This window comes from Alosa pseudoharengus, unplaced genomic scaffold (assembly GCF_046254945.1).
Source record: "Alosa pseudoharengus isolate Yale_2024_CS ecotype anadromous, Long Island Sound unplaced genomic scaffold, YU_APseudo_1.1 YU_APseudo_1.1_scf_6, whole genome shotgun sequence".
Lineage (NCBI taxonomy): Eukaryota > Metazoa > Chordata > Actinopteri > Clupeiformes > Clupeidae > Alosa > Alosa pseudoharengus.
In genome coordinates, this window is record NW_027468848.1 from 32,470,430 (window position 1) to 32,531,377 (window position 60,948).

The 60,948-nt window shown below is 38.9% G+C and overlaps 1 protein-coding gene, 2 long non-coding RNA genes and 1 pseudogene across 3 annotated transcripts; 1 reads left to right on the forward strand and 3 right to left on the reverse strand.

Moving 5' to 3' along the window:
* Positions 1 to 32,433: 32,433 nt before the first annotated feature.
* LOC143106003 (uncharacterized) lies at positions 32,434 to 36,204 on the reverse strand. The gene is made up of 6 exons (XM_076270164.1): positions 36,053 to 36,204; positions 35,734 to 35,811; positions 35,205 to 35,639; positions 34,489 to 34,616; positions 33,665 to 33,771; positions 32,434 to 33,288 (listed from the first exon to the last, which is right to left on the reverse strand). Exons 1-6 carry the CDS (start codon positions 36,165 to 36,167, stop codon positions 33,165 to 33,167), a joined length of 987 nt encoding a protein of 328 aa, XP_076126279.1. The 5' UTR covers positions 36,168 to 36,204; the 3' UTR covers positions 32,434 to 33,164.
* Positions 36,205 to 41,870: 5,666 nt separating this feature from the next.
* LOC143106953 (U1 spliceosomal RNA) lies at positions 41,871 to 42,024 on the reverse strand (annotated as a pseudogene).
* A 227-nt stretch (positions 42,025 to 42,251) lies between these two features.
* On the forward strand, positions 42,252 to 50,219 carry LOC143106312 (uncharacterized). Its single transcript, XR_012983657.1, has 5 exons — positions 42,252 to 42,616; positions 43,790 to 43,870; positions 44,190 to 44,222; positions 46,356 to 46,629; positions 48,637 to 50,219. It is a non-coding gene; the product is annotated as an uncharacterized LOC143106312 (long non-coding RNA).
* Positions 50,220 to 52,888: 2,669 nt separating this feature from the next.
* Positions 52,889 to 60,153, reverse strand: LOC143105856 (uncharacterized). The gene is made up of 5 exons (XR_012983559.1): positions 59,793 to 60,153; positions 58,539 to 58,619; positions 58,195 to 58,227; positions 55,833 to 56,109; positions 52,889 to 54,623 (listed from the first exon to the last, which is right to left on the reverse strand). It is a non-coding gene; the product is annotated as an uncharacterized LOC143105856 (long non-coding RNA).
* Positions 60,154 to 60,948: the final 795 nt, after the last annotated feature.

Below are 60,948 nucleotides of genomic sequence, written 5' to 3' on the forward strand. Positions count from 1 at the left end.
CTTCAGCAAGGTTTTTGTAGATGGTCAGTAATTGTTTTTTCTGTTTAGCTAAATTGTTGAAACTGACAAGTAACAGTTTTTTACTCTCAGTTAGGTTGCGGTATCTGGTCAAACACAAGTCTATCTGTTCAACCAGATCAGTGCTATTGGTCAGTAGCAGGTCTCTCTCAAGATCAGTGTAACTGGTCTGTGAGTCTCTCTCTTCAAATAAACTTGTGTAATTGAACTGTGTGTTTATCTTTTCAGCTAGATCAGTGTCATTAGTCTGCAGTATGTCTTCCTCTTCAGTCAGATCAGTGGCATTCATTGGAAGCTGCCCTGTCTCCTTGGTGTAACTGGTCCCGAACAGTTCTTGCTCTTCACCTGCTTCGCTGGTTTGCATCATGTCTGAAAGACAGGTGTCTGTTAAGGGCCGTTCACACCAAGAACAACAACTATAACGATAACATAGTAGCACACTCTAAAAAATGCTGGGTTGAAAACAACCCAAACTGGGTTGTTTTCAACCCAGCCGCTGAGTAAAATGTGGTCCAACACAGCATTGGGTTATCTTAACCAAGCAAATTGGGTTACTAAATTTAACCCAACAACTGGGTTGAAATTTAACCAATATGTTGGGTTATGTTGACACAACTGTTTAGTTAAAGTTACTTAATGTTTGGGTTATGTAACCAAATCCCCCAAAACTACTGGTTGATTTTTAAAATACTCTGCTTGTACAAACTTTTAATAACTCAAGGTTTGTATTTACTTACTTGAAAGTCACACCTTCTGTTAACAGCTTTAGGCCTGATATAAACAGTCTATATTAAATGGCCATCAAAAGCCATGCAATGAAATAAAACAGTTCGACACAATTATTTATTTGATAATTTTCTTTATTTTTGAATAGATAGCCTAGTATAAAATGCATGTGATACTTCCATGAAGGCAGGCAGATTCCAAAGTCCGTTTTGGGGGTCAGCCCTGTTAATCAAACAAAAAAAGAGTGCATTTGAATCACTGTTGTTAGCCTAACGTTACAGAACTTTATATCAAGACTTGCATGAACCATTACCAGTGAATGATATTGACAGACATAAAAATCCACCAGGAGACAAATGATTAGTGCAACACACTCGGAAACCATGACCACCTAATATTATGGAGTTGTTTTAAACATAATACCGGTAATAGCCTACAAAACGTGCGTTTATGTCAGGTGAGCTTGATAACAACATTACCATTAGCCTAACATTAGGCTGACAAACATAATTTCAGCAGTGCTAACGTTAGCTAGCTAATGTTAACACATTATTCAATTAGTGAATCAAAGTTAATGTTACCACCAAGAACCACCCAGTAAGTTACATGGCTATAATATGAGGCTACCCTGAATGATTTAATACGATGTTGTTTGGCATGATTATTATCGTAAGTTACGTGTTGTGAAGAGACTACTTCGACTGTGAGGGCTAGTTGACAAACGTTAACCACGAAGCATATTTAATTAGCATAAAGTTTCCAAGTCTGCTAACGTTACCTACCAGCTGCTGGTATGCTAATTGTAGTTCGTTGTAAAAGTTCGTTTTGTTTCTGTTCAGCAGTTCCTACCCAGTGAATACAGAACTATGTTTTTATGAGTCTGTATTTGTGTAGATTTAACATTAACAGTAGCTAATATTAGTGGAATGACACCTGCTAACCTGCTTGAAGCTGAACGAAATGGCAGGCAGAATATTCCTTGATATCACGAAGGGTATGTCTCTGGGTGGACTTTTAAAATCCGTCTGGATCAAAATAAATAAATAAATAAATAAAAGCAGATACATACCTTCCGAAATCACCTGATTTCCATTGCATGTTGACAGCTGCTGGACTTGACGGTTGAAAGAATATGCCTGCCTGACGATTTTTTTCCCCTCAACCTTCAAATAACTATGCAGCTGTGTTGAAGTCACCCTGGTGCTGGGTAGTGTACTCCACGTCAGGTGGGGGACAGGAGGGAGCACAGCCCTAAACTATCAACCCAGCAGTGATAAACTATCAACCCAGCAAGCTGGGTTACAGAAATGACCCAATATGAGTAAAAACAACCAAACAAAATGACCCAACAGCCTCAACCCAGCGTTTGGGTTGAAAAAATAACCCAGCATTTTTTAGAGTGCAAGTATCGCTCTAGCTAAAATGAATGATATTGTCCACACATGAACTATGACGATAACGAATGCACATATGGTTATAGTTACAGTTATCTTTATAGGTTATGGTCCTGGTGCAGTCATTCCGTCTTACTCTTCATGTCTGCATCCACCCCAGCTGCTAAACTGCTTTTCTCTTGCTGTATCCACTAGTTAAGTGAAAGAATGATAAGGGGCTCACAATGGAGGGGCAGTGTGATGTTAGCTTATAGCAGAGATGCTAACGGTCTAATCTGATTCAATGAGCTGGAGCTAAAAGTGTTACTGTCAGACTCAGAGAACGGCTGGATGAACTGGGGAAAGGTAAAACTCAATTGTTTTAAGACTCAAGGGGAGGTGGGAAATGAGTGTATTTCCCCAAATGGTGGAATATCCCTTTAACATCACACTGCCTCTCCATTGTGAGCCCCACAGCATCATTCTTTCATTTAACTAGTGGATACAGCAAAAGAAAAACAGTTTTCTTGGCACCCATTTATTTGTAAATTGGTCTTGTAAGTCGCTTTGGAGAAAAGAGCCAAAAACAAACAAATATGCTAATACATTAATAGAGCTTACAGTGCAGATGCAGATGCAGACTGATGTTAAGGGTCACTAGGAGGAGACACAGCAGTCCAAGGCACACTCCAACTATACGGTAGACTGGAATAAAAAATAAATCATTAAGTGGTCTAGTTTCTCTCGTCATAAAAATGTATTGGCTACTTCAATTTAGGGATAGTTCACTCGAAGCATAGAGACCAGGCCCGGGGTGGGTAATCGGGAGAATTCCCGGTGGGCCGCTTCACTTTTGGGCCGGTCGACGAAAAAACATATTGACATTTGTCACGTTAGTCTATCTTCTCTTAAAGTAGGCTATACACGTTCCGCATTCTGTGCATGACACCGTTGCCTCTGTATGTGTTGTAGCCTACCATGTGAGGGAGTTCTCCCCTCGCAAGAAGAGTTGGTTGGGTCCATATCGCCCGTCTTTTCCAAAAAGTTTTCTCAGATAGCCGGGCCGGCCCTACAGTAGCTATAAGCGTCAGGAAGGATGGATGTAGAAAGAGGCCAGGAGGGATTAAACGGCCAGGTAGAAACGGCCAGGTAGAATGTTGCTAAATGTGCCAAGCTTCCAGATTACAGACAAAAGTGGCAACTGGTAAAGAGAGATAGCCTATAGGCAATGATTAGCCTGTTGACAATGTAATTATTAGGCTAATATTGTAAGTTTGTAGCGTTTCAAGCTATTCGCAAGCAACATATTAAATGACTTTTGTATAAAATAGCATTTTGTATCCGATTCATAGACTTTGCAGTATGCAAATATTGATAACAAAACTGAAGCATGATCTGTGTAGGCCTATGCAATAAAAATTGTAGCCTCTGAGCAGCAGATCAACTAGTCGAACACTGAAAATGATGAGCCCGAAATTAGTGATGAGGAGGCCATGACTACAGGGAGAAGTAGAGAGGATAATTTATAGTTATTTAATGTAAGAAAAAGCAATTATGCTACATGATAAACATGCCTTGTTTGCTCAGAAGAGGGTGTAGTAAAGGAGTAGGCTAAATCACCAAACAACATAGCCTACCCATGCAAAAACATAGCCTAAACATTAGTTCAATATGCCTCTTTGTGGAAGCGTGGGATAGGCTACATTTCAAAGGCTTTCTTTCTTTCTTTCTTTTTTTCTTTCTTTCTGTTTTTGTTAACTTGTGGAATAGTGGAATATTTTTCGTTAACTTCTCAGTTGAAGTGAATTATAACCTTTACACATTTGTTGAACCATGGTACTAATAAAAACTACAGGATAGTAAGAGCTGAAATGTTGCTTCATTTATCCAATTTCCACCACTATGGAAAAAATGGGCCGGTCTTGGGCCTGAAACTCCCGGGCTGAAAAGTGGCCCCACTCCGGCCCTGATAGAGACACTTTCTGATGTATTGAAATAAATAGGTTTAAACTACTGAACACAACAACATTTAGAATTTGATTATGTATTTTTTATGTGCACGCACACACACACACACACACACACACACACACACACAAACGTTCTGTTTGTAGTCAGTACTTTCTGCAGCATTAAAAGCGATATCAATGCAATCTGACGATGGTTTGTTTTTACACATCTCCATAATTACCGTATGGCCCTGTGTTAGACCCTACAAAGCTTTGATATGCCCTTGTTAGTGATTACCTGTCTGCTGGTTCGATCTTGCATATGCTTGTGGGCTCCTGTTACCTGTATCTGCAGGTTCTTGAGAAGATTTTTCGTCAACATTCCTGTAGATTCCCATCTCCATATGGCCCAACATTTTCAAGCTTTAAGCTATAGTAAGTCAACAGATGTACAGTATGTTTCTGCACAGCACAGCTCACAGCACAGAGACAACTGAGCAGTGACTCTACCTCTCTAATCTGGCAACATTTAATAGGCTAGGCCAAAAGAGGAAGTCCCGTTTACAGGTTAAACCTTCCTTCACCCTCAACCACCAGGTCATCTCTTTTCTTGTTTCTCATGTTCAACAACTGACTGAGGCACAACAACACAATGTTCAGCCATGAGTGTGAACATGGGGATCAAACCCATAAAGGTCATAAGGTTCAATCACTGAACAGCAAAGGGGCGAAGGTTGGCATGACAGGTGGCATCAGAGATAATGGGTGGCAAGGATCTCAGTCTTTATCTTCAGTGCCATGTTTCATGATGCCGGCCTTACACCATATTATCGAGTGATTTCACAGTCGGTGACTACATTTCCGAAGTTGGAATGAACCCATGGGAGTTTTACTGGAGTCACAGCACACTCCCGTCAACTAGATCATGCAAATAGTGACGTGAACAATAGTGTAGCGGCTGAGGAATCTTCTGGACTTATTGAGTCCTTAGCAATGAGTTTACTATATTCTATAATTTTGAATGTTCATTACCTAGTGTCCTTTGCTGGGTATTCATAATGTTTTGGTGATTACAGTTTTTTTCAATCGCTCAATCACCCATACTTCAGATACTTTTTCTAAACTCTTAACACAGACTCGCACCTACAAAACACAATGAGCCAAATGGATAATTTTCTACTCAAAAACACATTTTGTTAAATATATTACTAACACATCTTTCTCTGCACACACTAACTTTACCAAAACACTGGAAATCTGACTCAAAATGAAGTTATTCTGTCAAAGAATAACACTAGTTTTCACTTCACAAGGTACATGCAGTCAATCAAAGTACACCAGGTTTCAAAATACTGGCTATTGTTGACATTACAAAAACTGCATAGACTTTTATGTTTCAGTTTTACAGGTATTTGCAAGCCAGTTTTACACAAATTATTTGTTGGGAACTCTATGTCTACATGTTATGTTCACATTCAAAAGCATTCCAGTAAAAAGCAAATCAGTTTTTTCCCTTTATACTGTTTACTACAGGAGGTACAGTAGAAATACTGTTTACAGTATGTTAGAACAGAAAAGGTTTTACAGTATTGCTTACAGTGAACAAAATATCCATGAAACACACAAGAGCATTCTGAACAAAAAAAACAACAGCAAAAACAGCCAGATAAAAAGGGGGGGAACTAAAAAAAAGCACAAAATTACTGTATCTAATCTCTGCGATCTTCAGGGTTAGGCCACATGTTTTCATCAACATCGCATTGATTACATGGTCAATGAGAGTGGCACGAATTTCATTACTGACAACTGTTCTTGCAGCCTTTGGAATGCCACCACCATGTATTCTTATACCTCTACCTTGCCCTCTCTTTGGGCCTGCTCTTTTCCTTGGCCCTGCTCCTCTCACTGCTCCTGCATCTCTCACCGCATCTCTCACTGCACCTCTCACTGGGCCTGCTCTTCTCCCTGACCCTGCTCCTCTCACTGCTCCTGCACCTCTCACTGGGCCTGCTCCTCTCACTGCTCCTGCATCTCTCACTGCTCCTGCACCTCTCACTGGGCCTGCTCTTCTCCCTGACCCTGCTCCTCTCACTGCTCCTGCACCTCTCACTGGGCCTGCTCTTCTCCCTGGGCCCCTTGCTCTTCCTCTTCCTCGTCCAGACATTACAGTGTTTGTCTTTTTCTTTTTCTGTTTCTACCTCAAAGTCCTCCTTTTACTGTATAAGTGTCAATGTAATAGAAAAAATAACCCCTGCCACTGAGTCTAAGCCAGACTGGAATCAGCTGTGGTTGGCCCAATTTACCCAACATAAATTAGTTGTGTGTCAATTTCTTGTTTGTTTATTATCAGCTGCGATATATTGTTTTTGAACTGATATCATTCCAGAAGCAGAGGTTTTTATACTGTATCTAAGGTTTGGAATATTGTTTTTGCTATTGTGGGATGTTGTGTGTTAACATTCGTAAATACTGCAAAAACAATCCATAATTTTGTTGGGAGGTATAGCGTGTTTGTTAAGAAAATGTAAGCATTGTGGAAATGTGTTCACTGACTGCATATCGTGTGAAAACGACATAAAAGGCCGATGCTGTGCTAATTGTATTTAGAGTTTGAAATGTGACAACTGGTTGGACAAACGCTTGTTAGCGACTGAAAAAAACTGTAAATCATTTCAATATTATGTGTAGAAGCCTGATATTGTAGATGTAATACTTCCCAAAGTGTATGTGTTTTCATGTATGTGATGTTCTTTCATGCAGTGTAATGTTTTACTGAAACAGCTAGCCTACCCTTTGAGTAAAGTGTATCAGTTCAGATGGTAACTAGATTGTAAGCCATTGAGGATAATATTGTAAATATTAATCACTAATCCAGATCATTCGGACATAAATAAAGCCATTAAAATACACTGTATAAACCAATAGTGAGCTCTCTCCAGCACCAAACAGGAAGGGGCAAACTACAGCTGTATTATTATTTATATATTTGTTATTTTGTTTCTTTATTATTATTAATTATCTTAAGTATTAGTTGGATATCCTGTAGTCTTTTTTTTAAATATTTTCAAAGTCTTCTGGTATAAGGATGGAATTAGCTGGAAACACTGTTCTGTTGCACATGCATCATACCTCAGTACACCCTGTTTCACCATAAGCAGACATACAGAGTAAAAATAGAACTTCCTCCATGCACATTTACATAGACCAAAGATAATGCCATTCTCATGAAAAACCAAAAGGAGGAAGAATATTTTACCTCCACTAAATACACATAATCAGTACAAAATCTACTATCAGGAACATTAGTAGACTAAATGTTGTTAAAGAGACCTTGAAATGAATTTCCTCATAACAAAAGTAAAAGTCAAGCTACATCATATTTTAGAGTAGTGAGATTCAAACTCATAGCACTTCCTGAAACTCAAACAGTATACAAACAAGCTTTAGGAGCAGTCTGTGCTACAACTTAAAAGGATGAAATGACATAATCATAATTGCCGCTATAATTATATGGAAATGCATTTAAACATATACCTACTGAGACGTGTATTCATATGGACAAGTTTCAAAATAAACTGTTCTAATGTATTCCAACATAGGACAGATCCTATCAGAACACTTGATTCCTCTCACACAATAATAAAGGCATGTGGTGCAGATAAGGCGTCTTCCCTTCTCTGTTGTAACAGTTTTGTTCACAAGAAACATATTATCTATTTTGTGGGACATTCAAGTGAAGTTCAAGTTTTATCTCTGCCCTGTCACTGGATACAGAAGAGGAAGCTGTCAAGTATGAGAAGTATGCTTCCATCAGAGTCCTGCAGGGGTCCATTTTTTTAGACCCGCCCCCGCCCGCACCCGAGAAGTTCAGCACCAGATCTGACCCGTCACCTGTGGTGATATTAAAATTAAATCCGCACCCGCCCGGACCCGTTAAAGCAACACCAAAGAACTTTTCATCTGTCGCACGCACTATTTGTTTATCCAGCACCGGCTTTGCAAATAACAATGTCCACAGACAAGGTAGAATAAGTTGCATGATTTTATGAAAGTACGATGTATTGCGACATCAGATGCAAGTCAAATTTGTAGTTTCTCATGTCTCATTCCATCGAACTACAGATCCGCTACCCGATGCAGCAAACTTACATAGTGCGGTAATAGCCGATAGAGGGCCGCGAAGCGAATGCAGAAAGTGCCGTTCACCCTGTTACGAGTTGATGAACCACTGAAACGATTTTGGAAACATTATTTTAAGGTACAAAAAACTCTTTGGTGTTGCTTTAATATTTTGCCCGTTACCCGACCCGTGCCCGCGATAAATCGCACACAAGCTAAAATCATTCAAATGAATGTGCTTTATTTTTTTTTATCGCACATTTGAAGCAAGTAAAGGGCGACCTTTTTTTTTTTTTACATTTTGTGTCAGGGATAAACCTTACGTCAACAACGACACATAGCCCAAACCTTGCTGCATCAGAACATTATTCTACATAAAATGGACCTGTTAATGAAACAAAGAGAACAAGAAATAACAACCTGAGCCTGCGACTAGCCAACTTTACCTTGACTTCATCCATTGTAGCCTACTCGCGCTCTGTAGTAATGCGTCCAAGCGGATGGTGAGACTCAGGTAATGAAATTCAAGTTGATGTAATTTCCTTTTTATTTTATTATTAATATTAAGCTACCGGCAGGTTTAGGCAACAGACAAAACAAACACTGATACAAAAAGGAAAACAAACACCGGGACAATGCCCACTAGGTTCTATGCCTACCTCAGAGGCCTTTCAGCAGGACCTCTCACTACTGAGGAGGAATCGTAACTCCTGACTGCGCTATGCAGACACCATTTAAAACACTGGACTAAACCATGCATAGCAACAAATCAACTAGAAAAGCATTTCCTGAAGGAAATACAGTGCATGAAAATGCAAAAAATATGATGTAAAATATCATACAGAGTAAAAACAAACTATATTGGTTGCTAGGTATATGAGGTTTAATATAGTTGGAGGGACTGAACAGTTAAATAGGTGGATAGTGTATATGGTTAAATGATTTGCTTGGTAGATAAGGTTTAATATAGTTGGAATGATTGAACGGTTAAATAGGTGGATAATACTTAACCTAGTTAACTTAGCTAATGTTTTCATTTTTAGTATGTTAACCATGTGACTTAGCTAACCTAGCTAATCATTTTTAGCAGTTTTGCTAACTATGCTAACTAGCATGGTAACATGCTAGCATGCTAACTATGTTAACCATGTGACTTAGCTAACTTAGCTAATCATTTTTAGCAGTTTTGCTAAAATGCTAACTAGCATGCTAACATGCTAGCATGCTAATTATGCTAACCATGTGACTTAGCTAACTTAGCTAATCGTTTTTAGCAGTTTTGCTAAAAATGCTAACTAGCATGTTAACATGCTAGCATGCTAACTATGCTAACCATATGACTTAGCTAACTTAGCTAATCATTTTTAGCAGTTTTGCTAAAAATGCTAACTAGCATGCTAACATGCTAGCATGCTAACTATGCTAACCATGTGACTTAGCTAACTTAGCTAATCGTTTTTAACAGTTTTGCTAAAAATGCTAACTAGCATGCTAACATGCTAACTATGCTAACAATGTTACTTAGCTAACTTAGCTAACTAACTACAGTGGGTAGGAGTCATAGTTGATGACAAGTAACAGTTACAATGGCTGAACAGTTGAAAAGTTCAGTAGTTTAAAGGGTTAAATTGTTTAACAGTGAAATATTGTAGTGAGGACTTTTATTTTAAAACAGGTTTTGGCAGAGGAAGCAGTTGAACAGGATGTGTAGTCTTAATAGGGCCAGTTTGTATGCTTAAAGCCTGAGACTGGCAGTTGATGCAGCTGGCCCGAACACCTGCCATAGGATTCTAATTGCTTAACGGCAGTCTTAATAGAGCCATATTGTATGCTTAAAGCATGAGACAGAGTATATAGTTTAAAAGTTAAATGTAGATAGTGTAATGGATGTTGATAGACAGAAAGTTGAATGGATGTTGATAGGCAGATTGTTTAATGGATGTTGATGGATAGTTTAATGGGTGGATGAGTGAATGGTTTGAAGAGGATGAATGGATAGAAAGTTGGAGGAAATGTGTCTTATATCCTTGTAGAATGGAGAGACAGAGAGAGTTGGTCTAGTTCAGTAGAAAGCAGTTGATACAGGTGCAATCAGTTGAACTGATTCTTTGATGGGGCCTAGATGAGCAGCTGGAAGATGATACCAGGTGCAAATCAAGTTAATTAGTCCATTGTGATGTCATCAGCCCATGTTAAGTCTATGGGGAAATTTTGAGTAGTTTTTAATTAATAGTTTAAAAAGTATAAAAGTTACAAAGATGAAAAATACATAGCCCACATGTCCTAAGTAAGACCTACGCAACGCAGTTTGAATGAAGTTTCTACGTTAAACGGTTGAAGCTGCATTAACTGCGTTAGAAGAAGAAAAATAATAAGAATAAGAAGAAGAAGAAGAAGAAGAAGAAGCCTAGGAAGAACAGTACAGTGCATTTTCATGCACTGTAATTAATGCAAATTCACCACATTTTGGTTAACACATGACATAGGCAATACACATTACTAACAATCGTTCATGTTATTTCCATCCAATGCCATAATAACCCTCACTAAGCACCAAATAATATTACCACTCTAAACACACCTGCGCAAATAAGCGCTCCCACGTCTGGGCGCGAAAGATGCGCAGAAAAGTGTCCCTTGCCCAATACTCCAGTTTGCTCCCCTGCACCCGGAAAGCAATTGAAGCACCGAGAACAGGCAAGTACATACACATACTCATACATGCACTCGGACAAAGCACTTCCATCTCCCAGCTAGTAAGCATTGATGTTATAATGCGCGCTTTAGAGAACGCTTACATTACCGATAAATAGATACGCTTCAACCTCTGTACCGCATATCGCGGCTTTGATTCCCTGTATGTTTAACTTAAACCAAATTCTAGTGTTACCTTAACCTCCGTCTTGACATGCCTCAGGTCTGTACCATTCACAACATGTTATCAAACAAATCAACATCACAACATGCTTTAATAGCGCAGTCTGTGCAAATGTTTGTAAAGTCATTGTTCACGTTGCGGCGGGAAAGCCGCCTTTGCCAGTGACAGACGCACTGCGCTCTGTCACACGCTCCAACTGAGACGGTTATATTGTTTAATGTTTTCACACATAGATGCATCAAACAAATAATTCAAAAGTCGCAGTAGCCTAGCCTACTGATGTGATGGGTCAAGTGTCGTATCGTTGACTAAAACACATATTTGCGATGTGGTAATGGTAATTTAGATAGGCTATACAAATATTTCACATATTTTTCAATTATGTTTTATTATGACCGCCGCGCAGCGAAGCGGCGGTCATATAGGTTTAGTCAGATTTGTTTTCTTTTTTTTTTTTTCTTCTTTTTCGCATGTCCAAATTTCCGTCAATGATTCCCGGGACACTGAAAGACCGGGGTAGACAAAACTTGGTGGGCATGTAACCCCATATGGATAGCATGGAACCATCGTTTTTCGTTTTGATCTGTAGCCCCTCCCCGCTGGACTGCACCCCCCGAAAGGAGGGTAGGGCAGACACAGTTTTCTGTGAATATCTCGAGAACCGTAAGGTTTAGGAGGACCTTTTTTTTTTGTATGTTGATCTCAAGGGGCCATGTCAACCCATTTCATAACCACTCATTTCATGTATAGCGCCACCTAGTTAAACACAAAAAAGTAAAAATGAGGTGTTGTAATCGCAGGTATCTGTGACCTAACATAGTCAAAACTGCACGAAATTGGAAGTGTAGGATCATTATGACACCCTCTGAATGCACGCCAAGTTTCGTGGAATTCCGTTCATGGGGGGCCACAATAAATTAATTTATGTTAGTATACACCAACTGGCCTGTAGGTGGCCGGAGACAGTTTTCTGTGAATATCTCGAGAACCGTAGGGCCTAGGAGGTCCACCTTTTTTTTGTATGTTGATCTCAAGGGGCCATGTCAACCCATCCCATTACCACTTATTTCATGTATAGCGCCACCTAAAAATTAAAAAGCAAAAAATTAGGTGTTTTCATCACAATATCTCTGGCTGACATGGTCAAAACTGCACGAAATTGAAAGTGTAGGATCATTATGACACCCTCCGAATGCATGCCAAGTTTTGTGTACTTTCGTTCATGGGGGGCCTTACAATAAAACAACTTATGTGTACATTTAGTGACGTACACCAACAAGGATTCCCGGGACACTGAAAGGCTGGCGGACACAAAACTTGGTGGGCATGTACCCCCACATGGATAGCATGGAACCGTCATTTTTCGTTTTGATCTGTAGCCCCCCCCCCGCTGGACTGGACCCCCCAAAAGGAGGATAGGCCAGACACAGTTCTCTGTGATTATCAGGGGGCCCCCAATCGAGTTTCTTTTCTTTTTTTTTTACATAATAAATAACGTAAACGAGTGACATCAATGAATGAATAAATGAAACAATTAATCATTCAAAACAAGAAAATTTCATGATCAATATACCTGCCTACCTCTACTGTGTCCGCCAGCCTTTGAGTCACGCGCATAAACTAGACACCTCGGGTGCATAGACAATTCGTGCAGACACTGCATCAAGTTCAACAATCGGAAGAGACGGTAATGTTAAGACAAGTCACAAAAAAGGACATATCCCTCTGGTGCCGAAAACAGAACGAAGAAAATGACAGAGGAGAAAAACGAGCAAGATACAGGTATGTTTGCATGATTATTTACAGTATGTTTTGTGCTTGAGGTAGCTAGCTAGCTGTCATGATCTAATATAAGCCATCACCAGAGCTAAATCTCCGCCATCAACAGAGAAATGTCTCCCATTAATATATATTTATCTAGATGTATTTCAGATGTCAAGGATATTGGGATTGTTTTGGATGTTCAATCAAGCATGTACCCTAGCTCTAGGTGGGCTTATTATGTCGTAAATTAAAGTTAGCTAGCTGACTGAAGTGGACATTAGCACTACAGTAGCTACATGAAAACGTAGCTGAAGGCAAATTTACCACAGAGGGATTGTTTCTGATTTCGCACCTGAAAGTGTTGATAGTTTATTACTGTTCTATAATATGTGACATAGTGGTAAGTCTGATAGCAACAACAGACTAAGCCCAGGCTCCCAGTCCCAACCCAACTCACTGACTAGCGTGACTCTGGGCATCGGTAACGTTCCAGCTTCATAGGCAAAGATGGAACAGTACGTGCGCTCTGCTCTTAAGATCTTTGGAGAGAGATGGTAGTGTTTGAGAAAATATACCATGTTGGGTGGGGAGACTTCTATGATGAAAATAAACGTACATTTGATTAAGATAGTGGCAAGTGATGTAGCGGTGCTACCCTAATATTTAGGCTGCAGTAGATCACCATGTTAAGCGTTCACCATACTGCAATTAAGTATATACTCTTTTGATTATGCCTCATTTGCCAATAGAATATGAATTGTTACATGTGAAATTGCTTGTTATTTGAGTGTAAGTAATGATAGCAAAATAAACTCATTCTCCTCGATCAACTATGCACTTATGCAATATTTTTTTTTTTTTCAGAGACACTGTTGAAGTCCTTTGGAGCACATCTCTACCTCTACCTAACTCTACCTACCAGAAGGTGAGGTTTTCTTGATGGCAAATGGTTACATAGCCTGTTAATATGACATGACACATTTAACATCGTTTTTTTTAATTTATTTATGTATTTATTTAATCATTGCAGGTTCGTCCACTGGAGAGTTGCAGATGCCTAAAAACCAGGAACGAAGTAGGAATAATTATCTATTTTTTGGGACATTTTATTTTTGATTATTAATGTTTGTCTATTTTGTTTTTATTTTGTAGTTGAAAATTGCTCATTTAATGCACATTTGTTCAGCAAATCTGTTGAAAAACAAGTCATTAAACTGATGTACTTGTTTACAACAATTGCTGTTGTATTTTGTTATTTGTCAATTCAACTTCAGTAAACCACCCTTAGTGCTTCACTTTGAATATGAATGTTTCAAATAAATCTGTGATTTTAGTACCCTCTAAGATTAAAAGGTGACAGGGTTGGTGTAAATAACAACTGTATTAATACATTGGTTTACCAAGCACATGGGGCCAGAAGTCTAGATTGGAGCCCCAAAACATTTTTGGTATGTGAGCAAGGATGGATTACTGAATGAGCCTACCGAGCCCAAGAGGTCAAGGGACCCTGAACCCCAAGTAGTTGTGTGAATTCACTACCAATAAGTCAAAAAGCAAAAGGCTATGAATCTGAACAAATTTAGGTACTGCCCTTCTCCAGCTGACCATCCCAAAAATGCACCAGAATACAGGAAATCACATCTAACCCCCCCCCCCCCTGTGAAGTTGTCAATTATCGCCAAGCACAGGTGACTGCGTTGTGGAAGGGGGCCCCCAAATCAAATTCTGCTTAGGGCCCCCAAAAGGCTTGGGCCGGCACTGCGTATGACACATACTCACACAGTAGACATATGTACGCTTCCATGCACAGGCACATACGCAGGCACGCACACACACACACACACACACATAACATAAACATAACACATACAATCAAGAATTTCTCAGAATTATGAACAGGCAAGATGGAGGTGGGGTTGTATAAAATGAATTTTACATGTGAAATCTATGAACTAATCATGTTTTGGTACTTGTTGTCTAGCAGATACCAGTGAGAATTGAGTGTGGACAATGCAATTCAAAAAAAACTAGTGAGACAGTTAGAATCATATAGGCCTTTCAGCGTGATTTCTTTTTGTGGAAAAAATGTGCTGGACTGGGCGGCGGTCATATTTTGTACCGCTCTGCGGTACATCTAGTTTCTATGCTGTTTTGGTTCTCATCGTATCCGCCCGCAAGGAGTTCTTTTCCCGCCCGCATACCCGCCCGTACATTTTAGGGACGTCATAATTTACCCGCTTTGGCAACTTTTCTGCGGGTACCCATCGGGTACCCGCGGATACCCGACCCGTTGCAGGACTCTGGCTTCCATAGCCATATGTGTAGAATAAGTAAACAATATAGCTGCAATGCCGCTTCACTAAAGTATATGAGCCAGTGAGTTGTCAGCCATGGTCCAAGCAAGTGTGAAGGTAACGTCTTCAACATGCTTAACATTTTAAACTTTGAGTGAGTGGTTGAATAGCTTAAATGGTTGAAGACAGTAGATCAAAACGTCATGGTCTTCAGTTTTTGTTGGTAGAGGTGTGCTATATATGAGGTGTCAAAGAAGGTAGTGAGGGACAGTGGTGGAGGAAGTACTGAAACTCAGTACTTAAGTAAAAGTACAAATAAGCAGAAATATTTACTTTAGTAAAAGTACCACAATGACAACCCTACTTAAGTAAAAGTAAAAAGTACATGTTTTTAAATGCACTTTAAGTATTAAAAGTAAAAGTATTTGCATTATGATTTATTATCTTAATATCTATAGGCCTATTCTAATAAAAAAAATCAGTAGCCTAAGCTGTGCCATTTTAATTATACTAGTTTTAGGTTATACTAGGCTAGATAGTTTTAAGCCAATGTAGGCCTAATTGTGCTTACCATCCGTGGCCCAGTTTACATTCTGACTTTCTGACAATTCTGGAGACTAATTCTGGTTATCTAGGGTGATCTGCTGAGTTAAATATCCTTCAGCAAAACACGATAGCCTGAAGTTTAAAGAGGTAGACAAGGAAACGTCCGGTGGATCGTAATGCCAATTCTGCTGGTCCAGATTGAACAGAAAAGTTGTTGAGAAAGGTGTCTTTATGATAAGGTTCCGTTTCACTTGCGCAGACGCGCATAGACATTGAATGAGCGCTCACATTACTACCCCCCAATTGCAGGCTATGCCTCTTTATTTGATCACACAAATAAGAAATATTACCTAATCTGGAAAACGTTTCGTTTTTTTTCGGCCAGCGGTTCTATAATAGTCTATCATTAATTTGTGCCGCAAATGATCAGACGTGTGAACTAGCTTGTTGCTATACCCCGTAGAAGCTACATGAAACGTCGGCCATCGACACAGGACGAGTTGACCAATCACGGTCCTTGCTGTCTGCGTCGCTTGAAGCGAATTACAAATGTGTACTATCACTTTAATATTTGCTGATGTCTGCGACGCAGCGCCATCGTTTAAACAGCCTGCGGAACCATACAGCCAGCGGAAATACTGGGCACTTGAAGGAAAATTCCGTTTTTTAGCACTTTAAGGCCCTTTTCTGGTTTGTTTTGGATGAACTAGAGTGGTGGACACCGAAATTTTGACGATTGGTCCTGTCTCGACTTTTCTGACTCGTTTTGAATCGCCTTTTCTCAGGGTGGCTAGCAATGGGCATACTGTAGTAGGCTACTCAAACATGTCCTAAAACAACCCTTAACGTTCGTTTTCAAAACTGCAACTCACCGAACATGGTGAAGCAGCTTTTAGCTGCTATGCGGCTCAGCTCTGGAACCAACTTTCGGATGACATCAAAAAGGCCCCAACTATATAGTCTGGTCAGTTTGGGGGAAAAATGGGGTCAAGGCTGCAAACATTTGATTAACATTTGAGCCAATGTTTTTCTGTTCATTTAGGGCCCAATAAAGAAAAAAATGCAAGGAGCCCAAAAAATTAGGTGATCACTGAATCAATCAGCGCCCGCCCAAGCCACCTTTTTCTGTAAATCTACTCATAAAAGCCATGCAGTTTGTTTGGGCAAAAGCTCTAAATCTACTCATTGGGCATACTAGTGCTTAAGTTGATTATGGCTCTTTGTTAGATGAGGACCTCAACAACCTTCTAAGAAACAATGTAAACTAAGTGAAAGTCCAAAAATTATAGGTTTTTGTAAGGTGACGGCAGTTATCACACGTGATGAAGACCATTGAGCGACTGGTTTTGGGAATACTCAAACCCCAGGTAAGGCATGCACTAGACCCGCTATAGTTTGCATACCAGGAGAAAGTGGGCGTGGACGATGCCATTACATATCTCCTACACAGGACGCATTCTCAAGGGGAAAAGTGCTGTGAGAATCATGTTCTTTGACTTCTCCAGTGCTTTTAACACCATCCAACCCCTCAGACTGGGTGACAAGCTCCTGCAGATGGGTGGGGATGCTCAAAATATCCTGGATTGCAGACTACCTGACAGAGTGGCCACAGTTCGTCAGATTGAAGAACTGCCTCTCTGACACTGTTATCAGCATCACCGGAGCGCCACAGGGAACTGTGCTCTCTCCAGTCCTGTTCACCCTGTACACGTCAGACTTCTGCTACAACACAGAGTCATGCCACATGCAGAAGTTTTCGAATAATACTGCAATTCTGGGGTGTATCAGGGATGGACAGGAGGAGGAATACAGGAGCCTGGTGGAGGACTTTGTGCAATGGTGCAAACTCAACCACCTATACAACTCAACACTGCTAAGACCAAGGAGATGGTGGTGGATTTCTAGAGGTCTAAGTCCGCTCTGCTGCCAGTCACCATTGAGGGGGTCAATGTGGAGGTGGTAAACACTTACAAGTATCTGGGGATACACCTGGATAATGAACTGGACAGGTCAGTCAACACTGAAGCACTCTACAGGAAAGAGCAGAGCAGGCTGTACTTCCTGAGGAGGCTGTGGTCCTTCAATGTCTGCAGCAAGCTCCTCTGGATGTTTTACCAGTCTTTTGTTGCCACGGCCTCTGCTATGCTGTGGTATGCTGGGGAGGAAGCACTAAGAAGAGGGATGCTGGGCGACTTGACAGGCTGGTAAGGAAAGCTGGCTCTGTCGTGGGAGCTGAACTGTAGTGCACTTCAATATCAGACAAAAGGACCCTGAACAAACTAATCAACATCTTAGATAATGACTGTCATCCACTCCAAAGCAGAAGAGCTTGACCAGTTGGAGACTACGCTCACTGCCATGCACAACTGACAGACTGAGGTAGTAATTTGTCCCCAGGGACATACAACTCCTCAATGCTTCACGAAAGGGAAGAGAAGAGATCGACTTCTCTGCTTAGTCTACCTGCCTCTCCACCCTCTTCTACACTTGTATGACCTTGTATGATAACAATGTGTACGGACTGTCCACTCGCCCACTGTGTTGCTGCTTGCACTGTCTACACTATTTACGGGCTATATTAGCCCACATGCACAACCCCTCCCTCCACTGTGGACTGTGGTCTAACTTCATACTTGACCAATGGCTGATATCCTATTACTGTACTTCAAATCACTTCCTATCCTTGCACTGCTGCTATAATTCTTATTCAATTCAATTCAATTCAATTCAACTTTATTTCACCATGACAGAGATACTAGGAATTTGATTTGGTCTTCTCCATGCAGGCAACACAAAGTGCAACAGAAAGACCCCAAAAAAACACAATACAAGGACAGACAGGACCATTATGAGCAATAAATTATTAGGAATGTAAATAGTGCTGTGTTAAATAAAAATAAAGTGCAATGAAGTCCAAGTTTAAGAGTTATTTAGGAGGGCTATTGCCTGGGGGAAAAAACTGTGGCGGTGGCATGATGTTTTGGGCAGAAAAGCCCCGTACCGCTTTTCAGAGGGGAGAAGATTAAACAGACTATTGGCTATGACCATATTTACATTTTCTCTTATACTGTCCATATAATAATACTATAACTATTACTATGCTTACATTTATCTCTTATATTGTCCATATTTAATGCTGGTCTCTTATATTGTCCATTTTTATTGCTGGTCTCTAGACTTTATCCCTGCACTGTTGCACTTATTTGCACTATGACACACACCTCATAGAGCCCCTTACCACTGCATATTAAAACACAGGGTCAGTCCCTGCCCAGTCACGCAAGAGCCTCATGCTTAAACATCCTTCGTACATTCACGTGGATCCTTGATTTAGTATATTTTACTGTCCTTATTAGTGGATTTGTTATTTTATCATCCTATTTATGTTGTAGTGTATGTTGTGGTGTCTTAAGCTACTGGGACCTTGAATTTCCCCTTAGGGATCAATAACGTATATCTATCAATCTATATGTACAGTACCTTCCTCCAAGTTCCTGTGGTGGATTTAAAAATGAAAACGTTGCACACGGTGCTTTCATTTACATGACATTTCCATGTCAAGCACATGCCAGTTCAGTCAAATGGGAGATCATCAAATCAGGGAAAAGCAGAACTTCACAGATTTTTTAGTAAACGAGTTAAACACAAATATAGTCTGATAAACAATACAATACTAGCCTGGAAATCAATTACATTTGCTGCCAGGGCTAGTCTAGCAACTCTCCGTTGGCTTGTGAGCTCGAAAAATTAAACTTCTATCAGGCCAATCAAATCGTGTATAGAGTCGTTAGGCGGGCTTAACATAATGATTGATGGCAGAGTTGCAACGGTTGGGCTTGAATTCCCTGCTACTTGAAAACAAATAAGATGGATGTTGCTGTTGGCGAACAGTGTGACACGAGTTAAGCTTGTTGGCAAAAGTTTGAACTAGCCAACTACTGTAGCTCCGCTGGTGGGAAACGCATGGGACTCATAGCGCTGTCCTATTGCGTGCAGAGGGAATTTGAAAGACAACCGATTATCCCGCCCCTCGGACTGACCACTGCGAACGGTGAGTGCCCAGACCCTACATTTTAATGTGGGTCTGGCTTGTCAGGCTAATACAATACAGCTGTTTCAAACACAAATTCAACAGTAGAGGTCAACTACATTTCTTCTATCCCAGATTCATCTGATCCATCCAAGTAAATTCAGTAACTCAGAATAAATTCCATAGATTTAGGTGGTTCTCAAAGCTAAAATACAGATTTTTGCGACAGTTTAAGTTTAATTTTTTGCATCAATATTTAAAACTAGATGTACCGCATAGCGGTACAAAATATGACCGCCGCTCAGTCCTGTACATCCGTTCCGCGAAAATAAAGCACACTTCAATTTGTCTCCATATTTTACTCCATCCCCCACTCTTGAAACTTTTGTGTATGCTTGTTTGGCATGCCTGAGTGTGTGTGTGCGGCTGCACAGAAAGTAGCCTACTGGTGCTGAAAAGGTGAATAGATTGTAGAATAGCCAAAGAAGATGTAGCATTGTTATAAAACCTTTAAAATCTCTAAACAATCACAAGTAGGGCAGTTCATCACAGTTCATCCATTGCAACTGGATTGATGAAAGGTCACTTACACCTGTAGGCTACATTGTATTTGGGAAAAGCAAAAGGTATCAGCATAATGTTATTTATTTATTTATTTGTGTATTTATTCATTTATTTACAAAAACATCTCAGCCGTTTTCAACAGCTATCAAAAACAAAGGTCATTTTTGGATGGATGGATTTTTTTGTGAATGTTTCTTCTTCTACATAAGATTTTAGTCATCTTTAGTTCATGTAATACTTTATTGTCAATGCACAAATTAAGTAACAGTAGTCTGAAACGTTATTGTTAATGCACAAATTAAGTAACAGTAGTCTGAAACGAAATGCTGTTTTACTAGTGGTGCAAATAACTGACATGTCCAAATGGGCCTTGATGAAATGCGTCGCTAGACTGTTCATACACATTTTAACGGGCCAAAGTTGAAGAGCTGTTGTCCGTTATTGTTCGTGCAAATATAGGCTGATTCATGTTCCCTTGCATTGTGTAACTGAGGTCCATGGCTAGTCTGGCTTTCACCAGACCAAGCTCAATCTTTTAAGAAATCAAAAAATAAATAGCGGGCAGATCAGGCTGGGTTCACCAAGCGAGCCTAGTCCATAGGCACCCGATATTGTTCACGCTCTGGCTATTCTAAATGCAAAAATGCATCAGGGAGTTATGACAAAACTGTAACTAACAAACTAGATCCTAATAGAAAGCCGTTAGCTTCCTTAAGCTACAGGTAGGCTTATAAGGTAGGCCTATTTACAACATAAATGGTCAATAAGCTATATGCTGGCGACACAAATAAAATCTCCTTTGGAAACCAATGGCTTAAGCCTTACAGTATCAAGCGGACTTAAATTGCCATATCGTGGCGAAAAGTTGTAATAAAATTCACGCAGCTCCATGAGTCAAGGAAAGCGCGAATGAAGTAGCCACCTCTAAATGGGACCCACCACTAGCCTACACAGTAGCTTATGGTGTGTTGCTAAAGCAGCCATAATGAAATGAAGGTGTCATTGTTTGGATACTTCACACACACGTGCTTTTTAATTTCACAGACTACAACTACCAAGCTGGAATCAAAGCACATCGATTCCCCTCTCACACCCTGCACGCACTTCAAACAAAACTAGATGTACCGCGTAGCGGTACAAAATATGACCGCCGCTCAGTCCTGCACATCCATTCCGCGAAAATAAATCATATTAATGAATTTGTCTCCATCTTCTACTCCATCCCCCACTCTTGAAACTTTTGTGTATGCTTGTTTGGAATGTGTGTTTGCACACATTCCGCACACAAAGTAGCCTACTGGCGCTGCAAAGGTGAATAGATTTGTTTCTGGGCCAAAAAATCTGTAACATTGTTATAAAACCTTTAAAATCTCTAAACAATCACAAGTAGGGCAGTTCATCATAGTCCATCCATTGCAACTGGACTGATGAAAGGTACACCTGTAGGCTACATTGTATTTGGGAAAAGCAGAAGGTAGCAGCATAATGTATTTATTTATTTATTATTAAACTAAAACAATCCCTGTCAGTTCCATGCAGTTTTTGTGAATGTTTCTTCTTCTACATATGCATAGGTTTAGTCATCTAGTTCAAATTATATTCAGCTTTATTGTCAATGCACAAATTAAATACCAGTAGTCTAAAACAAAATGCCGTTTTACCCAGTGGTGCAAATAACTGACATGTCCAAAAGGGCCTTCATGAAATGCGTTGCGAGACTGTTAATACACATTTTAACGGGCAAAGTTGAAGAGCTACTCTCCGTTATTGTTTGTGCAAATAATATGCTGATTCATGTTCCCTTGCATTTTGCAACCATGAGGTCCATGGTTAAGCTCAATCTTTTGACGCAATCTTTTGATTTTCACCCAGCCTAGTCCATGGTAGGCGCCCGATAGAAATATTGTTTAATTTTGCGATTGAGATATCCACGCACTGGCGCCCCCCCCTGCGACGTGTTCGCCCCCCGGTTTTAGAGCTATTCTAAATGCAAAAATGCATAGACATTGCATGACAAAACCGTGACTGTTAACAAACTATAAGCTATATAAGGTAGGCCCTATGCTAGGCCTATTACACAACACAAATTGTCACCAGGCTATGCTGGCGACCCAAATAAAATCTCCGTTGGAACCAATGGCTTACACCTTACAGTATCAAGCTGCCACCTCTTGGCGAAAAGTTAATAGTTTTGCATATCAGTAGTAATACATTTCACGTAGCTGTGAATCACGGAAAGGGCGAATGAAGTGGACACTTCTAAATGGAACCCAACCCACTGTACAGTAACTCAAGGTCTGTGGCTAAAGCAGCCATAATGAAAGCGTTATCATTGTTTGGATACTTCACACACACGTGTTTTTTAATCGCATAGACTACAACTACCAAGCTGGAATCAAAGCACATCGACTCCCCTCTCACACCCTAAACACGCACTTCGAACAAACAAAAAGCGCCTCAGTCTCACGGAATAGCCATAGGCAAAACTGTATCTGACCGGTGTAACGTTGGTATTAAATCATCCATCGCAAAGAATGATTTTTGTAGCACGTGCAACAAATATGTGTAGGTACAGCCTTGCCCTGAATACATCTCAACGTGCGCTCTAAAACATCTGGTTTAAATGGAGATGTAGATCATCACGGGATCATAGACAGGTTATCTTTCAGGTAGCCTAGGCCTATATATTTTCCATTAAAAAACCATCACGTAGCGAACGTGTTGTGGCTAACTCACTTAGCTCCTGTTAGTAGCCTAGGTTATGGTCATAAGCAAATGAGATGACAGTCGAAAGATACAATTAGTGCTGTTATCGATTTGCTTGGTAGCCTATAAACGCATTTATGGTTTTCTACAAATACATCAATAATCAAATTGGCCTCCATCACTCAACCATGCTAACGGTAAAATTATTTTACCTACGTTCTGCTATTGATAGGATTAACGTAGCCTACCTGCAGTAAAAAACAAGCATGTCCGATAAACATTCTCAGATTTATTTCGGCTTCAAGAGGAAATGGGAATTACATTTCATGCAGAAATCATCCTACCCTTAGACGTTCTCTGCGGTAAACTACTGTAGCCTACAGTCTTGTCCTTGTAGGAAGCATAGTGTCTTTCTAACCCACTTTAGATTAACTTCCAACAAAATTACGTCTCACTGCAACGATGCGCCATCTAGTGGACAAACGACTACTTATCGCCAATACTGGAAATGCAGCCATGATGATGAATATTTATTTTGGCTTTCTTTTAATCCTACTGAATTTGTAATTATGTATCAGCCGTTCTAATACCGATAGTATGTGGGTGCCTGTGTGTGTGTGTGCATGTGTATATGTGTGCACCACCATCTACAGGCCAATGAGTGTAGAGTCACTAAATGTACACATAACTTAATTTTTTAGACCCCCCCATGGATGAAATTCTACGAAACTTGGCATACCCCCAGAGAATGTCAGGTTAATCATACACATAAACTTTGGTGCAGTTCTGAACGTCTTTACTGAAGAGAGGGGCGATTAAAGCAGAATGATATTGCATTTTCATTTTTTACCGGGGGGGTGCAAATCACAAATGAGTGATTATGGGCTAAGTTGATGTGGGCCCTTGAGACCAACATACCATAAAAATTTCTTCATCCTCGGTGCCACGGTTCAGGTAGTTATTTAGGAAAAACTGCATTTTTTGGGTTTCGGGGGGCCCAGCGCGGAGGGGGAGTGGCCCCCGGGGACCAAACGAAATTTTTCCGTAAAAGTCTAGTGGGGCTACATACCCACCAAATTTCATGTGCCCCGGTGTTTCGGTGCCCCGGGTATCGTTGACCAAAATTTCAGGAAGTAGATGACGGGAAAAAAAAAAAAAAAAAAAAAAAAACTTTGACAATCCCTATATGACCGCTTCGCTAGCTTCGCTAGCGGCGGTCATAATAAACAGACGTCTCAGTCTCACGCATGTAGGCAAAACTGTATCAGATCGGTGTAACGTTGGTAAATCTTCCATTGCACAGAATGATTTTTGTAGCACGTGCAACAAATGACAGTCGAAAGATACAATTACAGTGCTGTTATCAATTTGCTTGGTATAACCGCATTTATAGTTTTCTACAAATGCAATCAATCAAATTGGCCTCCATCACTCAACCAACGCTAACGGTAACATTGCCTAGGTCCTTATTGATATTATAAGATTAACGTACCTGCAGTAAAAACCAAGCATGTCCGATAAACATCCTCAGATTTATTTCGGCTTCAAGAAGAAATGGGAATTACATTTCATGTGAACATCATCCTATCCTTATTAGACGTTCTCTGCGGTAAACTATAGTCCTTGTAAGGTCTGAGAATGTTTTCTGCAGGGTAACATACAATACTACTACCATAGATCAAGCTGCTTCATGCAATAGCATGACTTATGCTTATAGTTCTATTCCAACGTTGATTTCTACCAAACGTATAGTAAAAAGAAAAGACAAATTTAAAACTAGAAACCTAACAAATATTCTTTCCATACCTCAGCATATTCCTCAAAAGCCAGAGGCATTTTCAGCTAACATGGGTTTACTGAATATAGGTGCACTTACTACCAAAACCTTTGCAATCAATGATTTTATTAGTGAAAAACAATTGGATTTTCTGTTTCTTGTTGAAACCTGGCTGACTTCAGACAGCGAAGCTGTTCTTGTTGAAACTTGTCCCCCAAATTATAATTTCTTCCACTCAATTAGACAAGGCAAACGAGGTGGTGGAATTGCCTCCATTCTCTCAAACAAATATAGTTGCACTAGAGTCAACTTTGGTGAATTCGCTTCCTTTGAGTACATTGCCCTCACTCTGAAGGCTGACCCAGCTGTACTTCTATTAACCTTATACCGCCCTCCTAAACTATGGGCTGGCTTTCTCGACCAGTTTTCTGAACTTATGTCGCTCATCATCACTAGCTATGATCGGATAATTGTAAATGGCGACTTTAATATTCATGTCAATAAGACAACTGATGCTAAAGCCAGTAAGTTCCTTAATGTGTTGGACAGTTTAGAGCTAAAGCAGCATGTTACAGGACCCACCCACAACCTTGGCAACACCCTCGATCTAGTCATTTCTAGAGGGATAGAAGTCACAGACTTATCAGTAAATGATATAAATATGTCTGATCATTATTGTGTATCTTTTAATATAGTACTACATACTCCAAAAATTCATCCCGAAATTGCAATCAAATCGCGACTCTTGGACATTAGAGCAGAACAGCAGTTCATAGCTCTTATAGACTCCATAAATTTAGATATTTTACATCATCCCATTGATCAAATGGTAGAGGCTCTCAATCATGAATTAGGCGCTATGCTTGATAGAGTGGCACCCTTAAAGACTAAAAAAAGGCCCTGTAGCAAACTGACACCTTGGATGAACGAAAATATCCATGATCTAAAAAGATCATGTAGAAAAGCTGAGAGAACATGGAGAAAAACTAAGTTACAGGTTCACCGTGCCATTCTAAAAGAAAAAATAGCAAATTATAATAGAGCTATTCGGAATGAGAGAAGGAACCACTTCTCTAAGGTAATTGCTGAAAACAGTGGAAACTCTAGGGTGTTGTTCTCTACCATTGATAGGCTATTGCATCAAACACCTTTTGATACACTCAGTCAGGCATCCTCTCTAAGATGCGAAGAATTTGCAGACTTCTTCGAAAACAAAGTAATTTCTATAAGGGAGGCTATTGGTAATACAAGTAATATGTTTGATAGTACACCCAAAAACAGCCCCCCAAAATTAAGGTCCTTTAGCACTATTACTCAATCTGAGCTTGGTAAAATTATAACTCAAACCGGCTCCTCAACATGTGTTTTAGATCCAATCCCTACTAGATTCCTCAAAAAACTATATGATAGCTTAGCTCCCTTTATTCTCAAGGTAATAAATACCTCATTAGAAACAGGTATATTTCCAACTGCTTTTAAAACCGCTGTTGTGAAACCTTTACTTAAAAAGTCAAATCTTGACCATACCAATCTGAGCAACTACAGGCCTATATCAAATCTACCGTTCCTGAGCAAAGTACTTGAAAAAGTTGTTTGTAATCAGTTAAATACCTTCCTCAACGAAAACAGTATCCTTGAAAAATTCCAATCAGGTTTTAGATCAAATCACAGCACAGAAACGGCTCTAGTAAAAATAGTCAATGATCTCAGACTGGCTACTGACTCAAACAAAGTCTCAATCCTTATTCTTCTGGATTTGAGTGCGGCATTTGACACCATTGATCATAGCATCCTAATTCACCGCCTTGCGAAGTGGGTGGGTCTCTCTGATAATGCTCTAAACTGGTTTCAAACCTACATTACTGGCAGAGATTTTTATATCAGTCTAGGAGATCATGTATCTGAAAAACATGACTTGCCTTTTGGTGTGGCCCAGGGGAGCTGCCTTGGTCCCCTGCTATTTTCCCTATATATGCTTCCATTGGGAAATGTCATAAGTCAGCATAATGTAAACTTCCATAGCTACGCAGATGATACCCAATTGTATATTTCTGTGGAGCCAACTAACCCAGATGGCCTTTGCTCCCTCACTGCATGCCTAACCTCCATTAATCAGTGGATGAGCAAAAATTTTCTGAAACTAAATGATGACAAAACAGAGGTACTTTTGGTGGGACCAAAACTAAAGCGAGATATTGTTCTTAGTAATCTGGGGAACTTGGCACACCAGGTCAAACCAAAAGTAACAAGCCTCGGTGTCATCTTAGATGCAGAGTTAAGTTTTAAGCCCCATATCAGTAAAGTTACTCAAACAGCCTATTTCCACTTGAGAAACATTGCCAAAGTGCGGCCCTTTTTAACTCAACAAGATGCAGAAAAACTAATTCACGCCTTTATCACTAGCAGGTTAGACTACTGCAATGCACTTTTCACTGGTCTTCCCAAAAAACATCTAAAGAAATTGGCACTCATACAGAACTCTGCGGCTAGACTTTTAACTAAGACTAAGAAGAGAGAACACATCACCCCTGTGTTGGCTGAACTGCACTGGCTCCCTATTTCCTATAGAATTGATTTTAAGGTTATGTTAATTACTTACAAAGCTCTGAATGGCACAGCACCTTCATATATCTCTGAGCTTTTAATATCTTATCAACCACAAAGGAAACTTAGATCATCCAATTCTAATCTTTTAATCGTACCCAAAGTGCTCCACAAACAAAGTGGAGAAGCTGCTTTTATCCATTATGCCCCCAAACTATGGAACACCCTGCCTCTGTACATCAAGCAGGCGAGTTCAGTAAATATTTTTAAAAAAGATCTGAAAACATACCTGTACAGGAAAGCTTTTAGTTAACTCGTCTTATCCTGTAGACTACTTTTTCAGATTATTCTACATCTGCTGCTATTGGAGGGCGCAGCCAGCCAGAAGCAGATGGGCTCCCCCTATTAAGTCAGGTTCTGCTCAAGGTTTCTTCCTGGAATATGGGAGTTTTTCCTTGCCACAGTTGCCATATGGCGTGCTTGTGGGGGGTAAGAGGGTTAAGGCTGCCAGTCTTATGACATGTCATTTTCTATATTTTTGATATGTTGCTGAGTGGATCGATCATAAACGGCCCCAGCAATGAAGAAATGTGATTGATAATGACTGACTGACTATTATTTTGTTACATGCTTCAAATGTAAAGCACTTTGAGCTGCATTCTGTGTATGAAAGGTGCTATACAAATAAAGCTTATTATTATTATTATTATTGTAGGAAGCGGCCATTGTATTCCAACCCACGTTTAACTTCCAACAAAATTACGTCTCACTGCAACGATGCGCCATCTAGTGGACAAACGACTACTTATCGCCAATACTGGAAATGCAGCCATGATGATGATGATGATGAATATTTATTTTGGCTTTCTTTTAATCCTACTGAATTTGTAATTATGTATCAGCCGTTCTAATACCGATAGTATGTGGGTGCCTGTGTGTGTGTGCATGTGTATATGTGTGCACCGCCATCTACAGGCCAATGAGTGTACAGTCACTAAATGTACACATAATCTATTTTTTTAAAGACCCCCCCCCATGGATGAAATTCTACGAAACTTGGCATACCCCCAGAGAATGCCAGGTCAATCATACACATAAAATTTGGTGCAGTTCTGAACATCTTAACTGAAGATAGGGACGATTAAAGCAGAATAATATTGCATTTTCATTTTTTACCGGGGGGGTGCAAATCACAAATGAGTGATTATGGGCCAGATTGATGTGGGCCCTTGAGACCAACATACCATAAAAGATTCTTCATCCTCGGTGCCACGGTTCAGGTAGTTATTTAGGAAAAACTGCTTTTTTTGCGGTTCGGGGGGCCCAGCACGGGGGGGGAGTGGACCCCGGGGACGAAACGAAATTTTTCCGTAAAAGTCTAGTGGGGCTACATACCCACCAAATTTCATGTGCCCCGGTGGTTCGGTGTCCCGGGTATCGTTGACCAAAAATTCAGGAAGTAGATGACGGGAAAAAAAAAAAAAAAAACTTTGACAATCCCTATATGACCGCTTCGCTAGCTTCGCTAGCGGCGGTCATAATAAATTAAGGTAATTTAGGGAGTTTGGTGCTTCATAACATTGATATAAGATGAGATTCATACCAAAACCTAATATGATTCTCTACAACCTTCAGGGGCTGATACATGAAACGTGGCCTGTGCACAATACAAAAACAAATTTTTCGTGAATATCTCAAAAAGTAATGGTTTTAGGGCCTATGTTTCTTCATAACGCTAATATAAATGGCATTTCCGCATCTTTTTAGCTGAAAACCTTCAGGGGCCGAGATACAGAATTCTGGGTCTAAAAAGTGGGCGTGGCCATTTCAGGGTCTTCCCCCACCTAATTTTTTGGGCTCCTTGCATTTTTTTGTTTATTAGGCCCTAAATGAGCAGAAAAACATTGGCTCAAATGTTAATCATTTTTTGCAGCCATTTGCCCTAAACTGACCAGACTAATAGCCAGTTTTAAATCTAGACTTAAGACCAAACTGTTCTCAGGTGCTTTCTGCTAACTGCGCCGAGTTACAAATTCTGAATCTGCCTTGATAATTCTGCCCTACAAAGCCAAAGAGCAGTATCTGCAAAAATGCCAAACTGAGAAAAACAGCTTTTTGTGTTTTTCTTACACCAATAAGCATCAAATTATATTCAACAACAAGGGGTATACTTAAATAGATTAAAGTGAGGTGAATATTAAACATTTTGTTTTTTGATATTTAGGCAAAATTTGGTAGTTTTATAGGCTATACTGCGCTTTGCCTTTGCATTACTGCTTATACTTAAATGGCCATACAATAACATTTTGCAGTAAGTGTAGCAAATGATCATAATCACTCAGTTTTTATATTAATTGAGGAGGTACTTACTACATTTTTTAGTGAAGATATGCTGCTTGATGCCTTAACAATGGCAACTCTGTCATTTATAAATATTTATGTAAAAATGGAACAAAATCAATCGGGTATTCTTGTAGACTTTCATGTCAAGCAATATTGCATTGCTGCACACCAAAACCTAACCTTTGACACCTTTGCACACTGCTGCTTATATTTGTCAAATTATATGTTAATTACTTTTTGTAAAATCTGACTGACAATTTTGAATATGATACTTTCACTGGCATTTAATATTGTGAGACTGTATCATGATAGACACCTAATGTGTGTGTGAGTGTGAATGGTAGTGTGCCTTTTTAGAAGAAAGTCCAGGGCCTTTTTTTAGTCCCAGTCTGTCACACACACACACACACACACACACACACACTATTAGAGTAAGGGCAAGTGAAACAAAGGCAGAATGCAGTAATGGACATTGAAATCAAGGCAGTAAGGGCAGATACTGCACTCTGCCTTGGTTTCCCTCTACTTTTCTATACAAACTGCAAACTAAAACTGTAAATTTAGCTAAGAAATGTATTAGGTAGCCATATGAAATTTTAACAGATTGAAGAGCAGATCATGTACTTCTTACTGTATCTGTGCAAAAAAAATTTTTTGGAAAAAGTGCAGATACTGCTCTTAGCCTTTGTAGGGCAGAATTATTCTAACCTGGCCCTAGCCAGATGAATGTCGTTCCGCTTAGCTCCGCCTAGCTTCACTCACATCCATCTGGAACCTCTTCCATTGAGAGTGATTTCTCCAACCAACTTTATGGTTTAGCGAATCAGGACGCAGGGCGGGAGTTTCATAGATGTGACATAGCGTAGAAGCGACTGTGAGACTGTTATCAGCGTCACGGGTTGGCTTCGATGAGAGTGGTTGAAGTAGCACGTCAATAGATGACGGACAAGTGGCTTATTCAATCATATGCAAGCATTTTTTGATTAGGTCCAGCCTTCTGAAGCAACATTTCAATGGATCGGTTCCAGATGGATGAGTGGAGCTAGGCGGAGCGAAATTCATCTGGCTAGGGTCAGGTTAGAATTATTCTACCTTGTCTTTTATTACTTTTTTACTACTTTTGCCTTTGTTTTTGCGTACTAATTGTTCTTTATATTTAAATGATTTTACCTTGTGTTTTATGTTTTCTTTTTATTATGATCTTTACCTTTTGAACTATTGTTTGACTATATTGCCCTTCTATGCTTTTATTTGTTATTATTGTTTGGTTTTGTTTATGTAAAGCACATTGAATGACCTCTGTGTATGAAATGCGCTATATAAATAAACTTGACTTGACTTGACTTGAGGAGGAAGTCGGCCAGGGCCAGGTTGAAGAGGAGGACAGTGCTGCTCTTCCAGGGCCTCATGTGGCAGCAGAAGACCCAGAGGGCCAGGCCGTTGCCCAGGACGCCCAGCAGGAACTCAGTGATGATCAGGGGAGGCAGCACTCTGGGGAGCAGCTCACCCTGGTAGGGACAGCAGACGTTCACTGACTCCACCATGCCGTTGTGTGTGTCAGGAAAACTAGCTGACACACAGTAGCCGTAGCTGGATTTTTATTTTCTAAACACAAATGTCTACACAAAAGTTGAGATTGACCTGTAGGCTACTGCCACATATTTAGATGGATAGATACAGTCTGAATGAGGAACAAAAACTCGATGTGGCCCTGTGACATTTTTAAGCAATGGTGTGGATCTCTACTACTCTGATAGACAAAGACAGACAAAGATTATAGATGTATGGAGAGGACAAGTGAATGAAGTGTGTCCTTTAATACTGGAAGTTTATATTTCCTGAAATGTTTTAATAGGCTACTGATATTTTTTTTTTTATATATTTGACATGATGTTTATTTAACAATATCTGGATATCTATGTGTGAGTAGCTATAATTTTATGTGATATGGGTCTTAGTGTAAAGCACGTAGTAAATGTAATTCTCATTGCTGGAGCAATAATTTAGATGTAAACATAAATCTGAATATGTAAAGATATTACCAAATATACAAAATATATACATATAAATATAAATATATAAATCAGAGTGTCACACATAAGCCAGACAGTCTTAAGTCTTAGCGTGTCTCACTCATATTTTATATATATTTACTTTTATATTTAGTTTTAAAAAATTTATTTATCTGAACATTTGCCCAACATTGACAGTTGGCTTACATTTGCTAATTTTATCGCCTACGACTTTGTCCATCTGTCAAATAAGGACCCCATACGTGTATCTTCATGAGCTCAGTTTAGTCACTGTAGGTTATGTAACCTTCTGGATGAAGGTGTCCAACCTCAGTGTCCAGAATACTCACAGCTCATTAGCCTACCACTATGTTTTCATTTAGTTATCAGCTGAGGCATTAGAATCAAGTAAACATTGCATACATTTTTGGACGCTTCGTTAGCTATTTTTCTTGAATCTTTTTCGCACAGTTGGCAATGCATTAACAACAGAGCAGTGTAGTGTCTTTTATAGGCCACTACAAGATATCTCCACCAGATGGCACCAAATAATAGTCAACCTTTGAAGGCAGTAGCCATGCTTTTTGAAATGGAAAGTTGGGAAATTATTCAGTTATTTTACAGGTTTGTGTTTAGCTAGAATTCACTGCATACCCATTATTCAGACTCTGCTCCAATGTATATTCCTTGATGAAAATTAAACCATCAGATGGGTGTTGTTGAAGAATGTTGTTTAGGACAAAAGCATCTGCTATTTTTTTTAAAATGTAATTTTTAATGTCAAGTTGATATTAACCAAAATCGCATAACCTGCTGACAGCTTTGCAATGACATTTTGACATTAACCATGATATAACCTGTGTTGATGACTGTTTTACAAATGTAATAGTGAAGAAGGAAGAAGGGAAGAGTTGATCCCACAGCTGTGGAATCAAAACGTAAGGTTGTCAAGACAACATTATCAGAAACATAAGTAATGCAACAAAGCTGTCCATTAACTTAACAATCAATTTATATGTGAACTGAGAGTTAATCCACCCACTACCCATTTTTAAGAGCATTAGAAGATTGTATGAAAATGCCAGGGTTTGCAGTATTGGATTTCTTTTTCAAATGATCAAAAATGCACATTCAAATGTTGAATGGAAACCCAACTACTTAATCTGCGGGATTAATGGTCACATTTTCTGGCATGCCTGTGATTTCCATGAAGTGCGGCCTTTTCTAGTTCATTTTTTCAGTTAATTTACTAAAGCTAATGCTCTCAGGTAAGACTCTGTTAATAAGGCTAAAGGCTCTGTTTCATAAGGCTAAAGTTCTGTTAATAAAGCTAATGCAATCAGGTTTTATGCAATGAAGATTTTGTACTGATTCTATGATGAAGTATAACATACTTTTCATATCTGCATAATTAAGTTCACATTTTTAGTTCAATGGAACTCAACTAAACAAAAAAGCTTGATGAGTAAGTAAAAAAAACTATAGGAAAAAATCTATCTGATTTCCTCTTGTGAACTTTGGTTAAATTCCTTTTTCACAGATCCATCTTTTTTCCACTGAACAGGGTAGGTCATTCCAGTCATTTTTGTAGATATGGACACAATCCTCACCACCAAGATTATTGGGTTCGCCTGCATACCAGAATCTGCAACAATAAATCAACTTTAAATGACTAATGGTTATGGATATGGTTAAATCATCTAAATCAAGTGTAATCGTGATGGTTAATGGTTACTTAACAGGCACTTTTATCCAAAAACACCATTACAATAAATAGCAGACCTAAACAATAACAATAGCTGTAGGCCTAATCAATGGTAACTAACAACAGAAGTCATGGTTATGTGAAAGTGACGGAGCCCTATCATCCCCATCCATCATGCAGACACTACCTCTGTGATGTACAAGCAAGGGTGGACTCCAGTGTAATTCTCATTTCATTCCTTCATACTTCCAACTCCTCTAACATTTTGTTAACCTCTCTATAGTAAGTGATAAAAGTGGTGACTTTATTTATTTACCCATTGATCAACGGAGTTGAATCCACCCACATCCACACACCCTCTCTGGAAATGTCATTCAGACCGATCCAGTTGTCCCTTTGACGGTGATGGACCCTGACAAAGTTCTATAGAAAAAGAAATGCCATGTAGTAAATAGTTCAGAGCAACTTGTACAAGACATGTGTAGTTATAATGGCATATGTAATGTAACGTGTAGTTATAATGGCATGTGTAATATACAAGAAATCTATAATTATAATGGCATGTGTAATGTTGACATAGTTCATTGAAATGGAGACTCATGCACCCAGCTATCTCAAGAGAGGCAAAAGGTGAAATTCTGACTGAATTCTGACCCCCTTTAGGAGCAAAAAATACCTTTAACAATATCGGACTTAATTGGAATGAAAAAAAAAAGTATTTCTCAGGAATTAAAATGGAGATCTTGTTTTGATCTTTGATCCTCTGACATGTTTTGTTTTGGCTTTGGATTTTTTTGGTTTTGTGGTCCACTCAGCACCCCATTTCTGCATTACCAACTGTAAGATTTTCCTCTACTCTGCATTCCATTGTTATGGACAAAGAGTTGTAAACATATAAACCACTACACCACAATTTCAGTGGACCAATAACATAATGCCATGTGCTGAACTAACAACAACCCATTAAACATCACATTTGACCATTTTATGTCTAAAGCACAGGTACAGTAGATTCTATATATTGGGAAGCATGTGGTGCATAGAATACTGCAGGATACTGCCCCCTGCACCATAAATCTAAGCAATATTTTCCATATACTACCACCTCTTCTCTCTCTTGCAACTCTTCATGTCTATCACCTGTTCGTCTCGGGTGTTGATGATCACCAAGTCGCCTCCCATTCGTTGGCATGCCAACCTGCTGTCGTGCCAGTTTTTCTCCTCAGTGGAGAAGAAATAGAGGCTGAACTGAAAATAGGTCCACCCAGCTGGGTGGGTGAAATAACAAGTTAGAGATGACTTAAAACGACCTAACATTCAGCAGTGGTCTAACAGCTTCAATTAGATACAAAAAGGTTATTTGAGCTGACAAGCCAATCAAATTCCACCTCAACCTTCCATGCTCCAGAAGCACCATGCTGATTGGCCAGCATTGTTTATGGCTCGGTCTCTGTATTGGTTTTATTTAAGGAGCCAGGAATGTGTAGGAAGACTGGAATTTTAACCCTGGTCCCAGTAGGTCTGAGGGTATTGTCATCTCTCTCTCTCTCTCTCTCTCTCTCTAATATATATGTGTGTGTGTGTGTGTGTGCATCCATCCACTATAATTTAAAAAGTACTGATCTGATTTCCTTAAAACTTTCACATGTGGCAGAGGGTCAGCATAGCCCTCGGATCATCTGGATCTTAATCAGTGTCCAGATGAAGGAATTATCTTTCACTTTCTTTACTGACAAATATATACATGAGAATCTGCCACCAGACACGGAAGACTAGAGGACTCAGAGGAGTGATTTGCTGAATTTAAAAGAAGTGTTTGGGAAAGGAATCGTGGATCAATGCATTGTGCTACTCACCATACATATTGAGAAGTCTGGCTCTCTTCGCAACCATATTTTTGTATCTGGTCAGTAACTGGTTTTTCTCAGCAGCCAAGTTGTTGTAGTTGATCCATAACTGTTTTCTCTCATTAGCTAGAGTGTTGTAACTAGTCATAAGATTGTTTCTATATTTAGCTAAGTTGTGGTAACTGGCCTGTAGCTTTTTTTGGTCTATACTCAACTTGCTGTATCTGGTCAGACACAAGTCCCTGTCTTCAACTAGATCAGTATTATTCATCAATAGTAGGTCTATCTCATCAACAAGATCAGTGTAATTGGTAAGTAGCAGGTCTCTCTCTTCAATTAGATCAGTGTAGTTCATCAGCAGCTCATCTGTCTCCTCAATCAAATTGGTGTAATTGATGAGGAGCAGTTCTCGTTCTTCATCTGCTTTGTTGTCCTGCATCATGTCTGAAAGACAAGAGTCTGTTAGCCTCCCTATTCATATCTGAAGCCCGACTCTCCGATGGATCTCCTCCGAAGAGAGAGATGAAAATTAACTCACTGTGGAGACGCAGAGTGATGTTAAGAGTCGCTTGAAGGAGACACAGCAGCCCAACGCACACTCCAACTGTACAGTACACTGGAATAGGAGAAAATGATTTAGATATAGTGGTTTTTTTTTTTTTTTTTAAACTAACACATGCTCTTGTCGTCATGTGTCGTTAACACATGACAAACATTTTCACTTGTTTCAAACTGAATATGAGTTACATAAAAAAAAAAACTTTATTTTGTCAATTTACTAAAGAGTTTTTTACATGTATTCATTTTGCTCACTTTGTGGTTACTTAGTGACCAGTAGTAAATTCTAGCATAAATACCTGACTGTCGGTTCCATCCTACATTTGCTTCTGTGATTTTATTCTCTACAGATCCGTTGCAATTCTGGCAGAAATTCTTTTCAAAATCATTATCCTCCCTCTCAGTATTACCCATCTCTCCTCTGGTCTCAGTAAAAAACAAACATATAAGACCTGCGTATATGAGAGAAAGTCTCAGAGTCTCATGATGCTTAAATATGCCAGGTTGCAGGAGGAAGCAACATGTGTTTTTATAGTATAGAGAATCTGATAAGGGAAAGGTTAGCTGGCCAAGCTCTCAAATCTAATCAAATCAACTTTGCAGATACAAATTGTGGTATCTCGCACACAACAGCACTTTTTGGTACAGATAACACATTCTTCCCCTTTTTGTTTTTTTGCCAGAGTGCCACTATCTTTGATGAATGCCAATTTAAAAGAGCAGCAGATTTATCTGCATGCCCCCCCTAATTTATTTTAAAAAAAAGTGAATCTTTCGTATATTCTAGATTCATTAGTTATGAAGTGAAATGTTTCAAGCCATTTTTTTTTTTAATCTTGATGATTATGACTTACAGCTCATGAAAAACAAAAATCAGTATTTCAATATATTACAATCCTTTACTATACAGTGGTGTAGTCTATGTGATACGCAGGACTACGTAGTACACCCACTTAAAAGGCATCACCATCATAGTATACCGACTTAAAATAGGCAAGGGTATGTATTAACCCTTTAATGCGCAAGCTAGGCTTACCCCTTCTAATGCGTAACATGGGTCAAAAATGACCCGCACTCATTTCTTATGGTAACACATGCATAGTTGTCTTTTTATTTGCAATATTTTAACAAATATATGTATTTTATCCTTCAATAGGTCAGCTATCCATTAAATAACTTGTTTGTGATCACTGCAAATCATATTTTTTATTTTTCCTCTTTAACATTATGAACAAACAAGGTTTTTGCTTTATTACAGCCAGTTTTCAGACATGGGTCAAAAATGACCCGCATTCATTTCCTATGGTATTTCATAGATATGTGTATGTTCCTTAGCTATATTTATTGAAAGTGATTTATTTTATCATTCAATATTGCTTGTATTTATCAAGATAAAGATTTTTGATTGCTACATATAGTTATTTTTACTTTTCCTGTCTTATTTTCTGAACAAACATAGCTTTTCTATTACTACATCAAGTTTATGTGTGTGGGCCAAAAAGACCCATGCATTCAAGTTTGTGTTGTTTTTAATAAAAATAAACTATAACAACATGTTTTGTTAAAACAATAGTCTTAGAATAATGTTCTTAGACTTACTATAGTGTTTTAATCCAGTGGTTTAATCCTATTTCTCAATTTGTCACACGTTAAAAACACAGATAACTAATAGCACTTATGTTTGACTGTACTATGTCTATAGTATTGTGAACTGAAGTGAACGTCACCAAAAGTGTAGTTAATTCACTTGGGAATAGGAAATAATTATCCATCACATGGGCACCCCACCACCTATTATTTCATGTCTTACATGCCCCACACAAATGACCACCATGTTTTTGTTCCTTGCACATAGGTCAGTTTATTACTTTTAGTGTCATTGGTAGCTGGTCAGATCTCTTCCTCTTCTCTTGACCAGCATGTCTGATATCACATTGTGACTGTGGTTTCTTTGTCCCACATCTTCTCATATCAATATAGCTCTGGAGGTCAGACATGCCCTTCATGTTTGTACTTCTTCATATGTGTCATGAGAATACTTCACCTAGTTCCATTTTGAACATCCATAGTAACTCCACCGATACAATCAGGATGCTGATCAGTTAAACTGCTATTGGTATTGAGGGGTGACAACATGCAGCACTCTGGACCAGGGAACCATGATAAATATTTATGTTATCTGCATAGATGTGTAGACATACTAATGAAAGCAGGGATAGAGATGGCCCATGTGTCCATAGTGCTCTTGTCCAATGTACTGGATGCACTTGATGCATATACTAACAATACCCTGATAATAAGCAACGAGCTTGTCATGCCACAGAGGATAAGCAGTGTAGAGGTCACTTCCTTCTTCCTAACACATATAGGCTGAATCCCAAGACCCCCTAAGTTGTGAACCCTCAAAAACAGAACTGACATGAATCAATTTCACGTTTGGCCTGATGGCAGATAAGTCTTTGAGGGTTCAGGGCTGAGGGAGGGATATTGAGATTCACCCATTACTTACAATTAAAATATGTAGAAAAAGGAAACCAAACAGAGCCACAAAAGGGCATCAGAGAGGAAGGACAAGTGAAGTGGAAGAGGAGCTAGAGCTGCACAGAAACCAAGAATACTAAAAGTTGGAAGCTGTGTTTCCAATGCACTAAGGCTGTGTACAAGGGCAAACATGTAATGGTAATTTGCAAGTGTCATGAAATGGCCATTTATTGTACCCATGTGTTTTACTTAATCAGCTTCAGTTTATTTGGACACATTCACAACAGTTCTCTATACTTCAGATATAGTATATCTCAATATGTGTGATTGGTTATAAGTGATGTCATGTGTGACAAAGTGAGATATGATAGATGAAATATGTGTATTTCACATATTTTAATTATAGTATGTGTTGTTATTTTGTTTAAAACAATTACAACCTAATACTTTTATCAAAGTAATTGTTTTAATATATCTTGTTTTTGCTTCTAATCAAAAGTGCACACAGGTGTAACATTTGACATATGTCTGTAAACTTGATTTAGTAATAGAAAAAACTATATTTGTAATTATTTGAAGTAATCAAAAAGATTTTTACTGAACAACTGCAAAATGAACTGCAATATTCAATGATACATACATTATTACACTAGATATAGCAAAGGAATACGCAGACTAGTATGAAAAACCATAGGAAATGAATGCGGGTCATTTTTGACCCATGTCTGAAAACTGGACGAAGTAATGAAAAAACTGTGTTGTTGTTAATGTAAAAAAGGAAAAAGTTAAAAATTATGATTTGTAATAATCAAAAACAAGATATTACATTTATATCTGGAATATGACTGATGAAATAAATAAATTACTAAAATATTGCAAATATAAACACATGTATGCATGAATAACCATAGGAAATTAATGCGGGTCATTTTTGACCCATGTTGCGCATTAAAGGGGTAGTGATACATAAACGACTATTTCTAAAAAATAAAGAATGGAAAAATGAAAATAAAGATATGTAACGGTTAAAAACAAGTTAATTGAGGAATTCATGGAATACTGGATGATGAAATAAATGTTTCGCAAAAATATTCAACATTTTAAGTCATCCGGGTCACTTTTGACCCAGGTTATGCATTAAAATTAACATTTGGGGTTGATCACAGTATGCCCACTACAGCTAACTATCACAGTACATCCACTACAGCTAACTACACTACACCACTGACTATACACATATCAGCAAACAAGTACAGATAATGTACTGTTGTACTTGTCTTTCATGTCAGTTTTTTGGCATCTTCCTTCCTGAGGATAGTTTGTAGTGCTAATCATAAATATATTACTTATTACACATTATTAAAGACAACTACCCCAGGCCTTATCTTTGACACCACTGCTCTATGGGGTTCAGGTCAGACTAGTTGTCTGGCCAATCAAGCACAGTAATATCATGGTAAGCAAACCAGTTAGCAGTTTTGGCAGCTGCTGAGTCCTGCTGGAAAAAGGAATCAGCATCTCCATAAAGCTGAACCAACACCAGCAGATGACATGGCACCCCAAATCACTGAATATGGAAATAGCAAACTTAAAGCAACTTGGATTCTGTGCTTCTCCACTCTTCCTCCAGACTCTTGGGACCTTGATTGGACCCTGATATCCTAATGAAATGTGAAATTTGTTTTTATGTGAAAAAAAGTTTGGACCACTGAGCAACAGTTTTGTCTCTCCTTAGCCCAGGTATAGATAGATAGATAGATAGATAGATAGAAGAAAAAAACACGAAGACACAGAGCTACCTCGACATGCTGCCTCTCTCGACGGCGCCGGAACCGAGAATCACCCGAGTATACATGTATGCTCTAACCTTGTCTCTCATTCAGGAGTAGCTTGACACTAGGAATGTGCCACTTGTAAGTTCTTAAACATGTTTTTTTCAATGCAAGTTGTGTTATTTTCAACACATAGCCTATTGTTTTAAGAGTGTAGCCCATTTCCTGGATACGTCTGTGCGTGGTGGCTCTTGATGCAGATTCCAGTCTCAGACAACTAAAAAACAAACAACACAAACTGTGTTGTCCCTATCTATACAAGTTGTGTTGTTTTCAACACATTTGTTTTAAGAGTGTATAGCCCATTTCCTGGATACGTCTGTGCGTGGTGGCTCTTGATGCAGATTCCAGTCTCAGTCAACTCCTTGTGAAGTTCCCCCAAGTTTTTTACTTTGCTTGACAATTCTCAAGGCTGTGATCATTTGCAGCCTTGTTGCTTGCACACCATTTCCTACCATTAGTTTCCCCTTCCAGTCAACTTTCTATGAATATGCTTTGATATGAACAGCCTGTCCTTTCAGCAGTGACCTTCTGTGGCTTTCCTTCCCTTCCTTGCGGAGGGTTATAATGAGTGTCTTTCAACTTTCAAGTCTTTCCCATGATCATGCTTGTGTTTACTGAACCAGAAGAGATTTTCATGAGCTGTAAGCCATAATCATCAACACAATCAATAAAATATGTCTTGAAATATTTCACTCTATATGAATCTAGAATATATGAAAGGTTCATTTTTTGTAGTATATTACGGGGGAAATTAACTTTTCCATAATATTCTAATTTCCTGTATTTTTTTTATAGTTGTGCTATGTCATTACTTTCTTACACTACTTTGTTTGTTAGGGGTGACCCAAAATGATTGCAGATTCGACTTGAGGAGTCTGATTCAGCTGTCTGCCGCAATTGAATAGATGCAAAAAAATGTGGTTATGAAAAGGAAACTATTGACATCTGGCTATATGGGTGCTGAATATCTGATTTTCTATAGAATTGCTTGGTCACTCACTCCTCCTACCCTGGGTTTTGGACAGACATTCAATAATCTCTGTACATCCACAAACACACCACATCTCATCACCTCACATGTACCACACCACAGGTGGTTTTGAGCACCTTTTGGTACAGATAACACATTCTTCCCCTTTTTGGTTTTTGCCAGAGTGCCACTATTTTTGATGAATAAAAAAAACAGTTTAAAAGAGCAGCAGCCTTATCTGCACCCCATGTTACAAACAATATGGTTATGAAATGGAAGCTATTGAATTCTGGCTATATGGGTGCTGAATATTGTTTAGAACTGCACACTCTTCCTACAGGCACTCAATCATCTGTATCATCCACAAACACATCACATCTCATCCCCTCACATGTACCACACCACACACATAGGGATCTGGCAGGTGGTAGATTGTCTGATCTTATGAAAATATACCTGACACTTTATTTTGCAGATACAGATTGTGGTCTCACACAACAACAGCACCTTTTGGTACAGATAACACATTCTTCCCCTTTTTAAGAATACGTATAACTATATATAATCTTTTGATCCCGTGAGGGAAATTTGGTCTCTGCATTTATCCCAATCTGTGAATTAGTGAAACACACTCAGCACACAGTGAACACACAGTGAGGTGAAACACACACTAATCCCGGCGCAGTGAGCTGCCTGCAGTGGCGCTCGGGGTTAGGTGCCTTGCTCAAGGACACTTCAGCCGCTTCTTACTGGTCAGGGTTCGATCCAGCAACCCTCCGGTTACAAGTCCGAAGCGCTAACCAGTAGGCCACGGCTGCCTCCCCAAAAAATCAGGGGAGAGCGCGAACGCAGTCCCCCACTACCAGAAATTGTGCAGTCGAGATTCCCACATTTGAGGAAATCACAGGGGTCAGCATGACCGGCTGTGCAATGGCCGAGCCTCGCCCTGGGCAAACAACTCGATGTGGCCCTGTGACATTTTTAAGCATCTCTACCACTCTGATAGAGGTCCTAACAAAGACACAGACAGATGTAGGCTATGAAGATAGAAGAGACGTGAGAATGGAGTGTGTCCTTTCATGTCTTGAAATTTATATTTCCTCACATGTTTGAATAGGCTATGATTAAAATAAATAATTTACATGATATCTGGATATCTATGTGTGAGCAGCTATAATTTTATGTCATATGGGTCTTAGTGTAAAGCACCAACCCAGTCTCACGTCTGAACGTGTCACTGTCACGTTAATTAATCTATTGGGACGTGTTGTGTAACACGTTTCCTTGTTAAAAAACGTGTTGAGCAAAACGTAATTATCGTGTTACTATCACGTTGTATTTCGCTTTCAACGAGCCAACAGAACCACGTCATCTGTCAAAAAAGCCTGACCTCACAAAATGGGGAGAATGTTATTTGATGCTTTTGACGTGCAGTTTCACACTCTTAAGCCTGTTTTGAGTTGTGGATTAGAAGGAGCCACCTTCTGGCTAGCAGTTTGAGAAGCCTGAACCCCAGAATCCAGAAACAATAACCGAGCAGGGACGGAGAAAAAAGAAGAATCCAAATGGGAAATGAGGTGAGCCTTGCTACTGCCGCTAGCATGATTATTTTGCTAGCAATTGAGCAAAACATTTTAAAGTTGATTTAACATGAAATAGTAGCCTATGCATGGGCAATACTGTGAATTCAGAGTAGGCTTGCACAACTTATAATTTAGCTAACGTGCATGATGTAATGTTACATTAATCTGTAAAACAGCTGTTGTCTGTGTAAATTAGCGTAATATTGTTAGTGTGGGCTACAGCTAACAGCTGGGAGGTAGCCTATCAGCCAGGCATGTATAATCGATAATCATGATGAACGTGAATAGATTTCGTTGCGAAACGGGCATTGTTTTAGGCCACATATCAGGTATAAAACAATTGTATTTTGATACAGCAGTTCTCCGGATGTTAGATATTCACTTATAATATAATATTGTATTTCTTTAACCTGATTAAGAGAGGGGTTTAATTCAATATAGAATTGCAATGTGTGTGGCCCATAATATTAGAGATTAGATTAAGCTAGATTTAGATTAGATTCAACTTTATTGTAATTTAAAAGAGTAGGCTACAAGTACAGAGCCAATGAAATGCAGTTGACATCCAACCAGAAGTGCAAAGAAGCAGTTATGTAGACGATCAAGATTAATTATGTACAACAGTTAAATACATAGGCAAGTTTTCCAGATGACGTGTACAGTGACAGAAATAGCCTATACAGTGAATATGGAATGTGTGTCTAGCCTATAACAAAACAAATTGATAATAATACATAATAATGATAATAGCAGTAATTACAGTAGGCCACTCGCACTGTTGTTGGTGACGTGTCTGTTTCCTATTGTTCCATGCCACTCTCCTACTGTCTCCTTTACTGTCCTGCGCCACTCGCCTACTATATTTTGCCTCTTGCCTACTGTCCAGCACCATTCGTCTACCGTCTCCTATGCTGACCCACGCCACTCACCTACTGTTTCCTAACTGTCCCATGCCACAAACTGTAACATTAAGCTGACACAATCTTGCTGCACGGTTACTTATCTGCATGCAATCACTATTGCCAGCTGTTATGAGTAAACATTATATTGGGACACCAATATATTTCTGATTCATGGGCAGTGTATTTGCTACTGAAGAAAAGGAGAACACATAGTAATTGTTCTTGGATGGGTATTTAGAGTAAGGTTTCTATTGATCTTTTTCAGATAAGGCCTCTTCATTTTCAACTGTGAAGGATCTACATGGACTTGGTCTGGATAGCCTTTCCTGTTTTGATGAGCCAGTCGGTATGTATTAGACATTCTTTAGGATAAAAGGATAAAAGGAGCCATATGTTATCAAAAATTCTACACCCATATGTAGAAAAGCTTTGTTGCTGTTTGTTATTGTTGTTGTTGAAAACTACGTTGAATGCAAAGAGATACATATGTCCCTTGAGAGGAGAGGGATGAGTGTGGATGGTTGAATTGTCCAACAGGCATAAAAATCTGATTGTGTATGATTGTGTTTGTGTCTGTATATGATTTTTTTGTACTTGTTGCATTTTAAGCATGCTTATATACTTTACGCCATGGTGGTCTAAATTGTCTTTATTGCCACTTGCAGGGTCTAGAGGAAAAACCCTATATGAGCCCCAGGGTGAGTAGTGTATAATTACTTTATCCCAAGCTTGATTTTCGTAGAAAGGTGTTCAAACCAAAGTCAAACCAAAATCTTCTAAAATAATAGATAGATAGATAGATAGATAGATTTATTATTTGTCCTTTCGGAAAATTGTTCTGCGCCATACAGTAGACAGTTAGACAAGACTGAATACAAGACGGAATATAGACCAGAATTTCCCTCACCCCAACCGCCCCCACCCTACCACACCCCCACACATACACAACATCTGGGGCCGTATTCACAAAGAATTTTAAGGCTAAAAGTAGCTCCTAAGTGGCGAATTTAGGAGCAACTCCTAAAAATAATGGGCGTGTCACTCCTAACTTTAGGACTCCTAATTTTTTTCACTAAAAGTAATTCACAAAGCATTTTAGACCTAAAAGTAGCACCTAAGTCTGGGACAGCTTAAAAGTAGTCGAGAGGACTCCTAACTCACTAAGACCTATTCACAAACAGCTTTTTGTGGCATTTCACGTTGCGATGTTTTGAAATGCGTCGCCTATGCGGCAACAGGAGCTTCCAATCGCGAGGGAACAATTTTGCATTCATAAAAGGGATGCAATAACGCCACCAACAACAACCAAAACTACTCATTGTTAACATGTAAATTAAATGTAACGTTTCATTGTGAATCAAATTAAAATGGTCTCTTCTTTGCAAACGTAGGCATATGTGACATTCAATAATGTTGCAAAAGATACTGCATCAGTCCGTATGTTTCATTAGGCTACTACTGTAGGCTATTTGTTTTGCCTTACTCTTTATTCATTTAGGCTAGGCCTTTTTATTCAATTATTCATCATCTTCCGTCATTCGAGCTACTTGTGTAGCGCACGCATTCTCAGACCTGTCACCTGTCACTCATCATCGTAAGGGAGGTGTTTGGAATCATTCCCGCGTTACAATCATCAGCCAATCAAGGTGGTCACTTCAGTCAAGCTCGTGCATGAGTAATGACGTCATCCATAGCAACGAAGACTCACTCTTAGTTTAGGAGTTGCCATTTTTCCTTACTAAGAGTAGGTCTGAAAGGCTTTGTGAATAACTTTTAAGAGAAAACTCCTAGCTAAAATCTTTTAGTGCGATTTAGGAGTACTCCTAGTGGTAAGATAAAAGGCTTTGTGAATACGGCCCCAGGACAGAAGGCATAGACTCCACTACACATGTATAGAATGATAAAGTGCAGTTGTGCATACTGTGATAGTCCAGCTGGAAAAAAAGTGCATGGTCCTGCAGGTAACGTCTTGTTCAACAATGTAATGCTAGTTGGAATGAATTACCTACTGGCTCAATTTGTTTGGAAAGAAGGTAGCCTGAACTTCCCTGATGGCAACACCTCATATGCCTGGTGTATGGGATGTGACATATCTCTATTAATTGCATGACCTTTCTTCAACACCCTTCTTTCACAGGTCGTAGCAATACTGTCTAGTTTTTTCCCCTCAACATTGCTGGCCATGTTAACTATCTTGTTTTTTTTTGTCACTGACAAAGAGAAATACCAGGTAACACAACAAAAAAGTAGCATGCTCTCCACGTTATGGTTAAATTATCGGAATGAGTGCGATGGTGATGCAATCCTGCTTTTCAATTAGTTGAGATGGTGTTTGACATTAAATTATAAGCAGGTCAGTTTCACATAATAAGCTATTTGTTTCTTTGGGTCTGGGTAATTCATGTGACAAAAAATTCTGTTATAGGCTTCTACCGTTTTTCTGAAAAACAAAGCAGTACAACAACATTTCTATCTCCAAAATAATGCATTGTACGCATGTGTGTACTACGTAGTGCATGCAGCTTTTAATGTCCAAAGTAGCCTATACTGATTTTCCTGCATAAGAACTACAAATACTCCTCCAAAACTACAGTCTTGACACTTGAAGTTGTGGAGTTATATTTTAGTAGCCTATTCTATAATAGAATAAATACCCACATCAGTTTTACCCTTGTCTCACCTGTATACAACATATGTCTATGAATTGCAGTAGTGATCAAATGAAAAAGGAAAGAAAGGTGTCCTGATGTGTTGTTTAGGGATGGTCCTGCAATGTTTTCTCGACATATTTTTATGTCTTTTTTTTCTCCCCTCTACTTATGTTTTCACAGATCCTTGCTCCTATCCTGATGTATGGGTTGCACTTCATTATATGACTCTAACAGAACACTCACAGAAAGGAGAGTGGTGTCAAACTACAAGACAGCCAGCATGTAAGCAAGGCCTTGTTTGTCCTTGTTTGGCTACTCATTTGTCTACTTCCTGAAGAGGCTGAAGCATGATGGCCTTGACACCTCAGTCCTTGCTTCCATTAACAGCTGTGTTATGGAGTGCATCCTCACATCATGGTCTACTGCAGCGGTGGATACAGAGGACAATTGGCAGGTATTTTACGTCACTTTTACATTACTTTTACTGTGATTTTGCTAGATATGGTTGTCGCTGTGCTGAATATAGGCCCATATTGTAGATCGAGAAACCGACTGTACAACTGATACATCTTGGGCTATACTATTAAGGGACAGCTGAATTGACCACCTAAACCATATATTTTCTGAAAGCAAATAGCCTCTAGAAGTCAATTAATATACATTAAGACATGTCCCACCTTCCTACTGACTTTGGTGCATCATAAGGCGTACATAGGCCCATATTGTAGATCGAGAAACGCATTGTACAGCGGATACATCTTGGGCTATACTATTAAGGGACAGCTGAATTGACCACCTAAACCATATATTTTCTGAAAGCCTATAGCCTCTAGATGTCAATTAATATACATTAAGACATGCCCCAACTTCCTACTGACTTTGGTGCATCATAAGGCATACATAGGCCCATATTGTAGATCGAGAAACGCATTGTACAGCTGATACATCTTGGGCTATACTGTTAAGGGACAGCTGAATTGACCACCTAAACCATATATTTTCTGAAAGCCTATAGCCTCTAGATGTCAATTAATATACATTAAGACATGCCCCAACTTCCTACTGACTTTGGTGCATCATAAGGCATACATAGGCCCATATTGTAGATCGAGAAACGCATTGTACAGCTGATACATCTTGGGCTATACTGTTAAGGAACAGCTGAATTGACCACCTAAACCATATATTTTCTGAAAGCAAATAGCCTCTAGATGTCAATTAATATACATTAAGACATGTCCCACCTTCCTACTGACTTTGGTGCATCATAAGGCGTACATAGGCCCATATTGTAGATCGAGAAACGCATTGTACAGCGGATACATCTTGGGCTATACTATTAAGGGACAGCTGAATTGACCACCTAAACCATATATTTTCTGAAAGCCTATAGCCTCTAGATGTCAATTAATATACATTAAGACATGCCCCAACTTCCTACTGACTTTGGTGCATCATAAGGCATACATAGGCCCATATTGTAGATCGAGAAACGCATTGTACAGCTGATACATCTTGGGCTATACTGTTAAGGGACAGCTGAATTGACCACCTAAACCATATATTTTCTGAAAGCCTATAGCCTCTAGATGTCAATTAATATACATTAAGACATGTCCCACCTTCCTACTGACTTTGACATATCATAAGGTGTACATAGGCCCATATTGTAGATCGAGAAACGCATTATACAGCGGATACATCTCGGGCTATACTATTAAGGGACAGCTGAATTGACCACCTTAATCATATATTTTCTGAAAGCCTATAGCCTCTAGATGTCAATTAATATACATTAAGACATGTCCCACCTTCCTACTGACTTTGGTGCATCATAAGGCGTTTGCAGGAAGGTGGACCATGTGCTAATGTATTATGTTAACTCACATGTATAAGTGACAAGCTTTAAGAAAATATATGGTTTGCATGGCTGAAACTGCTTTGCCTTTATGTTGGAGCTCAAAACCTATCATATGCCCCATTCATTTGCCAATATACAAAATAGTGCCATGTATTCATTTATGTCCTCCAACGTTTGCAGGAAGGTGGGCCATGTGCTAGTGTATTAAGGGACAGCTGAATTGACCACCTAAACCACATATTTTGTGAAAACCCATAGCCTCTAGATGTCAATTAATATTAATTAAGACATTTCCCACCTTCCTACTTACTCTGGCATATCATAAAGCATACATAGGCCCATATTGTAGATTGAGAAACAAATTGTTCAGTTAATACAATTTGGCGTACACTATTAAGGGACAGCTGATTCAACCACCTAAACCATACTAGGACTTGGTCCACCCTCTTTAAATACTTTTGCGCACTATATTAAAGGCATAGACCTGCATTTTATAAGTGGACTTTATAGTCATCAGTATGTTTGAACATGTCAAGAGAAACACTGAGATTGTAGTTTCTTTCTTTGTACACTTGTTTTATCTCTATTTCTAATTTCCAGGTTGTCAGCTGTTATCAGGCTCATCACCAAAGCAGAAAGACATGCCAGGAAGGAGCAAGGCACAGGCCAGGAAGGAGCAAGGCAAAGCCCGGGGATTTTTCTGCAGTTGTTGCTGCCTGTTATAGAAGGACTGCTCCTGAGAATAGATGGGTGTCTACATCGTTTTGCAAAATGGGTCTTCTACACATGATGTTTGTCAAGCACTGCTCATTGACTGGACAGGTGTCCTCTGTATTGTGACCATTGGTCATAGGCGCCACATGACTGTCTCAAAGTCCTCTACATCATTCCGGTGACGGGACTTCTGGCCTAGTCTGACAGGATGGGTCTTGTGTTACTGTAACCAGACGGCTCAACAATGCATCATTCTCGTCCATGCCCTCATCGCCTCAAGACTGGAGTACTGCAACAGCATTCTCTATGGTCTTGAAAAATATTATTGTCTTTATTATTATTATTATTATTATTATTATTTACAGGTCTCTCTGCACCCGAACCAGCAGGTTCAGAGGAAGCTTCTTTTCTGTGGCTGTCACCCGACTGGACTGTAGCTCTGTATCCCGGTGACAACCAATCAACTAAGCCCCCAAATACCCTATTCCACCCATAGTGTTATTTATTTACAAATGCACATACTGTAATTACAATTATACATAACCATATTCTACTTCTCTTCATGCTATCCATCCTGAACATACACTTCTTACTACTCTTATAATGTTACTGTTTCTGCACTACAATGGTACTGTTACCACACTGCACATATCTGTCTATATGGTTCATACTGAATATCCATATTTATTCTGTTTTTCTCATATGTTCTGTTAATACACTGCCCATATTTATATCTAATTTATATTACTCTAAACCACTTTTTGTAAACCAACTGCATATTACTGTCTACACGACACTATACAGTATTTCTTGTCCTGCCTATGCACCATCTGTCTATACTTTGTATATCACATTGCACTTTTGCTTTGTACAGGGTTCCCACGGGTCATAGAATTTCTGGAATATCATGGAATTTTAGAAAGTCTATTCCAGACATGGAAAGTCAGGGAATTTTTATCATTTTGGGGGCAAGGTCATGGAATATCAGGGAATTTTGTCGTAGTGGTTTATGATGTACTAGCCAAAATGCATATTTCCACACAGTATTGGTGTATATCTGGTTATTAGCTTTACAGCTTGCTTGAGTAGCCCAACTGCCAATGCCTATTTATTCATCTCTCGCTCTAAAAAAGTAAAAGACTCTTGATGCGGGTGCTCTGAAATCATTGGTCGGTATATTGTAAGTCATGGAAATTCAGGTGTTTTGTCAGGGAAAAGTCATAGAATTTTACATTTGACTTAGAGTGGGAACTCTGTACTTTTACTCTGCACAATGACAATAAAGGTGAATCTGATCAAATGTAAATTATTATTTAGTGCCTGTAGTGCTGCTTTGTATTAGCATACCTTTGCTGTTTGTTTTATGTGTATTGGACAACCCCCTGTTTAAAGCAATCACAAACTTACAGATTTTGATTGATCTTGATACACAGATGTGTGTTGTGCTGAAATAAACCCAATTTCACTTATCTTAGGTGCTGTGAGACTTTTGATGCACAAGAAATCTTAAGAAATGGCCGTTCAGAGAGCATTGTTTTGACAGATGTTGACCAACAAAGTTCTTAAATCATACACAAATCATTAAAACATCCATATTTTGATTGAATATGATGCACAGAAGTGTGTTGTGCTGAAATAAACCCAATTTCACTTATCTTAGGTGCGGTGGGAATTTTGATGCACAAGAAATCTTTAGAAATGGCCGTTCAGAGAGCATTTTTTGACAGATGTTGACCAACAAAAGTTATTAAATCATACACAAACCATTAAAACATCCATATTTTGATTGAATATGATGCACAGAAGTGTGTTGTGCTGAAATAAACCCAATTTCACTTATCTTAGGTGCGGTGGGAATTTTGATGCACAAGAAATCTTTAGAAATGGCCGTTCAGAGAGCATTTTTTGACAGATGTTGACCAACAAAAGTTATTAAATCATACACAAACCATTAAAACATCCATATTTTGATTGAATATGATACACAGAGGTGTGCTGTGCTGAAATAAACCCAATTTCACTTATCTTAGGTGCTGTGGGACTTTTGATGCACAAGAAATCTTAAGAAATGGCTGTTCAGAGAGCATTGTTTTGTCCAACAAAAGTTCTTAAATCATACACAAACCATTAAAACATCCATATTTTGATTGAATATGATACACAGAGGTGTGCTGTGCTGAAATAAACCCAATTTAACTTATCTTAGGTGCTGTGGGAATTTTGATGCACAAGAAATCTTCAGAAATGGCCGTTCAGAGAGCATTTTTTGACAGAATGTTGACCAACAAAAGTTCTTAAATCATACACAAACCATTAAAACATCCATATTTTTATTGAATATGATACACAGAGGTGTGCTGTGCTGAAATAAACCCAATTTCACTTATCTTAGGTGTTGTGGGACTTTTGATGCACAAGAAATCTTCAGAAATAACTGTTTAGAGAGCATATTTGACAGATATTGACCAACAAAAGTTCTTAAATCATAAACAAACCATTAAAACATCCATATTTTGATTGAATATGATACACAGAGGTGTGCTGCGCTGAAATAACCCCAATTTCACTGATCTTACCTGCCATGGCAAGTTTGATGCACCGGGCATACTCAGAAACTACAATTGAGACACCCATATGGCCAGACAGGCCTAGGTAAGTGTCACACCCATTATTTCATGAAATGTCAACATGTGGCACATATTTTGATACAGGGAATGATAACAAACGTGTTTGTCAAATTTGAGACCTCTAGCTGCTTGTATGTTGTCAGGAGGCGGAGCCAAAGATTGGAAAATGTAGATTTCTAGGGGGCGCTATAGAGTCTATGAATGTGTGAGGTGTGATTTTACATATCTCGTATATTTTATGTCATAGATAGATGTCACATGCCAAATGTAGTCTGTTTATGAGGTATGCAAGTTAGAAATGCTAACCCTAGGTTTAAAAGGCCATAATTTTCATAGGTCAGACAGGCCTTGATAGGATTACACCAGTTAATTCAAGATAGTACCAACATGTGGCACATATTTTGATACAGGTAATGATAACAAACTTGTTTGTCAAATTTGAGACCTCCAGCTGCTTGTATGTTGTCAGGAGGCGGAGCCAAAGATTGGAAAATGTAGATTTCTAGGGGGCGCTATAGAGTCTATGAATGTGTGAGGTGTGATTTTACATATCTCGTATATTTTATGTCATAGATAGATGTCACATGCCAAATTTAGTCTGTTTATGAGGTATGCAAGTTAGAAATGCTAACCCTAGGTTTAGATGGCCATAATTTGCATAGGTCAGACAGGCCTAGATAGGATTACACCAGTTAATTCAAGATAGTACCAACATATGGCACATATTTTGATATACGGGATGATAACAAACTAGTTTGTCAAATTTAGGACATCTAATGACTTGTGTGTTGCCAGGAGGCGGAGCCAAATATAGGAAATATTGGATTTCTAGGGGGTGCTATAGAGTCTGTGAATATGTGAGATGCGATTTAACTACACACTCAAATATAGCTGCTTGTGTGTTGTCAGGAGGCGGAGCCAAAGATTGAAAAAAAAAAGGATTTGTAGGGGGTGCTACAGAGTCTGAATATGTGAGGGTTGAGTCCATTTCACTATATTTTGTGTCATCCAAGGATGTTACATGTCAAATTTAATCAGTCATATTCTAGTTAGAAATGCGAAACCAATGTGTACATGTCCATAAATTGCAAAGGTCAGACAGGTCAGATAAACTTACACCAGTAATTTTCAACTAATAACATGTAGCACAAATTGATATAAAGGGCATAGAAATTGGCAACTGGTTTGCCGTATTTGAGACCAGTAGCTGAGTTTGTATTGCTGTAGCTTCCTGGATGTGTGAGGTCATTTCACTTTGAGGTTTCTGAATGTGTGAGGTAATTTCACTCCGATCCCATATTTACTAACCCTAGGTTAATAGGTCATAGGTTAGACAGGCCTTTGTAGGGTCACACCAATTACTTCACAACATTAGCACATATAATGCATGGGATGAAAACAGACTTATCTGAGGTTAATTTAAGCCTTGACCTTGCTGATGAAAACCAGAGTGCAGTCAATCAGTGGTCCAAACATATAGAACCAGTACAAGTGAAAGACAATTCAAGTAATTATTTACATGGAGAGTCCTTTACTATCAAAGATGCTTTAATGTACATTGATACATGAAGGGGATATTGAAGTACTCCCAAAGTCCCAAAGAAGGATGACAATACAATAGTATTATAGTCAATTAACATTATTCAATAAAGAATATGGTTACAATTTCAATCATGATTTAAGGAAATTGACTTTCAAAAACTATTGTAATCAGTTAGCGTTTTTAAAGTGATTATGGATTTTTATAGTCTAAGAGCAAAAATAGTAGTACTGCTTAAGCCTATATGATGCACCAAAGTAAATAGGAATGTTGGACATGTCTTAATTCATATTAATTGACATCTACAGACTATAGGCTTTAAGGAAATATATGGTTTAGATGGTCAATTCAGCTGTCCCTTAATAGTGTAGGCCAAAATGTATTAGCTGAACAAAATTCTTCTAAGTTACCCTAGCAACAACCTAGCAACCAACATAAGAACCATAGCAACAACCTAGCAACCATATTAATTACCCTACCAACAACCTCACAACTACCACCACAATGTCAACCGAGCAACCACCATTGCAACCAACATGATTAACCTTGCAACCAGCATAGCAACCACTTTATTTGGAATAGCAACCACCATATCTACTCTAGCAACATCCTAGCAACCACCTGTACAATGCCAACCTAGCAACCACTTTGATAGTCAACCAACATGACTAACCTCGCAACCATCTCAATTACCCTAGCAACCAGCCTAGCAATCACTTAATTTAGTATAGGCACCACCATATCTACTCTAGCAACACCCTAGCAACCTTCTCAGTTACTCTATCACCAACCTAGCAACCAACATGATTGCCCTATAAACCTGCATAGCAACCACCATATATCCCGTAGCAACACCATAGCAACCTTCTCAGTTACCCTAGCAATAGCTTAGCAACCACTACCATAGCAACCCCTATGTTTCACAAAATACCTTTAGAAAGCATCCAGGGTTTCCCGCAGAAAATTGGTTAGTCAAAGTGGTATGGTGGGGTGGGGTGTTCTTGTTTGTGCGATACAATAAAGACTCCACCATACAAACTATACCACACTATACACATTTTTACAAATACGAACAGTGAATTAATGTGTGCAACTTTAACAAACATTATACAAACTATACAACAATGAAGTGGAAAATAATGCAAAAGAAAGAAAAACAACATTTTCAAAATGTGCAAACATAATCACAGTCACTGCTTATGGCAGAGCTGACAGCATCGCTACAGCCATACTCCTTGGTTTAAAAAAACACAATTCAAGGGCCCTTTGATAATTGCACTTTTTAACAAGTGCGGACCATTTATGCTTTCATGCAGGCTATCAGACTGTTGCCCTGCAGCCTGTTCTGCAAGTCTATCTTGATCTATACATGGAGAGTGAATGAAGTTTAGATTATTTTAGACTTTTGTGTAAGATGTGTAAGATTTACACAAACAATGATAAATAAAGCGATGACACCACCCGCTGCAGACCATAGGATGTGAGAATGCGCTCCACAACACAGCTGTAAATGGAAGCAAGGACTGAGGTGTCAAGGCCAGCATGCTTCAGCCCCTTCAGGAAGTGGACAAACAAGGCCTTGTTTACATGCTCGCTGTCTTGTTGTTTGAAGAAAGACACTGCTTTAACAGCTCCTTTGTGTAGGTGTCCTGTTGGAGTCATATAATGAAATGGAATGCATACATCAGGATATCAGGAGCGAGGATCTGTGAAAACATAAGTAGAAGAGAGAAATTTAAGATATGTTTAGAACATTTTGAGCTCCAACACAAAGGCAAAGCAGTTTCAGCCATGCAAACCATATATTTTCTTAAAGCCTGTCACTTGTACATGTGAGTTAACAGACTAGTACATGGCCCACCTTCCTGCAAACTTTGGAGGACATAAATGTATACATGACACTATTTTGTATTGTCAAAGTCAGTAGAAAGGTGGGACATGTCTTAATGTATATTAATTGACATCTAGAGGCTATAGGCTTTCAGAAAATACAGTATATGGTTTAGGTGGTCAATTCAGCTGTCCCTTAATATTATAGCCCTAGATGTTTCAACTGTAAAATGCGTTTCTCGATCTACATTATGGGCCTATGTACGCCTTATGATGCACCAAAGTCAGTAGGAAGGTGGGGCATGTCTTAATGTATATTAATTGACATCTAGAGGCTATAGGCTTTCAGAAAATATATGGTTTAGGTGGTCATTTCAGCTGTCCCTTAATAGTATAGCCCAAGATGTATCAGCTGTACAATGCGTTTCTCGATCTACAATATGGGCCTATGTACGCCTTATGATGCACCAAAGTCAGTAGGAAGGTGGGACATGTCTTAATGTATATTAATTGACATCTAGAGGCTATAGGCTTTCAGAAAATATATGATTTAGGTGGTCAATTCAGCTGTCCCTTAATAGTATAGCCCAAGATGTATCCGCTGTACAATGCGTTTCTCGATCTACAATATGGGCCTATGTACGCCTTATGATGCACCAAAGTCAGTAGGAAGGTGGGACATGTCTTAATGTATATTAATTGACATCTAGAGGCTATTTGCTTTCAGAAAATATATGGTTTAGGTGGTCAATTCAGCTGTCCCTTAATAGTATAGCCTAAGATGGATCAGCTGTACAATGCGTTTCTCGATCTACAATATGGGCCTATGTACACCTTATGATGCACCAAAGTCAGTAGGAAGGTGGGGCATGTCTTAATGTATATTAATTGACATCTAGAGGCTATAGGCTTTCAGAAAATATATGATTTAGGTGGTCAATTCAGCTGTCCCTTAATAGTATAGCCCAAGATGTATCAGCTGTACAATGCGTTTCTCGATCTACAATATGGGCCTATATTTAGCACAGCGACAACCATATCTAGCAAAATCACAGTAAAAGTAATGTAAAAGTGATGTAAAATACCTGCCAATTGTCCTCTGTATCCACCGCTGCAGTAGACCATGATGTGAGGATGCACTCCATAACACAGCTGTTAATGGAAGCAAGGACTGAGGTGTCAAGGCCAGCATGCTTCAGCCTCTTCAGGAAGTAGACAAATGAGTAGCCAAACAAGGACAATCAAGGCCTTGCTTACATGCTGGCTGTCTTGTAGTTTGACACCACTCTCCTTTCTGTGAGTGTTCTGTTGGAGTCATATAATGAAGTGCAATCCATACATCAGGATATCAGGAGCAAGGATCTGTGAAAACATAAGTAGAGGGGAGAAAAAAAGACATAAAGATATGTCGAGAAAACATTGCAGGACCATCCCTAAACAACACATCAGGGCACCTTTCTTTCCTTTTTCATTTGATCACTACTGCAATTCATAGACATATGTTGTATACAGGTGAGACAAGGGTAATACCGATGTGGGTATTTATGCAATTATAGAATAGGCTACTAAAATATAACTCCACAACTTCAAGTGTCAAGACTGTAGTTTTGGAGGAGTATTTGTAGTTCTTATGCAGGAAAATCAGTATAGGCTACTTTGGACATTAAAAGCTGCATGCACTACGTAGTACACACATGCGTACAATGCATTATTTTGGAGATAGAAATGTTGTACTGCTTTGTTTTTCTGAAAAACGGTAGTAGCCTATAACAGAATTTTTTGTCACATGAATTACCCAGACCCAAAGAAACAAATAGCTTATTACGTGAAACTGACCTGCTTATAATTTAATGTCAAAGACCATCCCAACTAATTGAAAAGCAGGATTGTATCACCATCACACTCATTCTGATAATTTAACCATAACGTGTCGTGAACAATGATTTATTTGGCTAATTATCACGTATTTGTCCACGTCTTTTACCATTATAAGACATTGAATTGTACTAAGAAATTGCTCATTTCAATTACCCAGACCCAAAGAAACAAATAGCTTATTACATGAAACTGACCTCATTATAATTTAATGTCAAACACCATGTCAACTAATTGAAAAGCAGGATTGTATCACCATCGCATTCATTTCGATAAGACATTGACTAAGAAATTGCACTAATTTCGCGTGATTCTAGTTGTTTTACAGCATAAAGGAGTTTTAGTCAGGATAACTATCTCTATATTTTGTTCGAAACAACAAAAAACAACAACATTATTATTATTATTTACTAAATTTACGTAGTTTAACTTACCTTACCCCACACGGCCAGCTCTACGATGCGTTTCCACTTTCTTGTGGTGGCGTGTGTCACATGACAGCAACCAGCCTATCACACTGGGGCTCTTATACGGGGCTCTTCGGCGTTTTTCGAGCGTTTTCATACCTCATAAAATCTGCAGATGACACAGCAATAGTGGGGTTAATACAGAATAGCGAGGAGACCAACTACAGGGCCTGGGTGGATCAATTCGCGAAATGGTGTAGGTCCAGCTGTCTTCTTCTAAATATACAGAAAACAAAGCAAATAATAATAGACTACAGTACAGAACTGGGAGCCAGCCCCCCCAGTGTATGGTTAAAAATGGTGAGGATGTTGTGATTGTAGTCGAGTACAAGTACTTAGGCACAATAATAGATAATAAGTTGCAATGGGACAGTAATACCAACACCATCTATAAAAAGGGGCTGCAGAGGCTGCATTTTATGTGCAAACTAAGACAATTTAGAGTGGATAGAGATATGTTACTTTTCTATCATTCATTTGTGGAGATGCTATTTTTTTGTTGTGTTACCTGGTATTTCTCTTTGTCAGTGACCAAAAAGAAAACAAACTGAGCAAGATAGTTAACATGGCCAGCAAGGTTGAGGGGCAAAAACTAGACAGTATTGCTACGACCTGTGAAAGAAGGGTGTTGATGAAAGGTCATGCAATTAATAGAGATATGTCACATCCCATACACCAGGTTCAGGCTACCTTCTTTCCAAACAAATTGAGCCAGTTGGTAATTCATTCCAACTAGCATTATTTTGATGAACAAGACGTTACCTGCAGGACCATGCACTTTCTTTCCAGCTGGACTATCACAGTATGCACAACTGCACTTTATCATTCTATACATGTGTAGTGGGGTCTGTGCCTTCTGCCCTGATGTTGAGTATGTGTGGGGGTGTGGTAGGGTGGGGGCGGTTGCGGTGAGGGAAATTCTGGTCTATATTCCGTCTTGTATTCAGTCTTGTCTAACTGTCTACTGTATGGCGCAGAACAATTTTCTGAAAGGACAAATAATAAATCTATCTATCTATTATTTTAGAAGATTTTGGTTTGATTTTGGTTTGAACACCTTTCTACGAAAATCAAGCTTGGGATAAAATAATTATACACTACTCACCCTGGGGCTCATATAGGGTTTTTCCTCTAGACCCTGCAAGTGGCAATAAAGACAATTTAGACCACCATGGCGTAAAGTATATAAGCATACTTAAAATGGAACAAGTACAAAAAATCATATACAGACATAAACACAATCATACACAATCATAAATTTTTCGCCTGTTGGACAATTCAACCATCCACACTCATCCCTCTCCTCCCAAGGGACATATGTATCTCTTTGCATTCAACGTAGTTTTCAACAACAACAATAACAAACAGCAACAAAGCTTTTCTACATATGGGTGTAGAATTTTTGATAACATATGGCTCCTTTTATCCTAAAGAATGTCTAATACATACCGACTGGCTCATCAAAACAGGAAAGGCTATCCAGACCAAGTCCATGTAGATCCTTCACAGTTGAAAATGAAGAGGCCTTATCTGAAAAAGATCAATAGAAACCTTACTCTAAATACCCATCCAAGAACAATTACTATGTGTTCTCCTTTTCTTCAGTAGCAAATACACTGCCCATGAATCAGAAATATATTGGTGTCCCAATATAATGTTTACTCATAACAGCTGGCAATAGTGATTGCATGCAGATAAGTAACCGTGCAGCAAGATTGTGTCAGCTTAATGTTACAGTTTGTGGCATGGGACAGTTAGGAAACAGTAGGTGAGTGGCGTGGGTCAGCATAGGAGACGGTAGACGAATGGTGCTGGACAGTAGGCAAGAGGCAAAATATAGTAGGCGAGTGGCGCAGGACAGTAAAGGAGACAGTAGGAGAGTGGCATGGAACAATAGGAAACAGACACGTCACCAACAACAGTGCGAGTGGCCTACTGTAATTACTGCTATTATCATTATTATGTATTATTATCAATTTGTTTTGTTATAGGCTAGACACACATTCCATATTCACTGTATAGGCTATTTCTGTCACTGTACACGTCATCTGGAAAACTTGCCTATGTATTTAACTGTTGTACATAATTAATCTTGATCGTCTACATAACTGCTTCTTTGCACTTCTGGTTGGATGTCAACTGCATTTCATTGGCTCTGTACTTGTAGCCTACTCTTTTAAATTACAATAAAGTTGAATCTAATCTAAATCTAGCTTAATCTAATATATAATATTATGGGCCACACACATTGCAATTCTATATTGAATTAAACCCCTCTCTTAATCAGGTTAAAGAAATACAATATTATATTATAAGTGAATATCTAACATCCGGAGAACTGCTGTATCAAAATACAATTGTTTTATACCTGATATGTGGCCTAAAACAATGCCCGTTTCGCAACGAAATCTATTCACGTTCATCATGATTATCGATTATACATGCCTGGCTGATAGGCTACCTCCCAGCTGTTAGCTGTAGCCCACACTAACAATATTACGCTAATTTACACAGACAACAGCTGTTTTACAGATTAATGTAACATTACATCATGCACGTTAGCTAAATTATAAGTTGTGCAAGCCTACTCTGAATTCACAGTATTGCCCATGCATAGGCTACTATTTCATGTTAAATCAACTTTAAAATGTTTTGCTCAATTGCTAGCAAAATAATCATGCTAGCGGCAGTAGCAAGGCTCACCTCATTTCCCATTTGGATTCTTCTTTTTTCTCCGTCCCTGCTCGGTTATTGTTTCTGGATTCTGGGGTTCAGGCTTCTCAAACTGCTAGCCAGAAGGTGGCTCCTTCTAATCCACAACTCAAAACAGGCTTAAGAGTGTGAAACTGCACGTCAAAAGCATCAAATAACATTCTCCCCATTTTGTGAGGTCAGGCTTTTTTGACAGATGACGTGGTTCTGTTGGCTCGTTGAAAGCGAAATACAACGTGATAGTAACACGATAATTACGTTTTGCTCAACACGTTTTTTAACAAGGAAACGTGTTACACAACACGTCCCAATAGATTAATTAACGTGACAGTGACACGTTCAGACGTGAGACTGGGTTGAAAGCACATGTATAGTAGCAAATGTAGCCTAATTCTCATTGCTGATAAAATATGAATATGTAAAAATATTCTCTATATATATAATATAATATATATATATATATATATATATATATATATATATATATATTATCTGAGTATTTGTCCAACAGTAGGCCTAAATTTGCTACATGTGTTTGACGTTTAAGACTTTATTTTTTATTTTAGTATAGTTCTTTTCTAGACACTCAAATACGCTTTACAGTTTTATACAGGTACAAACAAACAGACAAGGTACAGGTTACATAACAGAGAAAAGGAAACACACAGGTGCATGGTCAAAGCAGAGGACAAAGCTAGAGAGGTGGGCAATGAAAAAAGAAAAGGGAAAGCTGGGAAAGTCTTTTAACAGGAAAAAGCAAGTAATTAACATAACATAAATGTTTGGATGCTTGGTTAGCTATTTTTCTTCAATGATTTTCACACAGTTTAAAAATGCAACATTAACGACACAGCATGCAGTGCTAACACAAATTGTTTTATAGGCTAGGCTACTACAAAATATATCCACCAGATAGCGTCAAATAGCCGATATTTGAAAACCGTAGCCATGCTTTTTGAAATGGAAAGTTAGGAAATGATTCTGTAATTGTATACAGAACTAGACTGAGATACCATTAAAGGCCTTTGCAGGTGTTTTGAGTTAATTAGCTGATTAGTGTGGCACCAGGTGTCTTCAATATTGAACCTTTTCACAATATAAACAGATACGATCTGAAACAATACCTTACAAATCAAACGGGGATCGA

Coding starts and splice junctions, on each gene's coding strand:
- LOC143106003 (XM_076270164.1), bottom strand. CDS start 36,167: ATGGGTAATACTGAGAGGGAGGATAATGATTTTGAAAAGAATTTCTGC. Junction 35,812..36,052: donor AGGATGGAACCGACAGTCAG/GTATTTATGCTA, acceptor CTCCTATTCCAG/TGTACTGTACAGTTGGAGTG. Junction 33,772..34,488: donor TCAACACCCGAGACGAACAG/GTGATAGACATG, acceptor CTTTTTCTATAG/AACTTTGTCAGGGTCCATCA.